Source organism: Cicer arietinum, chromosome 3, assembly GCF_000331145.2.
Source record: "Cicer arietinum cultivar CDC Frontier isolate Library 1 chromosome 3, Cicar.CDCFrontier_v2.0, whole genome shotgun sequence".
Lineage (NCBI taxonomy): Eukaryota > Viridiplantae > Streptophyta > Magnoliopsida > Fabales > Fabaceae > Cicer > Cicer arietinum.
This window is the reverse complement of record NC_021162.2, coordinates 64,576,983-64,648,588: the sequence shown is the minus strand read 5'-3', so window position 1 is coordinate 64,648,588 and position 71,606 is coordinate 64,576,983. Positions and strand designations below refer to the sequence as shown.

General features: G+C 29.8%; 8 protein-coding genes and 1 long non-coding RNA gene across 12 annotated transcripts in view; 3 read left to right on the top strand and 6 right to left on the bottom strand.

Annotated features, from left to right (window-relative positions):
* The window catches only part of LOC101503708 (PHD finger protein ING2), a 2,867-nt gene extending 1,337 nt beyond the window's left edge, over positions 1-1,530 (bottom strand). Inside the window, exons 1-4 of the mRNA XM_004493091.4 lie at positions 1,329-1,530; positions 1,156-1,227; positions 798-1,018; positions 97-160 (exon numbers count right to left, since the gene is read on the bottom strand). Coding sequence (XP_004493148.1) covers positions 97-160; positions 798-1,018; positions 1,156-1,227; positions 1,329-1,374 — 403 coding nt within the window. The 5' untranslated portion in view covers positions 1,375-1,530. The remainder of the gene's footprint in view (positions 1-96; positions 161-797; positions 1,019-1,155; positions 1,228-1,328) is intronic.
* Positions 1,531-3,342: 1,812 nt separating this feature from the next.
* Positions 3,343-8,219, top strand: LOC101502729 (uncharacterized). The gene is made up of 7 exons (XM_004493088.4): positions 3,343-3,944; positions 4,294-4,348; positions 4,755-4,829; positions 6,736-6,830; positions 6,991-7,072; positions 7,227-7,310; positions 7,831-8,219. The coding sequence occupies exons 1-7, from the start codon at positions 3,586-3,588 to the stop codon at positions 7,936-7,938; spliced, it is 858 nt and encodes a 285-aa protein (XP_004493145.1). The 5' UTR covers positions 3,343-3,585; the 3' UTR covers positions 7,939-8,219.
* Positions 8,220-15,097: 6,878 nt separating this feature from the next.
* Positions 15,098-16,736, top strand: LOC101503040 (GATA transcription factor 9-like). Its single transcript, XM_004493089.4, has 2 exons — positions 15,098-15,344; positions 15,872-16,736. The coding sequence occupies exons 1-2, from the start codon at positions 15,234-15,236 to the stop codon at positions 16,583-16,585; spliced, it is 825 nt and encodes a 274-aa protein (XP_004493146.1). The 5' UTR covers positions 15,098-15,233; the 3' UTR covers positions 16,586-16,736.
* A 3,851-nt stretch (positions 16,737-20,587) lies between these two features.
* LOC101503370 (glucan endo-1,3-beta-glucosidase 8-like) lies at positions 20,588-24,860 on the bottom strand. Its single transcript, XM_004493090.4, has 2 exons — positions 24,070-24,860; positions 20,588-21,838 (listed from the first exon to the last, which is right to left on the bottom strand). The coding sequence occupies exons 1-2, from the start codon at positions 24,396-24,398 to the stop codon at positions 20,734-20,736; spliced, it is 1,434 nt and encodes a 477-aa protein (XP_004493147.1). The 5' UTR covers positions 24,399-24,860; the 3' UTR covers positions 20,588-20,733.
* Positions 24,861-31,116: 6,256 nt separating this feature from the next.
* On the bottom strand, positions 31,117-42,391 carry LOC101501985 (uncharacterized). 4 transcript variants are annotated; one of them, XM_012713766.2, is made up of 18 exons: positions 42,144-42,391; positions 41,907-42,038; positions 41,418-41,555; positions 41,230-41,280; positions 40,487-40,576; positions 40,249-40,395; positions 39,765-39,878; positions 39,523-39,597; positions 37,463-37,534; positions 36,226-36,894; positions 35,556-35,726; positions 34,613-34,775; positions 33,821-33,966; positions 33,124-33,408; positions 32,907-33,041; positions 32,651-32,832; positions 32,442-32,529; positions 31,117-31,471 (listed from the first exon to the last, which is right to left on the bottom strand). In XM_012713766.2, the coding sequence occupies exons 1-17, from the start codon at positions 42,234-42,236 to the stop codon at positions 32,463-32,465; spliced, it is 2,730 nt and encodes a 909-aa protein (XP_012569220.1). In that variant the 5' UTR covers positions 42,237-42,391; the 3' UTR covers positions 31,117-31,471; positions 32,442-32,462. The 4 variants fall into 4 exon arrangements, with proteins under 4 accessions (XP_012569220.1, XP_012569221.1, XP_004493142.1 ...); XM_012713767.2 differs by having other exon boundaries at positions 32,450-32,529; XM_004493085.3 differs by having other exon boundaries at positions 33,124-33,402; positions 42,144-42,390.
* A 5,247-nt stretch (positions 42,392-47,638) lies between these two features.
* Positions 47,639-49,805, bottom strand: LOC101501672 (thioredoxin-like 1-1, chloroplastic). Its single transcript, XM_004493084.4, has 4 exons — positions 49,326-49,805; positions 48,822-48,998; positions 48,539-48,703; positions 47,639-48,325 (listed from the first exon to the last, which is right to left on the bottom strand). Exons 1-4 carry the CDS (start codon positions 49,590-49,592, stop codon positions 48,041-48,043), a joined length of 894 nt encoding a protein of 297 aa, XP_004493141.1. The 5' UTR covers positions 49,593-49,805; the 3' UTR covers positions 47,639-48,040.
* Positions 49,806-51,934: 2,129 nt separating this feature from the next.
* Positions 51,935-53,492, top strand: LOC101501459 (uncharacterized). Its single transcript, XR_189546.4, has 2 exons — positions 51,935-52,383; positions 52,668-53,492. It is a non-coding gene; the product is annotated as an uncharacterized lncRNA (long non-coding RNA).
* LOC101500931 (U11/U12 small nuclear ribonucleoprotein 65 kDa protein) lies at positions 53,469-59,168 on the bottom strand. Its single transcript, XM_004493082.4, has 11 exons — positions 58,347-59,168; positions 58,173-58,244; positions 57,297-57,524; positions 56,444-56,525; positions 56,140-56,322; positions 55,610-55,774; positions 55,354-55,524; positions 54,929-55,016; positions 54,728-54,786; positions 54,491-54,556; positions 53,469-54,196 (listed from the first exon to the last, which is right to left on the bottom strand). The coding sequence occupies exons 1-11, from the start codon at positions 58,526-58,528 to the stop codon at positions 54,113-54,115; spliced, it is 1,380 nt and encodes a 459-aa protein (XP_004493139.1). The 5' UTR covers positions 58,529-59,168; the 3' UTR covers positions 53,469-54,112.
* Positions 59,169-66,011: 6,843 nt separating this feature from the next.
* Positions 66,012-67,892, bottom strand: NAC25 (NAC domain-containing protein). Its single transcript, XM_004493081.4, has 3 exons — positions 67,596-67,892; positions 67,233-67,513; positions 66,012-67,055 (listed from the first exon to the last, which is right to left on the bottom strand). The coding sequence occupies exons 1-3, from the start codon at positions 67,783-67,785 to the stop codon at positions 66,360-66,362; spliced, it is 1,167 nt and encodes a 388-aa protein (XP_004493138.1). The 5' UTR covers positions 67,786-67,892; the 3' UTR covers positions 66,012-66,359.
* Positions 67,893-71,606: the final 3,714 nt, after the last annotated feature.

The following is a 71,606-nucleotide window of genomic DNA, read 5'->3' as shown; positions in this document are numbered from 1 at the left end:
TGCAGATCATACTAATTATATAGGTTGATTATGAAAATTTAATTTGCGCATACATGACACAAAATAAATCCAAACGCAAATTAAATGGTTATTTACCTTGCTTTAAATCTTCAGCGAAGTTGTTTAAATCTTCATCAAGTCGTTTTACATGGCTATCTATCTGAAGCAAATACATACATGTTTGAAACTTAAACTGTACATTTTTCCTTGTATGCAGAAGCATAATCAAAGTGCAAAAAATTCACGACTTCCAAGATAAGAACTGCGATCATTGAGCAAAGTTTACCACTCTGAAACAACGTAAAGACATTTTTTCTAGTAACAAAATGGCTCAACTCTATCATCAATGCCTTTCATTTCGTAAATCACGGAAACTCACTTTTATGGAAAAAGATATAAAGGAAAAGAGAAAACTCCCCCACGCTGCACATGGTTAACAATACAAGTTGTATTATTGATGACATGTACATTTTAAAGAAGCATAGTATACATAATTTACTTATAGTAATGGTTATACATATTTTAATCTACATGATATGCTCAATGCTTATTTTGATAAGAAGTTAATAATCACACTACATTAAGGCATTCGTCTACCCATTAGATATCATTAATAGGTTTTTTTGGTAAGGAAATGTAAATCCCTTAGCCCCTTGCTGCAACAATTCTGATAAACTTCATCATTTGATTTAAAAAATTCTCACATGCCTACATTATAAATGCTACATATTAAGCTCTAATGTCCAAATCATAAATGCTATAGTTAAAGACACAACTGAAAAAGAAAAAAAGCTAACCAGATCATATGCTTGCCGCGCCAACAAAACCTTCTCAGTGCATAGACTCAATGCACTATCCTGATTTGCCTCAATTTCTTTAAGCAATTTCTCAATGGAAGCATCATCGTCCTCATTCGCGTAACTGTTATTATAATTATGATTATGATTACCTTTCTTAGAGCCATGAGATGAGACTCCCATACAGTACTTTGTTTGCTGCCTGGTCTGGTTTATCATAGCTTCAAAAATAGCACAACAAACAAAAAAGTAATGAAAAAAAAACTATTGATATATAAAAATATAAAAATGATGCAAAATGAGTAATAACATAGCAATAAATAGGGGGAAAAAAGGAAAGTTTTGAGTAGGAATTTACATTGGGATCGTTCGTCGAGTTCTCGAACGGTGTTGAAAAGCCTCTGAAGCTCAGCGGGCAATGTGTTGGCGTCTATGGAATGGTAAATTTGGCATAAAATTGAAGAAATTGGTTGAAAAATAGGGGGGAAATTAGGGTTAAAATGGAGAGAATAGAAAAGAAAAGGTGCTTACACTCTAAATAGTCGTCGACGTAAACTCCGGTGCGTGCAATTGCCATTTTGATGGAATGATAATCGCAATGGAGGGAAAATTAGGGTTTGTGATTGGGATTGCGAGCCCTAGAAGAATGTTTGCTAGTTCAGATACGAGGGAGACGAAAGCTGGTCAAAACGCTGTCGTATGAGCATGTAATAATTTTAACATAATAAACCACAAAATAGATCGGCTCTCAAATTGAAATAGATATACGAGATTATCAATATTTGAAAAATATCTCTAACCCTGCCAAACATAACTCATATCAATTCTTGTAATAGTAAGTAGTTAGTTAAGTTAAATGTATAGATCAAACTCGGTAACTTTAGAGAATCAATTGATAATAACTAATAAATTATTTGAGAATAAGTGGTTATAATAATATATATAGTGATTAATTAAAGGTGTGAGCTATAGAGCTATCAAAAAACCCCCAACACTAAGGTCCTTTAATTTTATTTTAAAATAATCTCTAATATTAGGCCTCCTATCAAATTAATTTTTGTAAAATTTAGGCCCATTATTTCATGGGACGTAAGGGAGAGGGCTCTGAGGGCTTATAGGTCCGCAATATTTTGTTAATTTTGAGATTTTTTTCTTAAAAAATTTTCGAAATTTATTTTATTCGAAAAAAATAAAAAAAAAATATTTTTTTTCTTAAAAAATTTTGTGAGAAAAAAAATTTATTAAAAAGATAAATCATTTATATAAAAAAAAGAAATTTTTTTATCGAAAAAAAATCAGAAATTTTTTATTGGAAAAAAATCGGAAATTTTTTATAGAAAAAAATCGAAAACTTTTTTAGAAAAAAATCGAGAATTTTTTATAGTAAAAAATCAAAATAAATTTATAGAAAAAAATCGAAAAATTTTATTTCTCGAAAAAAATATCGATTTTAGTTTTAAATAAGTGGGCCTATAGGCCTACTAAGCCCACAAAATTTTAAGGGTCTTGTTTTTTGGACATTTTAAATTATAAAATTTTTTTGCCCCTTCAATATGTGGGTCGGAGCCAATAATTAGGGGGCCTATCAATTGACAGCTCTAGTGAGGTATAATGATTGATATGAGATTTTGGAGAGTAAATGACGTTTTTAAAATGATTTTTAAATTTATTGAGAATTTATAATGATAGTTCAATTTAATTGTTTAAATGTACAAGAGATAAAAATTTGTTAATAGAAAGCAAATTCTAGTATGGAGATTATATTTGAATAATGTTTAAAAATTTATTATGGTTTTATCTGTGAAAATGGAAAATAAAAATGGAGAGATTATGAGCTATTCATTGATTAAGAAAATTCATTTCAATGAAAAGAATTGTAATCATAGCTCTATAATTGCAATTTACAATACCACTTTAATAATAAAAAATTATGTTGTTAGTTTTATTTTTTAAGCATATAATTATAATTGAAAGAAAATATTTAACTAAAAGAATAAGTTTTATGATATAATTTTTCTTACAAATAAGTCAATCATTTATGAGACACAACATGAAGCACAATAAAACTATATTTTTTTTTTCATTAAAACAATGAAAAGAATAATAATGAGATTCAAATATCTCCCTCATAAATCCTATTGTACCGAATTAAACCAACTAATTTTTAAAATTATCGATCCGATTTTGTTTGATTATGTTGTTAAACTAATCAAAACAAAATATGAGAAAATAAAGATGAAATAGAAAGAAAAAAATAAGATAATGCATAATAAAAATAAATTACAAAAACTAAATCTAACAAAAATAACTGTTTTTTTTTATTGATTTGAGTTATTTTAACTCCAAAAATCCAACCAAATCAAATAATTACACCCATATTCTTTAGATGGTAAGGTGCTATATAATTAATGAGTTGTTTAAGATAAATTAATTAAGTATTAATTATTTAAAAAATGAAAAGAAAAGAAAGTATTTATTATTCCATAAATATTCTTATGGCATATTTATAAATTCAGGGTAAGCCAAAAGGATATTTAGAAGCATGGGAGAATATGTGGTAAAGGTTTTTTCCGTGACACAAATGAATTTCTTCCTAATATTATGTTTTTGTTTTTTCCTTAAAAAATCAATGTCTTTGCTTTACAAGCTATTCTTCTTCTACCTACAATGGGTTTCCGTTGAATGATCAGCCATTACAGAATATCTGAGTTGAAACCAAAGTTTCAGAAGAAAGTTACAATCTTTAAGATTAAATTCCCACTTTGAAGGATACAATAAGCAAGGGGTTATGGCACAGTTCACTACTCAAGGTCGCTTGAAGCTTCTCTTCAATGGGGAAAATGTCAAAGACCCTTTTCATTTCAAGTGTAGATCAATTCAGACCCACAAAAGAAGAGCAAGTTACAAAGGTTCTTCTTCTTCTTCTTCTTCTTTTGCTAGAATTCACTATGCATCTTTTTCATATCTCAGAAGCAAAACAAACTGTTGTAATGCTGCGCCACGCTCCAGTGAGGGTGTTCGTGATGAATATGAATACGTATGTGGATATGATTCTATTGATGATGATGATGATGATGAAGATGATGATGTGTTTGAGGGAGATGGATTGTCTTGTTTCAGAGGTCTTGTGTTGGATATATCTTACAGGTCATTTCTTTCTTTCAATGTTTTGGTTTTTATCTACTTTTTCTATATATGGGAGTTATTTAAAGTTTCAATCTTTTGTTGTTGTGAACATGTATTGTTTTTACTTTTTGGGAATGTTCATTTGGGATTTTGGGTTTTAACAGTTCATGTGTTCTGAGGGCTTTGAAAATTCAATTGCCGTGCTTGTCTAATTTAACAAACATGAAAACAAAACAAAACAATGCTTGGTTTTATATCCTCAGTGTTGTGTGTGTGGATAATATGAAATTGTAACATATTATTTTTTCTTGTATAGTCACCAATATCAAGACTTCTGCTTATGGTTCTGACTGCTGTCATCCTGCTCCAGGCCAGTCAATGTTGTATGCTGGAAACGTGCAATTTGTTTAGAGTTTATGGAGAAGGTCAGATTTTTTAGCTCAACTCGTTCATTTGCAATGCCACTTAATTATGCTGTTTAATGTGATTTATGGTTGAGATTGACATGAATATATGTAAAATTTAAGTGTTTAACAAAACCTTAGTGATATTAACTAAGTGACGCTTTATTAGTGAATGTTGTTGTCTTCATCTTAATGCATCTGTCATTTCCATATTAAGCTGAGCTTGTATCTGGCTTAGCTTTGCTTTGATTGATTTGTAGTTGAATTATTTAATCTAAACCTGTTTCATTTCCCAGGCCTCTATGCTCAGTGCGTGTGCGCATACAAAAACAGTTTCACAACAAGAACATTTAACTTTCTCTATCTTCTTCTTTTTCAACAAAAAAATGTTTATCTAGTTATGATTTCAGATTTTGTTTTTATGCAGGCTGATGTACTAGAGTATTATGATAAGACTGTGAATTCCCCCAGTGGATCTTTCTATATACCAGCTGTCTTAAGGGTATGTTCATAGTAATTCTTTTGGTTTTATCAATCTTTCTGGAACTTCTTCACCATTCTAAATCCTCTGGTTTTATTTTTATACCAACATTTAGATTGCTGTATTTTGTTAAAAAAATTATTCATAGTTAATGAAGAAGAATAAAATACAAGTGAAAAGAGAATGATTCGTCATCTCATTCTTACTGAAACAATAGTTCTTACAAGCACATATATACACGAGGATATAGGGAACTAACTTCTAACTCTCGAAATACCGTGTATGTGTGGAATTAACTGCTAATTCCCCCTGCAAGCTGAGCGTTGATAGATGTCAACCACTGAACCATGCTCGGCTTAGTGAGTAGATGGTGGAACAGCTGAGGTAGCAGGGTTTGGTAAACAAGTCTACTGTTTGATTGATGGAAAGGAAGAGTGAGTAGCTTCATGAGGCCAGAGTGAGACCTCTTGCAAACAGTGTAACAATCTATATCCAAATGCTTCATATGTTCATTGAATACCAGATTAGCCACAACGTAAGAGCACTGTGGTTATCAAAATGATGAATTGTTTGCTTGCTAGGAACAAATGACATGAAGGTCATATAGCAAATATCCTGATTTGCTATTTGCAAATGATACAAGCAAGTGCACGATACCCTGATTAGGAGGAGGACCTTGCAACTATTGTCTGCTTCTTGGATTTTTGGCAAATAAGGGAATCACCAAGAAAAAACACTAGAGACTCATTGTCACAGATGTTCGAGTATCCGAACATCCTCCAATCTGCATTACTATACCCCATAAGATGAAGAGATGAAGTCCAAGGAAAGAAAATGCCTTTTCCAGGGAAACCTTTCAAATACACCACAAGACCCTATGTGCAGCTTTGAAATGCAACATATTTGTTCTAGCAATGAATTGGTTCAACTGCTGTGTGTGGCAAAACAAATGTGTGGACGAGTTGTGGTAAGATAAAGGAATCTGGCAATCAATCTACTATTCATTCTTTGCAAAGAGAATGCATTTCATAACAGTTTAAACTAAATATTCAGATTCCCCTTGTCTGTACCCATTTTGAGTTGACTGTTTGATGTTTGGGGAAGAGATCCCAAATGGCTCAATCCCAATTCGTCCCCGGTAAGCACGCTTTGACTCGCTCTTCCTACTGGAGGACCTCAACCAATCCGCCATTAGCCGACGAGTTCAGAACTGGGACCCTATGCCCAGCCTTCAGAGCCAATAATTTTCCCTATGCTATAACCAGGTCTATCTTGATAAGGTGGACTATCAGCTGGATGTTGATAGACACTGGTTCTAGTAGTATACTTGCTAGTTTGCAATTAAGGACGCCACAAAGTCAGTAAAGAAAATATTGCTTATGACGTAAAAGAAACTCCCTTTGGACGAGTGAGCAGCCTAAAGACCACAGATATATTTCAGACCCATTTTTTTCTGCCAAACTCAGTGCAACTGATTTAATGATCCCAAACTCATGCAACGAATTGCGAGTGAGAACAACATTGTCTCCATAAATTGAAGAGCTCAATAAATGAATCAACATGGTCAATGAACATGAAATATGTGAATTTGCGTGCAAATATCCACATTGAAGGAAGAGAGATGAATGCCTTTCATACCACTTGAGGATGAGTAAAGAGAATTAGCTCTATAAGTGGATGAGACAGAGATATGATAAGCTGATTGTGAGACGAGAGGGATCAAATGGAGCTGGCGTCGGAATGTTCATATTAGAAAACAAACTTGAACTATGATAATTGCTTCTTGCCATTATGAGAATGGTGCTGCAGAGCTCAAGAGAGCTCTAATACCATAACAATAACATCAAACAAAAAATGACTGCTGAAAATTTTCTTGTTATTTGTCTGCTCTATTACAGATAAGCTCAATATATTTATTTTGGTGCAGGTTCGTCATTTACTTCAGGTTATTAAAAGAAGAAGAGTTGTTAAGAACAGTCTTAGTCGGAAAAATATACTATTTAGAGACAATTTCACTTGTCAGTAAGTGCTCTACATTGATTGACCTTTGATTTCAAATATATTTAAACCAGTTTAGTTCATCCACTCAACGCAACCCTGTTTTTTTTTTTTTTAATCTTTCATTGGGTTAGTAGAGATTCAAGTCTTTGCATTGACACAAGATTACCATCCGAAATAACAGGTATTGCTCTTCGCGTGAAAATTTGACCATCGATCACGTTGTGCCAGCTTCACTAGGTGGAGAATGGACATGGGAAAATCTAGTAAGACAATATTTTCATATAGAAAATACTAACTATTTGGTATGCAAGATCATCATGATAAATGTGTGTATGCATGTTTACTAGTTATGAGCTGAGCAACTAAAATAGCACAGAAAACAGTAAGTTTAATAACCAATGTATTTTCTGATGACAGGTGACTGCTTGTGTCAAATGCAACTCAAAGAAAGGTAGAAAATCCTTAGAGGAGGCAAAAATGAATTTAAATAAGGTCCCAAAGGTACTTTCATAACAAACAACAATGAAAATGCTTCTTTCTTTTTATGATGGCTTAGCATAAAAAAGCAACATGACTCCCTTTGGTCTCATATATATAAGCGGAAAAAAACCACTTTCACACCCCTTAAGAAAAATAGTTAGTCCCATTTAACTTTCTCAAAGTAATAAAAAAGATAAGTGTATTTTCCAAATTACCCCTTTTGTGGGAACTTGTACTACGAGAAGAAAAGGTTTATTGGAAAATAAAATATAACTTAATTTATGGGTAATTAAGGAATAATATCATTAAATATGGCAAAAGTAGTTAAGATTTGCTTATATTTTAGACCGTCAAACACAACTTTTGTGTTGCTTATATTCGAGACTGGAGGGAGTAGCTATCGAGATAAGGGCACCAATGTTAAAATTCCAACCTTCAATTACATTTGAAATTGAAGCATACTACTACTTATTTAGCGTATTCATGTGTTTTAATGTTTCCATTTTCACAATTAAGAAGAATCTTATTTCCTTTTATTCAGGCTCCAAAGGACTATGACATTCTTGCCATACCTCTAACTGCAGCAGCTCTAAGAGTGCTGACAGCAAGAAAGGGGACGCCTGACGAATGGCGTCAGTATCTAAGTTAATGTCTGGTGGTGGCTACGCACTCTATCATGTGTGTGATTCCGGACACTAAAATTCTATCAAAAGAGCAAAGAAAAAAACCCTCACATGTAGGTTATTTTAAGTAACTCCAATTGATGGTAAAATGTTTATTGTGAAGTGTAAACAATGCTATTCAATATCAGGGATTGTGTAAAATTTATGTATAGTAAATTCCTGTCTAATGTATGTTAAGATGGCCCAGACCTTCTCATTGATATGTAATAGTCTTGGTGAAATGGATACAGCTGATTTAACTAATCAATCCTCAGAATTTAACCATCTCATCTATAATGTTTGCTTACCCTATGGTCAGAACTTTTCGTTTGGTAATAGTGGTATCAGAAGATAATGAAATAATAAAATAATGTTATTCTATATGTTATTATATGTGCATCGACCACTAAAATGACTCTTAGTCTTATATATTTAAATAGGTTAGATTTAAGTTTATCAAATAGCTATTAGACTTAATAGATTGAACTATTTTTTATAACCACGAAATAGGTGCAAAGTATCCATCATTGTTCAACGGTGATTAATTTTCGTTGAAAACCTATTCGACATACAAGGGAGTACTATTCTCCCCTCTTAGTCTAATTTTTTCTTTATGAGTCAAAGATCCAACTACTAACTATTTGCTTAAGGTGTCCTGGTCCATTTCTATGTATATATATATCACTAATAATGTACATTATTTAATTCCTGATACACTTATTTAAATATAAGCTTATTGATTTTTATAGTGGTAAGCCTAATGTAATTTTCAACGGATCTTAAGGTGAAAAAGACCTTTTAATGACTTTCAGGTCAAGCTACACTTATAAAAAAAAATTAGAACAAATTTTAAATAAGCCAAAAGTTATGAATTCTGAAAACAAGTAAAGTCTACTTAGCAAAAATCTAACTGTACCTATTCATATTTCTTTAATTTTTGTGAGTATAATAAATGTATCAGTACGACAATCAATTACTATAATAATAACATGTGACCTGTGGTTATGATATTTATAATATTACATGTATGCAGTTTGGGCAGGATTTTATTACTTCTTCATGTATTCATCATGTAACATACAAGTAAAGTGATTTTAGGTGGCCTACAATTATTTGACTCATACTTATTTAGTAATTATTAAGTACATTATACCTACTGTATCCTGCGTGGGAAATATGTTAAGGGGACAAATTTACCCTCCATATAGTTTTGTGCATGCTAACGTGGTGTTTGAAATCCAAAGTGGGTTCAATGTGATTTAAATCAAAGTTAGGGATGAAAATTGATTATAGTCGATTTTGTCTGACTGCACTGCAGTATATAATATGATTTAATAATTAAATTTAAAATTAAAATTAAAAGATGATAGGTTGAATTGAAAGATGCATGTGAGAAGGGGGCATTTGAGTAGAGTGATGATGGATGATGGAAAGAATCCATATTGGTGGGGTGGGGAACATTTGCCTTTACTACTACCACATTATTGTTTATTCAAATGCCTTCATTGTATCCCCTTGTCCTACGCCACGCTTCATGTGCTGAAATTATTGCTAGCGGTGTCCTTAAATTGTAGAGCCATGACTTATGAGACCCCATCTTGCTTGTCCCATTCCCAATCAAACTAGGAAATACTGTTCCCTTCTTAATTTTAACTTTGCGCCTTTTTGTCACTTCAAAAAAGTTATCCCTCTTTTTATTTTGTTAGCTCAAAATTAACTTTTGCAATATTTGAGTTTCACCCAAAGATTATTTTAAGGTTGATTTGTTATCTATCATAAATATATTTTTGAACCTAAATCTTACTCTTGTAAAAGTTTAGTACAATTTATTTCAAAAGCAATTTTATATTAACATGTTTAAATAAGTAATCAACATATTTATAAAAGACTAAAAATATACACGACATTTAAAGAATTTAACTTTATATCTTATTTTAATTATATTTTTTGATAATATAATTATAATTTATATTATTTAATTAGGTTGACGTGTTGTTAGGTCAAAAAGTTTTTTTTCTTAGCTCATAGTCTGATTTTTGTAGCCTTTAAAAAGTCTCACATCTTTGTTTTAAAAAAAAAAATTCTAATATGACATGAGTCTGATGTAGCTAATTTATATGTCCATGTCGGTTAATATTGATTGTCTCTCTCCTTATTTCTCATCATAATTGTCACATTTGAAAGGAAAAGAATTGTCTCAAATAAAGTGTCACTTTTAATTTCTAATGCAATTTTATTTTATTTTTTCAATTATACATTCTAATTAATACTATGCACCACAATATAAAATTATTACTCTCTACTTTGCATCAATGATAATAGAAATGCATCATAATTAATAAAACTAGATCTTAACCCGCGCATTGCGCGTGTTTATTTTTTATTTATTTATGTTAAGTGGATTTAAAAAAATGCAGTTTTATTATTATCCTTATTTTCATACTTCATGTAAAAAATAATGTCTTCTTTATCACCTTCTTGTATACTATTTTTTAAATTTGAGAGAAATTTTTTCTTGATTGTTGCATGCAAAAGTGTTTCCTGTGAAGTTCAAGTCAAATAATTTTATAGTTGATTATTCAAAAATAAAATATGAAAACAAAATTTATATATATACGAAATTGAATGCAAATAATAATTTTCAATTATTGTGATTGTATAAAGAGATTGGTTAATCCTCACTTTATATGGTGTATAGACAATACATATGCCTCGAACTTTGATGCAAACATCTTTTTTATTCCAAAAAACGAGTGAGAGAATAAATTATATTTGTATCTGATTTCTTACTATAAATATTAATAAATATATATAATGTATAAATATTTAAAAATGATGAACACATTCATGTCTCTTTGAATTTTGGTCAGTTTTATTTTACAAAATTTAATTTAATTTATTATTTTATAGTGTTAATTGACATGAAATTGAAGTAATTTATTTGCAATTATTTGTATTTTATGTATACTTATAATAGTTTGACAATTAATATTTTATAACCGAATTGTTATAAATTTTGAATTTCAGCTTTGAAATCAAAATGTTAATGACTATGATTACTCTATTAATATTAATAATAGTTTGAATATTTGTAAATGAAAATCCTAATATATCTGATTTAAAATTTTGTCGAACAAAAAAAATTAGAGATTAAAAATTAAAAGATGAGAAAATCTATTTAAAAACTAAGTAGAGGAAACTCCTTATGAAAACGTAGACATAAGTTTTTTGACTGACGTGAAAAATATTTACACATGTAGAGAAATTAGTATGAGATGACAGCAAGAGAGTGGATAATATGCTTTAAATATATATAACAATTAATAATTTGTAACCGAATTGTTATGAATTTTGAATTTCGGTTTGGAAATCAAAATATTAATGACTATGATTAGTCTATTAATGTTAATAATAGTTTGAATATTATAAATTAAAATTCTAATATATCTTATTTAAAATTTTGTCGAAGACAAAAAAAATTAGAGATTAAAAGATGAGAAAATCTATTTAGCAATTAAGTAGAGGAAACTCTCTATGAAAACGTACGCATCATCTTTTTGGTTGATGTAAAAAATGTTTGTACACATAGAGAAATTAGTATGAGGTGGCACCAAGAGAGTGAAAGACTCTATTTTAAATATATATATATATAATAGATTAAGTTAATAAATTATTACTCTCTTTATTTTATTTGTCATCTTTTTAATCTTTGTAAAATATTCAAATTGTGAGATATTGACAGAGTAAAGTTTAGTTGAATCGAATACTATGGAGTTATTAGAGTAAGAAAAGTCTCATTATGATTTCAATACCATAAGACATACTAATATATTATTCACAACAAGATTCTCACATACACTATTATATGAAGGATATGAGTAAAATCCTTAATCAATTAGACCAACTTTTGTTGACAAATTTGTCCTTTTTTCTTCCAAGAGGCAATCATAGACATGAACTTAGAGGTTTTGTTAGTCAAAGCATAAGTGGTCACCTTACAGCATACCTATAAATGTAGTTTGAAGACATGCATCATGTGTTGGTTCATGCTTCATTTTCAAAGTACTTGGCGGTAACTCGAGTGGAAAATTTTCAAGTGGTTACTTGTTCAAAAATTGAATCTAAACACATGATGGAAAGATTTTGGATGAGACCATTAGCCATGTGCAAGTCATAGAAGTGAGGCCTATGAATGGGTTGAAATGTATAGTAGTATAAAACAATTTTAATTTTGATCTCCAGCTATAATATATTAATTTTTTCTTTTTGTTTTTATCCATTTCTGAAATTATTATTCGGCATAATTATATTTTTAATCTTTTATTTTGTATTAATTTGTAGAATGAATCTTCCGATTTTTAAAATGTAAAAAAATTAATTATTTTGTAAAAATATTCAAAATCAAAATCTGTTTAGTTTATAAGCAATCTCAAATTTTAGAGAAATAAAAAAATTACATTAATTAAAAATCAAACATCCTCCATTCTATAAGGATAAAAAAAAATTAGATAGAATTTCACTTTTAATCATTTATGTTTGATCCAATTTTTATATTTTTTTTCTCAACTAAGTCTTTTAAATAATATTTCTTTGTAACATTAACCTTTATATTATTATCTGTTTGCATAAATGTCATTTTTCATTAATTATTAGTTGACATAAAAATTAACATTATAAATATGATGCCACATAAAAGACTTAGTTGAAAAGAAAAAAAAACTTATTTGAATGTAATTTGAAAGAAAAAAAATATTAAAGGTAAATTTATTCATACATGTCATGTTGTTTGTTGTTTAGTCTTTCAACCTTGTTTCAAGATGCATCTTTCTATATCACTCATTTTCATTAAATACTCATCCAACTTCCGGACCCATCATAAGATTCATCATGTACATTTATATTGCTGGTGGATTTTCATTTTTGGTCGTCAAGCAATTAATCATAAGCCATATTGAAGGTGGGGTTAACATATATACATATGATATGAGCTAGGTGGTATAAAAATTTGAAAATGTAAAATAGAAACCTTTAATTTTTTTTATCTACTTCTGAAGACAGTTTTTAAGTATAATTTTATGTAACACTTGAAAATTGCAGCTATATGTGGTAGCATTTCTTTTGGTAACAACAGAGTTTTTTTCAACACAAACAATACCAGTTCTTGAGAAGTCAATTTATATCATTTAAGAGAAATTGAGACAATTTTTATACATTTTTTAGGCAGACAATCTTGAGATACTTTTAGATTTGTTATAATTAATTTGATATTGTCTAAGATTGTAACTAGTCAATTAAAATTAATTGTAGTTGGTTACATTAACAATTTTAGAACCATTATATATAAAGTACATCATACAGATATTGTAATTAATTTTTTTCGTAAATTGTAGTTCAACTGATATATTATCAATATTGTTAGGTTGAACATGTTTCAGATTTGAACATAAGACATTGCAAGTATTTCTGAATTTATGGTGATAATTGTATCATCTCATCTAAAAATAATAATATAAATACTAAATATACAAAAATCAAAATACTATCTAATAGGTAACATATATCATCAACTAAGGTATATTTCACTTTTACATTGTATTTTCCTACCATTTGAAGTTTAATCTACTGCAAATTGAATTGAAAAAATAGACATATAATAATTCAATATAACAATGATAAAAGCAATTCATAATGTTGTTAATTTGGTCAAATTGGAAGATAGTTTCAACATTTTTTCTTTGTCAGAAATCACTCTTGCAATCAAGTTGTTGTTAAATTTTTCTCAGTTAAGATCAAAGTAAATGAAACTGAGATTGATCAGTTACTATCCCAATAACGTTCTTTGTTTCAGTAAAATAGAAATTGTTGAGATTCCACCCAAGAACATTCTTGGTTTTAGTAAAACGAAGAATGATCAATATTCACTCAATAATATTTTTGGTTTCAGTAAAACGAATCAGTTTTCACCTAAAGACGTTCTTGGTTTCAGCAGAAACAAAATTAAGACTTGCATAGCTAAAATAAATACACACAATTGTTAACCTAGTTCAGAGATGAACTTATACGTCTAGGAGATTAGATCCGACTTCGAATTATCACTTATAATGAATGATATGATTACAATGTTTTCTATTTTTTGCTGTCAGTTTTCTACACTATGCAAAACTGTAGACTTTCTTTTTTTGTTCTTCTAATCAACATTGCTTGTTTTGACTTATATACAAGTTGTTTATAATTTATGAGCAACAAACAAAAGTAGTTACATTTAATTAACTGAAAATTAACTACTACAAACAGATTGCTTGTGACTCTATCTCCAAAGTTTTCTAATTGAGTATCACATATTAAAATATTAACACAAGTAATGTTATTTACATTTCAAGTTCTTACGTTAAAACCAACATCATTATGTTTCTTACATATTTTCGCCTACGAATGTAACAAAAAATAGTGTTACACTTTGACAATACCAGCTAGTATACAGTTAAGATTATTATGCTAAAAAAACAAGTTTATGTACAAATAAATGAAAGTGCATTAGACTAAAATTGCAATGCACCCTTAATTTAGGACCACAATTGAAATCACTCACACAAACTTGCCAAAAGTAAAAAGATTTTGGAAGAATCTGAATGGTAAACATTTTTAATGAATCTGTAACTGCAAAAAGTGGCAGAATCAGTACTCTGTGCTCTGCCTTCTTGGACTCTCCCAATGCATCTTTTTTGATAAATTTTCAAAGCAAAAAGTGAAAGCGGGGACCTCTCTGCAAAACTACTCTAACAAACAATATCTCATTTTTACCCTCAAAACAAAGAAAAATTTCCAAAAAAAAGAAAAAATTACTAGTGAAAAAAGAATACTTTAATTTGTTAATAAATGCCAAAGGAATAAAAAAGCAAGGAAATAACTTAAGAGGAAAAACATTTAAATTTATAAGTATGATATAAAAAAAATAAATGACGTTTTGGGGTAAGCAAAAGGTTAATTAATGTAACATGAGAGAAAGTGATTGGTCTATGTCTGCATGGGACAGTGATGTTTGCTTTTATCACTATTTGATAAATAAATAAAAATTTGAATTAATTTTTCTTTTTCTTTTTCTTTTTCTTTTTATCCTGTATTAATCTGCCGACAAAAAACCAAGGACCATAATAAAGGGTGAAGAACTGAAACAAGGGTTGAGTTGTAACCAATTTTGGCTTTCTTTTTATCTTTCTCTCTACCAATTTCCCCTCTCTTGTTGTGTTCAAATTTATACACTCTTCTAAAGTTTTTGAACCTTATGAAAATGGACGTGTGCCAAAATGTATCAGTTTCTGATGACTGCAAACAAGAGAAGGTTCTTTCTACCTTCTCAACTAGCCTTGATGACCTCTTTTCTACACAGAACATGGTTAGTTTTTTCACTTTAATGTTACCTTGTTTTAGTTTACCCTTTTCTTATTTGTTTCTTCTTTTCAACTTCTTTTACTACTATTCTAGCTAAATTCACTAGTCCTTCATGCTTCTTTGCTTGTTCTAAGTTCTAACTTAAGATTTTTCTTTATTGGTTTGAGAAAGTAATTCCTTTTCTTTTTGGGCTAACTATGACTATGTTTGATTTTATGGTGGTAGCGCCAAAATCACCCTAATTCTGCAAAGTTTTTTTATAAAATTATTGTAGTTCACCGTGATTTTGGCCGCAAAATCAAACATATCCTATATCTTTTTACCAAGTTTATAACTTTAATATTATGTACTTGGTTTATTGAAGTGTTTATAACTTTGTATATTGTAATCCTTAGTTTAATCTTGTACTTAATTTTAGAGTTTAAACCTTACTTGAGAGGTTGAGACGGCATAAAAATGATCATTAATCAGGAGTCTTTTTTAATGTTGTAAGTAAAAAATTTGCATTTTTTTGACTAAACATTTATATAGGAAGTGGATGTTGGAATGGAATGGCTTTCAGTGTTTGTGGAAGACTGTTTTTCAAGCCCTCAAAGTTGTGTGTTATTACCTTCTAATGTTCAAAACACCACAACAACAACAACAACAACAATCTCAACAAAACCTTCAAACACAATGAAGAGACAAAACCAAAATGAGTCACCTTTACAAAATTTCACAATTCCAGGGAAAGCAAGGAGCAAAAGGAAGAGACTTTCAGCTCCAAGAACAAACAAAAACCCTTTAAGCATTTGGTCAAACACCTTAAACCCAAAAAATGAACTAATTGGTTGTGACCCTCCACTTCTGAAACAAGCTTATTGGTTAGCTGACAGTGAACTAATAGTTCCAAAGGGTGAGAAAAATGTAGTGGAAAAGGAAATTGTTGTGAAAAAGGAAGAAAAAATAGAGGATGATATTGTTTTTAAGAATGAAAATGAAAATGAAAATGAAAGTGAAAATAGTTCAATTCCAACAAGAAGGTGCACACATTGTTTGTCACAAAGGACCCCACAATGGAGAGCAGGACCATTAGGTCCAAAGACATTATGCAATGCATGTGGTGTAAGGTACAAATCTGGTAGGTTGTTACCAGAGTATAGACCAGCTAAGAGTCCAACTTTTGTTAGCTATTTACATTCCAATTCACATAAGAAAGTCATGGAGATGAGGAATATGTCTTCTTCCATTCCTACTCATGACTGAGTCACTTCCAGTACTTTATACATTTTTAATGTAAATCAAATTTAAGTTCTAATTTTTAGGGGGAAAATTACTCTTTCCAAACAGAGATCATACTATTTAGGTGACTTGTTAGTGCTTTCATTAATTAATTAATATCCTCTTTCATTTTCTCTTTCTCCCATCTTCAATCTACATAACATGTAACATGTGCATTGCACTTTCATATGGTAGTAATTATTTTTTATTTTTGGCAATAGATTAATTCTCTCAAAATTCAAAGGCATATGATATGATGCTGCATTATTTTAAAATTTCCAAACTTTCCAATTTCGTCTGGTCATATATAAACCTTTGAATATTTGTTTAAAATAACAACTACTATGCGAATTTTGTACCATTTGGTATCATATGCTGTCAGTATGGGCATGTGGGAGGGGTGTGCTCTTAATTTGGCAGTTGGCATGCACTACCATATACAAGATAATATTAACTACATCCACGTGACTAACTCATTTTCTACACTTTCAGTTTTAGATTATATAAAATTGACAACAAAAATTAAATTATCTAATGTCAATTTTTTATACTCCATTTGTTTTATTTGACTCTACGCAAAAAAGGAGAATATGCGTAGGCGAATGCTGATATGCTTGTTTTGTTTCTCACTTTTAAATATACTATTGAAAATTAGATTTGATAGTATATTTTATATTATTACAAATTAAAATTCGATAAAAATTAAAAAATCGAAAGATTAAATGAACATAAAAATAAATAGTTTGTATCATTTGAGGAGAATTATCAAGCTGGAAAAAAGACCATGAGACAATTATAAAAAGATTCTAAAGGATAATTATAAGGAATTAGTAAAAGAAGGAACTACGAAGGTCCACCCAAGAACAATGTTTTAAAGTCATTCATCTAAGTATATTCCTGAAGGAGGATCATCCAGCCGACCCCCCTACTTTGATGGTACAGATTACTACCACTGGAAAGGTAAAATGAGACTATTTCTCATATCACAAGACAACAATATGTGGTCGGTGGTGGAAAATGGAGATCATGTCATAAGAACCAACAACGCAGATGCAACCTCCGATGTGAAACCTCAAGCACAATGGACAGCTGATGAAAATGCAAAGGTACTCCTAAACTCTAAAGCTCATTTATTTCTAACGTGTGCTTTGTGCAGGGAAGAGTATGATAGAGTCGAAGAGTGCAAAAGCGCTAAGGAGCTTTGGGACACTCTAAGGATCCATCATGAAGGAACAAGTCACGTGAAGGAAGCAAGAATTGACATGGGAGTAAGAGATTTCGAACTATTCGAAATGAAGGAAGAGGAAACCATTGATGAAATGTTCTCAAGGTTAACAATCATATTAAACAACTTGAGATCTCTTGGAAAGGTATACTCCGTTCAAGAAAGGATAAGAAAAATCCTAAGGAGTTTACCAAAAGAATGGAGGCCAATGGTGACTGCCATTACAGAAGCAAGAGACTTGACCAACATGAAGTTGGAAGATCTAGTTGGTACTCTAAGAGCTCATGAACCGTTGTTGCTAGCTGACAAACCTAGCAGAAAAGGAAAAATGATTGCGCTAAAAACAAGCCAAGCAGAAAGCTCATCCTTCAAGAAGACGGAAGAGGTCGTGAAAAAGGAAAGCTCGGAGTATCCTCTATCTGAGGAAGAGGAGGACGAACTGGCTCTAATTTCCAGAAGAATCCAAAGGATGATAAATCGAAGAGGACAAGATAGAAGATCTCCTCAAAAAGAAAAAACTGACAAAAGTCAGATAACTTGTTTTGGATGCTCTCTAACATTAATATAAAAAATTATTGAATAATAAAAGTTAATGTATTTAATTTTTATTAAATATATTAGTTTTTTTTAATTCAATTTTATTTATATTTAAAATTAGAGATAGTACATTATTTAATATGTAAATGATAATTATTTATTTGAAAGACTTGTACGAAAAGTTTGTTGACTCTGAAAGCCGCATTAATTATATGGTTTAAGTTGAACTCAAGGTTACAAATGAATTTTCTACGTGTATGTTTAGTTATACAAAAATAAAAATCATTCAATCTAAAATCAATAGTTAAGGTCAATTAAACCTGAGGTAGTGTATATGTATAAGAACCATTCAATCTAAAATCAATAGTCGAGATTTGTTACTACATATATATGTGATTATATTACTCGAGCTAATTTGAATCCCTCACATATCATCCTTATAGCAAAGAGGGACTTGAGTTGTGTGCAGTCACAACTCTTGTGAGTTGTGACCACACGCAGTCACACAATTTCAAACGCTAAATCAAGATCAAATAACTTAGATTTAAATATCAATAATTTATTTATAAAAAAAAACACAAATTCATCTTTAAATTTGAGTTATTAAAATTTAGTCCGATTATCAAAATCGTGTAAATACATATACAGCCACAATGCACCTAATTCTAATGCAGCAAAGAGGACACCGTCTTGGAGACTTGTGCTAATAAAATTTCAAATAACGTCCATCCATACATATTCAAACGAATGATGATTAATTTATTAATGCTAAAGCAAGGTCACTCAAATTCCCTCCACAAAGTTTAAATTTTAAATTTTGAAATCTTAAGTTTAGTCAAAGATGGAATCACTGATTATGAGGCTGATTGGATCTAATCCTTAGATACAAAAGTTACATGTGAAAACAAATACTAATACCACAAAATTGTTTTCTTTATATAAAATTTTATTATTATAACAAATAAATATTGAAAATATTTTATTGTGTTTGAGACCTCAAAATTTAATACCACTATTAATTTTGAGTATTTAATTTAACTTATAAAGAAGGAAAAAGTTGGGAATGGAATATAGTTAAGCATATTTGATAATGAAGCAGAATAACCGTGTCTTAGAACTGTAAAGAATCTGAAATTAGTAAAAAGATGGTTAAATGGAGCCTAATTAGTAATAAAAGTCAAAGAAAATGCAAAGAATCCCTTTATGAGGAAAAACAGCTAACAAGGTGTGTAAATCTGCTACTGGTTTTAAAAATCTTTGGTGAGGTGGTGCAACGTGTAATAGTGTGTTGCTTTTGTAGTGGGACATGGATAATAACATCATCCAAATGTCCCTTTTTATATTGAAATGTGTTGTAATAATTTAATATTTCAAAAGTTATTATCTAAATATTTGTCAAAAGTAATTATTTGTTTTAATTTTTTTATTAAATTATTTGTTTTCATTATGTCTACTATTCAAATATTTATTAAATAGATTACCCCGTTGCCATGTTCCTACTTATTGTTGACAACTATTTTCTTTTTCTTCATGCTTTTACAAAATAGCACGTTTATGTTGCTCAACTGCATGTGTTAACAACTAGTCTCACGTTCCCATATTTTTAGTAACTAGTAGCAACTGCTTAGTTGACAACTTCTTATGATTTTTTTAAATTCATTATTTTTTTTAAATGTATTTTAAATTAAAAATCTAATAATAAAAAACACTTAAAGAAATACTCTTAAATTTTCTGAGTATCTGTCTCTTTAGTAACTGAAGTCAAGCAATATTTTATGAACATAACCGAATGAAAAGAAAAATATTTTTTTTTTCAAGTCTTCATTTTTATCTCACGGAGAAATAAATTTTGTACTCTGGGTGATTTGCTGCACTCATGAAATGTATAAATTCTTAAGGATATCTTCAATCTCTTTATCTCTCTACTCAATTTAAATCAAATGGTCCCACCTCAATATAAGGAATCACATGGAGGGAGGGAGAACAAGTTATTTTCACTACACTATTTGGATTGCAGCTGTTTATAATATAAATTATATTTCTTGTGAAAAATCGAGAGAGTAAGTTATAAATTAACAATGAAAATTAAATTGATTGAATTTAATTATACATGTCATCTTTGTGTTAATGTCATTTCAAACATTTAATATACTTTTAATGTAAGATGTCGGTGAAATAAACTAGCATAAGCCTACAAAGCAGAAGTTAAAACTATCAAAATAAAGTACTCTGAATCTGAAAAACTCTTTATTAAATAAATCAAAAATCAATAAACTAAATATCATCGAGTGTACCTATCTCCAAGAAATGAAGAAACCAAAAATAAAAAATAACAGCAGCATCTCTCTCTAATGTATGTACAAAGAAAATACTAAGCTAAGAGAATCATAAAAAGAGCAACAAACAACAAAGCAGCAAATGAAGGCATCAAAGAAGATGCTGAAGAAGGAGCAATCTGAATGGTAAAATTGCAAGTAGGTGTTGAAATGTTGTCTGTAGTAAGCTTAGCTAAACCTTGAAAATTGCATGCTTGACGATTCTGATTTTGCACCTGGTAGTACATGTTGAATGCATAAGAAGCATTTCCAATAGCATCAAGGTTGTTGCAAGAAGATCCATAACCAAGTGCAGTGCAATCTCCATAAGCGCAAGCAAAATTAAGGTTATCAGCTAGTTTGCTAAGATCTTTGGCATCAGGGTTAACCATGCACCATGTTGGAGAAAGATACTTCACATTTTGTGCACCTATTAGAAATTTGTTTTGACCTTGACCAGTAAGATCCATTGGAAACTTAGGTTGTCCGTCGTATCGAAATATTCCCCAGTGTCTCTCGAAGTTCCCCGGCGCAATGCTTTTGGCGTCCTCGTCGATGAGTCCGAACAGATAAACTTCGATGAATCCAGGACGGCGAGGTGTTCCTTTGTTTGCTGCGAGACGTGAAAGAAGGCCGTTGTAGAATCTTAATGCATTGCCTGCGTTGGCGTTCTTGTCGCCTTCTGTAGGCCATCCTACTTCTCCTACCAAAATGGGCGTGTCCCCAAAACCGACCGATTTGAGAGCAGAAACCAATGTATCAAAATTTGCATCGAAGACATTGGTATATTGAATTCCATTGTCCATTATCGGAGCGTCTACCCCGTCAAAGAAGGCGTAGTTAAACGGAAAATCATCGTTTCCGTAAAGACTTAAGAAGGGGTATATGTTTACGGTAAATGGTGCGCTGTTCTTGTTGAGAAATTGCACCATCTCAGTCATAAGACCGCTGATGTCAGGCCGAAATGTTCCTGCAGATGGTAAAGGATTGTCCTCCGGAGACTGATACACGTCGGCGTTTAAGGGCACGGTAGCCTTTACGGTGTCTCCAAGGCCGGCTTCATTAATGGCATTTTGAATGTTCTGAAGTGCAGGCAGTGTGATGTTCAAGAATGAATTGTTGTAAGATTTCAAAAAGGGCTCATTCCCAACTGCTACATATCTGTGAAACATATAGAAAGAATGCTTAAATTCACATGAAAAATGGTCAAAAAGAGAAAACAATGAACATATTTCAATTTTAAGCAAGGAAAGAAAATATACATTTCATTGATAGTATAATACTGATGCTTCCTACTAAAGATGGCAATGATGTATTTGTGAAGAGTTACAACACCATCATTTGAGAGTTTGACCAATCCAATGACAAAAAACAGACACGCGACAAATATCGTAACTTACGTTCCAAATTATTCCCTAGAATATTTTGCTTAAGAATTAACTATTTGCTTAAGGTGTCCTGGTCCATTTCTATGTATATATATATATATCACTAATAATGTACATTATTTAATTCCTGATACACTTATTTAAATATAAGCATATTGATTTTTATAGTGGTAAGCCTAATGTAATTTTCAACGGATCTTAAGGTGAAAAAGACCTTTTAATGACTTTCAGGTCAAGCTACACTTATAAAAAAAAATTAGAACAAATTTTAAATAAGCCAAAAGTTATGAATTCTGAAAACAAGTAAAGTCTACTTAGCAAAAATCTAACTGTACCTATTCATATTTCTTTAATTTTTGTGAGTATAATAAATGTATCAGTACGACAATCAATTACTATAATAATAACATGTGACCTGTGGTTATGATATTTATAATATTACATGTATGCAGTTTGGGCAGGATTTTATTACTTCTTCATGTGTGTGATTCCGGACACTAAAATTCTATCAAAAGAGCAAAGAAAAAAACCCTCACATGTAGGTTATTTTAAGTAACTCCAATTGATGGTAAAATGTTTATTGTGAAGTGTAAACAATGCTATTCAATATCAGGGATTGTGTAAAATTTATGTATAGTAAATTCCTGTCTAATGTATGTTAAGATGGCCCAGACCTTCTCATTGATATGTAATAGTCTTGGTGAAATGGATACAGCTGATTTAACTAATCAATCCTCAGAATTTAACCATCTCATCTATAATGTTTGCTTACCCTATGGTCAGAACTTTTCGTTTGGTAATAGTGGTATCAGAAGATAATGAAATAATGTTATTCTATATGTTATTATATGTGCATCGACCATATACATTTCATTGATAGTATAATACTGATGCTTCCTACTAAAGATGGCAATGATGTATTTGTGAAGAGTTACAACACCATCATTTGAGAGTTTGACCAATCCAATGACAAAAAACAGACACGCGACAAATATCGTAACTTACGTTCCAAATTATTCCCTAGAATATTTTGCTTAAGAATTAACAATGATAAAATTAGCATTTCAAGAGAAGTTGAAACAATCAATACTAATATCTGTTCATCAAAGCATAAGATGTGGTGTTTATTAATTATAATAAGCAGCTTTAGAAAAAATCCATAAATCCCATGAAACTATGAGAAGATTCTTTATCTTTATGGTCAACAAAATCTAACTTAAGAACTGCAAGCCACACAAGCAACAAGTTGTAATTGATGCAAAACTTCCTGTTATCTTAAATCTCAATCAGTTACTCAATTTTCTCCCCAACACAGACCCGCACATATAAACGTACGAAGATTTCTTTCCAACGAAATGATATATGCATATAAAAAATGGAAAGTATCTCATACCATTCTTTTCCCCTAGGTTATGTTTGGATTGGCAGCATATGATGAAATGGAATAGTATTCTGACTCTATTCCATCGTATACCACCAATCCAAACAGACGGGCAGGGATCACCTCCTAGAATGGTAAAGTAATTCTCAGAACAAATTCGTTTCACCTCAGCTAAGAAAAAAGTTACTACAAGGACACAATTAGGCAGTGGCACCACTACCAATAAAAGAATCTAATTCTGAGGGAATCACCCAATACAAGGACAAATTCTGAGCTCACTTTTGAAAGATTCTTAACACACTTTTCCTTGTCTGTTCCCAAAACTCATTATCAAGTAAAATACAAAATCATTATTATTATGAACACTATTATTGCCCTCCCTTGTATTGTAGCCAATTCCTACATTCAATAGTAAATGAACACAAAAAACCTCAATGATTCACCTTTTACCATAACCAAAAATCTAATAGTCCAAACCAAAAAACAAAATAAAAACAACAAATCAAACACAACTTCGCCAATAAATCAAGGACTTCAACATCAAATACAGATCAATAATCAATAATAACATAAAAATTAAATCAATTAACTGACACTAATAAAAAAGATGGAAAAAAACTCACTTGATATTAACTCCACCATGGAAGTTATAACGAGTAACATTCTTCTTAACCCATTGTTGAGCACGCTTATAATCATTCATAACAGCAAGCTGATTATTTGGGATAGCAACCATAACTTCAATTCCACTACCAGCCAAAGCACTCATTGTATTATCATCAGCATCAAAAAGTTTCACTTTTTGAATCCCATTATCCTTCAACATCTGAACCACAGTTTCAGGGGGTAACTGGTGTGTTGCTTGAGTTCCCCAATTCACACCAAGTCCTTCCACATACAGACCCATTAACCCCACCATTAACACCACTCTCAAAATCCAATTTTTTTCCATTGCAAGATACAAGCAAACGCAAAAACAAAATGGGTCTGTGTTGGGTATACAAAAAATTAAAACTTTTTGTTATAGAGAGAGGAAGGAACGGTTTTTGATTTGAAAGTGGGATTTTAAGAATGACCGAAAATTTAGCAACTTTTTCAATCCCACGAAGCCACGATGAATAGGTGGAGAATATGGAATAAAAACACAACAGAAAAACAATGAAATAAGGGATCAAAATTTAGAAGAAAATAAAAATAAATAAATAAACGTTTTTTCCCTTGTTGGCCTCTAGTTGGTCTGTTTCTCTTCTGTCAGAGGGAAACAGAGAGGCCAATGAATGTGATTAAACCCAAAAACAAAAACCCTAACGAATAAGAAACAAGTTTTTTTTTTCTTGTGCAAAAAAAGAGGGAAAGGGTTTGGGTTTGAGGAGTGAGAATGTGAGAAAATGTGGAAGTTATTAATGGGAAAGATGGAGATAAATTAAATCACTTTTTTAATTGCTTCTTATTGTGGGGTATTCTTAACCGCGGTTTTAGATAAGCTGTAACGGCTACAACTACAGAAGCTCCAAAAACGTGTTAAAAACAGAGCAATGAACAATGGTTTTTCAAAAAAAAAAAAAAAAAAGATAATGATAGTCGGTAGTAATATAACTATGCAAAATAAGGAAAAAGGAATTTGAGCTTTAAAGATATGATGATCTATACAATAAATATTCTCTTGAAATCAACGGAGATAAAATAAAATATATTTAAATATATTTTTTTTTACTAAATATTAGTTTTTAATAGTTGAAGTTTAATTATAAATAGAACTTTGACAAGTGTAGTTGAATTTAAATAGTTTACACATATTGTTAAATATATAATAATTTTTTTTGAGAATAAATTTTTTATTGAATTAAATAGATATTCTATGAAAATAATATTATAATAGATATATGTTGGTAATTTAAAAAGAATTTTAATTAATAAATATTGTTATAATTTTTATTGTGATTGCGATAAATAGAAAAATATATCACTTATTAAAGATAAATTATGCAATGAATGAAAAAAATAAAATTAAATAAAAAATAAAAATTATATTAAAGTCAATAAAATAATAGTCAATAATGAAACATTTTTTTAATTCACAAAAAACAAGTTGATGTTTTATTGTTTTTAAAAACATTAACAATTGTTTATTAAAAAAACGTCTTTTTTTGAAGTTTATAGACACATGATATATTTATCTTTAGAAGCGCAAAAATAAGTGAAGTATCAAATTCACTTATTTAATTTAATAATAACTGGTTTTTGTAATTTAAAAATAAAAATAAAATTTTTATAAAATAAAAAAATAAAAAATATTTGTACAAGATAAATGAATTCAGATTTACAGTTTAAGTTGCCGATTTGGAGTTTTTTATATATATATCCCTTTTTTAAAAAAAATTTCTTCAATTGCCCTACTTTAAAACTTATTTCCCTAAATGCCCTACTTTTTGTTTTCAGTAGGAGGTCGTTCCATGGGAAAGCGACCACCTGAAGAACAAAATTTCTAAATGTAGTAAAAGGTCGTTTCCTGGAGAAGCGACCTCTAACTGAGGAGTTTTTTTTGTTTGTTATATTTTAATATTTGTTTATTAGTAAAATTATTTAAAAAATAAAAATATTAATCATAAATTAAAATAAAACACATTAATAAATTATAAATTAATTTTATATTTTAATTATTATTATTATTATAGTAAATAACTGTTATAAATTATTTAAAACTTATAATAATTATTTTGAAACAAATATTATTATTATTCAGTTAGAGTTATTAATTTAATTATTTAAAAAATAAAAATATTAATAATAAATAAAAATAAAATACATTAATAATAATTTTAATAATATTATAAAATATAATAATAATAATAATAATAAATAATTCTAATTATAATGTGTCAAAACAAATACGAGAAAATTATTATAATAGCATGGAGTTGACACGTTATTCTAACAACTCCCACTTATCAAATTATTAGGGACACGTCATTTGTTTTGACCAGTTATTATAGCAACTCCCTTTTATCATCAAAATATTAGGGACACGTCATTTGTTCTGACACATTATTATAACGACTTCCTCTTATTATAACAACTTCCTCTTATTATAACAACTTCCTTCTATTTGTTTTGGCACATTATTATTAATTTTTTTTTATTATTATTAAATTTATAATAATATTAAAATTATTATTATTATTAATGTATTTTATTTTATTAATAGTATTTTGAATTTTTAAATATTTTAATTTATAATTTATTAAATAATTTATAATAATTATTTATTACAATAATAATAATTAAAATATAAAATTTATTTACAATTTATTAACATATTTTATTTTAATTTATTATTAGTATTTTTATTTTTTTAAATTAAATTAATAATTCTATTAATAAACAAATATTAAAATATAAAAATAAAAAATAAAAAAACTCCTCAGTTAGAAGTCGCTTCTCCGGAAAACGATCTTCTAATGAGTTTAGAAATTTTGTTATTCAGGTGGTCTCTATCACATAAAAATGAAGTTTTTAGTTTGGTGAGAGAATAAAGTAATTAAACCATCTGGTTTAAGGAACAACAAAATGGTAATTGTTTAATTTATATTAAAAATGTATTATTTTTATGATTTAAATTATAATTTCACGGGATTTTATATGTAAATTTTCTTTCACGTCTCCAATCAAATCATAAAATAAGGTCATTTTGTTAGGTTAGTTTTTATTTTTTGACATCCTTGTTAGGTTTCTAAAATATTTCACAGGTATTTCAGATAAAAAAGATATATATTTCACATGTATAAAATAACTTTGAATGCATCTAAATTAAATTCATGGTTTTCATACTTTTTTTTATTAAAATTTTTCAGACTTTTGTTAGTGAGCATATTTTCATATTTGCTATATGTCGGATTAAATTTCAAAACAAAAATGAGGAACAACCTTCCTCAAAATTTTCAACTTGTCTTTTAAAATTATTTTAAAGTTATAAGGTGAAACTCTTAAAGATTAATTAAATTAAACTAAGAAATGAATGTGATTAATTGTTTCTAAATTATCTAATTTTTTAACATAGTTTTTGGAATTGGAAACTTAATTTAATTTATCACGTTAATATTTAAAATTGTAAAATTTTAATTAAATTAATATCTCTAATGATATTTATCGGAATTAAAATGATACAAATTGAGAGAGACACAAAATTATTAATATTTTATGCTATAAATAATTTAAAAGTATTAACTATGTAAAATGTTAATTTAACATAGTCTTGCAATTTCCACCATCAAATTCGATATTATATATTTTTAAACTAGAATGCATGCTTAGATAAAAAAAAAAAAGTAACATATAGAATAACATTTTAATAAATTAAAATAATAAATTATTATTAAAAATTTATAAAATAATTTTTTTATAAAATGATATAAATATTATCAAAAACTCACGTATAATTATATTCAAACAAAATTATACATTTTTTTTTTATAAATTGTTTCATTTTAATTGAAGTGAATAATGACCTAACCAGGGTAGTGCCGTTATGCAACAGCTTTTTTTTTTATATGCATTATATGTAACAGCTATATATTTCTTTTTTTGGTAAATGTAACAGCTATGTATGTTTGTGAATTGAAATCAGAAGGATGCATTTCTCGAACAAATAAAATCATGATGCATAAACTCATAAGGCTGTAAGGTTGGACAAAAAATAGTAACGGTTATAAGAGGAAAATATAAATCAATAACTATATTAGTCTCTGTAAACAGTCTCACACAAACTGTAAATACAAATTGTTTGAATATTTAATTATATCAATTATAATTGTATGGTGAAATGACATAATTTGGTTGCACTCCCATCAAAATTGTAATCGTAATTATCCAAGAAGAAAAATATCCAATGTATGTATATTTTTCTCATAAATCTTTTCGCCAAAAAAAAATCTAGTCACAAATAATTATTTAACAAACTGTATGGCGTTTTGCTCTCGTTTCTAGCTGTTTCGTCATTTTCATGAATTGGTTTTATTTATGCGAACAACATTTTTTAACTGAAAAACATTAAAAGCACGATCTTTGTTCAATGGTTTGTTATTTATACTTAGATTTGTCATTATTTTAACATTAAGAACAAAAAATAAAATGGTTTTGAAAATAGAAGTAGAGTAGTAAATTTAGTAATGAGTTGTTGGGTGGAAATTGAAGTATAATGATTAATGAATGAAGATGCAACCACCACACACACGTCTACACAGCTTTACGCGCAGGCATATGAAATGAAGTAGCCTTGGGCCCTTCGCTACCCTTTTTACTTTTTCAATTAGTACGAATATATTTCATTATTTTAATAATATTTATTTACCTATTTTAAATAAGTTTATTTGTAAAAAAACAGCGGAAATAGAAAATTTGAAAAACTATATTTAGTTAGTAAATTTATTTATCTCATTTTTATATTTTCAAACCATAGAACAAATACAGAGTTTTTTTGGTAAAAAATTCTGAAGACAAAACTTAGAAATAAAACTAAAATAATTTTTCTAAATAATTTAATTATTTACATTATTAAAAACTTTGCTAATTTGTTTTAATAGAACATGACTCCATAAAGAGTCAAGGAGCCGTTGAAGGTTGTTTTCTAAAATTCATAAACTTATTTTCAGTCACTTCTAATAGTATTTATTATTTTCTTAACCATTTATTCTATACCGACATGAGTTTGACCAAAAAGAATCACCGACATGAGAAATCTGTTCTGAAGAGAGTAGAGCACGTGACCCAAAATTTTCTTCACGCAAAAGAAAATAAAAATTGCTCTCATCTTGAAGTCACGTGACTATTGGGGAGTTTAATCTAGGGGTACCTTCAATACCGATTTCAAAACCCACAATTGGAGCTATTTCAACATCAATTTCTTTTAACAATAAATTGTAATTTTTACCAACTGATATTGTTTTGGTTGTTTTGAAGTGACAACTACTGTTTTCTTCTATGTTACATTTATAGAAAGTTAACAATAGTAAATTGTTCCATTTTAGTATTCGAGATATAAACACTAGTTAGATAAAAATTAAATTATTTAAATTTAATATTTTAAATCACAAAATTAAAGTTAAAGTCAATAATTTTTAAAATTGTTCAATCAAAATCGAACATCATTTGAATAAATATAATTCTGACATAGAGATATACAAATGACGAGTTAGATCAAATTTGGTGTGCTTTTAACTGGTCTCAATATTTGATCATATTAAATTTTAAATAGGTTAAATTTTAAGCTCTAACCTGTTCTTTAATCTGACCAAACTCGATAAAGAAATTATATAAAGATAAGATCGGATTTATTCAGAATAAAGAAACTCATAATAAAGAAACTTAAAAAAACAATTAAATATAAAAAAACTCATAATAATTCATATATATTATTACAAACTATAAATTATAAATTATTAAGTTATTAATTTTTTTAGAGAAGGAAAATCAATAAAAACAAAACATAATTATCTATTATTAAATTAATTTGAGACGGAACAGATAACCCAAAGAGTAATCCAAATTCGATATTTTTTCTACTTTATTTTTGTCTTTTCCTTATTTTTTATGGGACCAAGTCAGATATGTCCCATTAGTTATGGATCAAGACGAATTCACAGAACGAATCGAGTCTTATACACCCCTCGAGTCTGACAACAGAAGATGTGAATAGGTTACAGGGATTAATTTAGTATCAAATTGAGTAGGCAACCCTTAAGAAATGATTATGCTATATTCACAGATTTTTTTAAAGGTAACGTTCATTTGAAATTAACAAACCATATTGAAAAGTACTAACGTTAATTTATTAAGTAAACAACAAAATTATGGTGAACATGTTCTCGTGGAGTGGAGTGAATTTGACGCACGTAACGATGCGGACCTAGAAAGTTCATGTCACTAAACAGTGTCTACTTAGTATTTTAATATTACTTAATTGAACGAAATTCCGTCCTTGTTGCTAAAAAAACTTTCTTAATTGATATTAAATCATTGACATTATTTACACTCTTACCTAAAAAGATAAAATTCGCCATCACTCGGATTTTCACCAATAGAAGAAATTTTCTGTCAATATGAACCTATTTTTCGGTTTTTCTTCAAATAGAAGAAATTTTCTGTAACCACACATATTATAATGTATGTGCTGTCTTATGCAACAAACAGAAAACTTTTTTTACTAAAATTAAAAAGTGTTCATTAAAATATATTATGCTTCATAGCCTTTAAAAATAATCAGATTTTTTCCATAATCCAGTGGCTGCAAAGAAAATATTAACTTCCTTTTAATAAGAGTATTACTTCTGCGTTATTCATTTATACTGTGTCTTAAATAATTGGGAATCTATATTCAGGGAGTTAACATATAGCATTACTTAAAAACGTGTATCCAAGTAGGATTGTTGTCCACGATTGTAGCATTGCATATGCCTCTCATTTCAACTCAAACTGCTCAATCGAGAACCAGTCGCAAAGTTTTGGTGGCACAGGATCTTCTGTTCCTAGAATTAAACCTCCAAAGGAACTAAAAAAGCACATACATGGCAACATTGATTACTAGAAATTGATATATACTACTCAACTGATCCACCAGGAATTAAGGTTCTATTAAAACTTAGGTGTGTGAATTGTTAGAACCGGAATAAACTGAGTAAAGAAAAGCCTACGGCGAGAAAAGCCTTTGATATCAAAGAAGATGAAAAGTTTAATCTTACTCAAACAGATATAACAAATTCTTGTTACATACTATACAAATACACTTTGCAATCTTATTTTGTTTCCTCTCATCGTTCCGAAACAAGCTCATCGGTGCAATATGTGCTCAAACATGAACAGGTTAAATGGAAATTCAGCCAGTTTAAATCCTATGAAATAGAAATTACCAACCTAGGACAATTAGCAGCAAAAGCTCAAATAGTACCCGGCAAAGAATGGGAGCCTAGTAACACCTGCTTGTAAGTTGTCACAGTGAGCATTGTCATTAATTCCAAACAAATTTCACAAGACCTGCAAGGACATGACATGGGTTGGCTATGATTAAAAACCACCTAAGTGTTTGTCAAACACAGTACCATTGCTTGTGAGGAGAATAAAACTTATATTGATTAAAATGAAAACTAGTATGACATTCGCTAACAATGTAGCTTGGAAGTCAAATAATATGAGCTATCAGACCCAGAAGATCGTTTGCGACTTATCTCGTAGAAGAATCAATTTATTCACCTCAGTTTTTGAAAAGTATTATCTAGACTGTAGCAAATGCCAGCCAAATGGGAAATCAGTCACACACTTTTTGCCTTTTCTGAATGATCGTAGACTTCAGATTAACTTTTTTTATGAAAGATTTCATATTAAATTAGAAAACACCAAATGAAAAAATATGCTTCAACTCCACAAATTACGCTGAACATCCAAGCCTCCAATTACAATAAGCAGCATCACATTCAGCAACCACAACCTTTGACTGCTAAGTGGAATCGGATAAATGGATCAAACAGCACTATAAAAATGCCTTACCATGAGTCATCTCAAATTAGTGATACCTAACTGATCCATATATAAATAAGGCATAATATGTCCTCAACATCCTAAGAAAGTGGCAAAAACATTGTGTAACAGTGTCCTTGTGTCTAACAACATCAACAGTAGATTTTTTTTCCATTCTTTTACTGAATTATACAAGTTACTACCCAATTTTAAATTGAACCGAAGGGCCAAGGTCAATAAAACGACAAATATTAACTACATAAAATCATCTGAATTTAAGAAACAGTTGGTGCTATTAAACTTTCAAAATTTGTTTTAATTAGTATTTGCAAAATTATTAAATATATAAATTTTATTTAATTAAATGACATTTTTCTCCTTTGCATTTCATCTGATTTGACAAGACTTGGAAGATAATGCTAAGTTACCAATCTAGTATGAAAATATTCATTAAAATTTGCACAGAAATTTATAAGAACCAAGAATACACCTTGTTACCAGATTGGGTCTTCTATACAAGAAGCTCATCTTCAAGATAATTATACTCAAACGTGAATTCAGTCTTGATTCTTTGACACCTGAATCATCACACAAAATTACAGAAAAGTTAGGGGTGGAAAGAGTAAAATCAACAATGTACAGTATTACACACCAAAATTATGCTGAAAATGAAAAGAATTAAATGTTTACTTAACATACCATCCATGTTGCAGGTCATCATTTGCAATATGAAAATCAAAGTACACATACGTTCCCTGCTCATAATCATCGGTAGCAACTTTGGGTTCTTCATGCCGCTGAAACCAGGTATTATACTTTCGGTGGTATCTCCAAGACTGCTTCTTTAGTTCCTTTGCAGCTAAATATTGTTGGTACGTGTTCTACATAAAAAATGGATATAAGCAGACACTACTGAACAGCACAATAATACTAATCATGTAGAAAGTTCAGGTACCTGTTGATAATAAAAGGCAAAGAACAGGGTGTCAGTGCCAAATGGTTCAAGACCTAATCTCTCCCAAAAGGCAGGATTGTTGACTATAGGCGCCTGTACTTGAGGATAGCTAGGAGGTGTTACTGTGGGGTGCCTCTGCATAACCACAAGGGAAATGAAAATCAATTGCATGAAAGACATTATAACAGATTTTAAATTAATAACTGCAAATGCATACAGGAGTATAAGTTCTAGGACGTTCTGAGTCTTTAGGTAGTGGAATTTTGAAGTGTGCTGCCTCAAGCATTTGTAAGTTAAATAGTTGATCACGCACTCCACCAGAACTAACACTAGATGCACTAAAGTTATCACCAATGGCTCCAAGGTCAACACCATTTCTTCTTCCAATGACACCAAGGTTGCCAGTAGTTTGACTGGATTGTAAGGGTTGGCCAGGAGACAGATCAATTTCTCTGGAAGCTTGAGAAGCTTCTGGATGAGAGGCAGATACTCCTGTCTGCAGCTTAAAAAAAAAATAATCAACCAATATCATCATTAAAAATGTTACACACACAAACAGACACGTGCACCCATGCCCACATAAATATATGCCACAGAAAGTCCAAGTCATTTAAATATGCCACAGTCCCATGCCTCTCATCAGCTTAAAACATGCGCTAATATTAGTTGGTCATCTGGTTTTCAAATCATATGCTATCTATTAATAAATTTGTTCACCTCTGACACCAAAACATCAGGGAAAGAATATAAATTTTCGAAATATGCTTATGCTCTATGTTACCTTCAAACATATTGACAGATTTTATAATATAGACCTTAGAAATGACATTAATATATGTTTCTGCAGGTTATAAAGGGAGTAAGAATTAAGATAGATCTTAAAATAAAAAGAGGTCACAAGTTAGTCAACATACAGCTGAATCTACTACATATGCTGATTTCAAATCATCTTCAACTATGAGATTCTTGCCAATCTCTGTGCTACCAGTAGCTTCAGTTGTTGACTCATCAGGAAAACTCTGATGTTGCTGCTGTTCCTCAATTTTATAATTGCTCAAATCTGCATAGAACAAAAATTGAAATATGACTCATCTCTCAAAACAATATCAATTTTGGTATATTTTTATATCATAAACAATTGCTGTATTCTCGTAAGTGTCACTATGTTGAGCTTGATATTGACTCAATCATCATTACAGTAATTTATAAATTTGATTAACACCAACTACATAAAAATCTAATTTCTCATCGACTTACTAGATCTCAACAACTACATAGAAAACTAGAAGTTCATAACATGATATTGACATTTCAGTTATTGATTAATTCATTCAGTGGAAAGCTAATAAATTAGAGACACATTACACAATGAGTACCAAACTACTAATAAGGAACAAAAAGCCATCCTTGCTATAAAAACGATACTTGTTTTCCTGCATGGTAAATATTATTGTATTCGTATTCATGATATTTCATTTTTGGAAAACAGGAAATACAGAAAGAAAGAAAAACAAATTTATTTTGTGCTGCTTGCAAATCAGCAACAGCTGAATAATGCAGGTGTGGAAAACATGGAGCTGCCTAGAAAAACCATACTACTAACACTCCCTTTTTTACATGAGAAAAGAAAGGAAGAAAGTAGTCCCAAGAGAAAAAGTTATACAGCAAAACATGATCCAGTATAAATAGATTAACGCAAAAGATACCTGCATCTTTAGAAACACCTGAAACAATTGGCTGTTGACTAGACGGGGGATGAACAGAATTGGGCTGCTGCAGCGAGACAGAAGAAATGCCACTGAGACTAGAGGATTGGACTCCAAGTCCCAAACCAGATTGTGAAGAAACAGATGAGGCTTGAGAGTTGAACTGCGCATTTCGTAACATGTCATACAAAATATTGAAATAATTTACAGTGGAAAAAATTTGGGAGGTGAAAAACTAGAATTCTGTATTGTGTTGTCTTTGTTACTGATACACTGCACATTGCTTTAACATAAATAACAAACAGCTTATTACAACCAAGTCAGCAGAGTATTCTAGAACGTGTATGCTTTATGATATAAATATACTTTCTGATGTCAAAAAGTCTTAGGTCATAGATTGATCTGTATTTCTTTTATAATGAGATGAAGATGTATTTCATCATTTTAAAGAAAAAAAATTATTAATTAGAAAGAAGTTAATTTATACCTTTAGAGTATATGGAAGGAAAATTAGAAAGGGTACTGAAAAGTAAAAAACTTCAAGAAGTATTAGAATGTGTGGATTGTGTAATGCTATACATACTGATAATTATACTCTACTGAACCATCCTCAAAGACATGCAGAAAATGATACAAGTTTGCCAAACCAATGACACATCACCATGATGAGTTTAAACTGTACTTGAAACTACAGGATGAAATGTGACAAATTCTAATCTGATGATATCCACAAATTAAAATTCTAATTCAATTATCTAAATGTAAAAAATTCTTAATTAATGCTAAAGCAATCACAAAAGGTTTTGTCTTTTCCCTTTCCATAAATATGTTCATAAATAAGAAAGCAGAGATGCTTTTTGGTAATGAATTTTCAAATGTTCAAATAGAAGTAAAAGAACAAGCAAGCAAAGTGAATCCAAATTTGATACACAAGCAAGAGCACCTGCTGCAAAAGTTGACTTTGTTGTTGGGAAGAAAACTGCTTGTGGTTTCCTCCAACAAGGGAAGGCATATTGAGAAGGGTACTAGGCCCTTGCTGTTGCACTTGCTGAAACTTCTGCAAAAACTTTTCCCTTTGATCAGGAGCTATTTCAGTTCTTCCACGAGGCTGCCCCTGAATTTCAAAATGAACAAGTCCAATAAATATATATATATATATATAGCAGAGACATTAATATCAGTGAAAGGTCATCAAAGCTATTAAATCAAGCATAAGACATTTTAATCCATACTAGGATGAAATAGACGAGTGGACACCAATTTCTTTCATGATAAATCAATTAATCAACCACTGGATTTATAAACCTTTTGGTAGATTGCATAACTATAGCCATCAATCGCATTGACTAATTAAACAACCAATAGTATAAGACAACCTAATTGCAAGAAATTCTATTCAAAAACATAAATGAAAATACTTCCTATGTGCACAAACAACTAGAAAGTAGAAACTAATATAGATGTCCTTGAACCAAATCAAAATTAATTAAAACAATAGATATTAAAAAATTTCTAGGTATCAAACTGAAAGTATACATTTCTAGTTTAACAAATCGCCAAATTGAACACAGTGGACAACTAAATAGCAAACAAAAATTAAAGACAATGTTTACTGCATCATTCTGATTCTGAAAGGGACTTCCAGGTCTCCATTGCATGCCAGGAACCACAGAAGGGGAGAAAACTCTCCCAGATACAGCTGCAGTTTCATTAACAGTGCTAGAGTCAACAGAGGCAGATCCGTCATTAGCCTTCCCAACCTGGGGCAAGATCAATCTATTACTTAGCGGGGATACAAGAGGCTGCACCATCCCACTACTTCCAAGTCTATCATCAGCTCCCAATATGTTCCGCTTAGTTATTTCTGATGCTGAAGGAACGGAGCCAAGGGTCACATTACTAGAAACCATGTTTCCAGAACCAAGAGGGATGCTGGCCGTTGCTTGATTTGACAGGCTGTTTCTGCTCCTCGCAAGTGCTGCATCAGAAAGCGACGGAGATGGTCTACGGCTAGGGAAGCTGTTAATATCTTCTTCCTTTGTAGAGGCAGATTGATTTACATTAGTATTCTCCAAGACATTTCGAACAGAAGTTGAAGCAGGTAGGACAGCAGCAGCTGGTGCACTGGGCAAGTTATGACCTAAAACATTCACAGATGCAGGAGTAGTATGGCTGCCAGTAGGTGTTGAAGTAGAAGAGCTAATTCCACCACTTTTAGGAGGTGGAGTTTTTGCCACAATATCAGAATTGTTCTCCTGAGATGCTGTCTCTTCAGCTTGCTCCTGGACAGAAGCAGTCCAATTATTATAAAAAAAAATTGTTTTCTAGAAAGGAAAAGAACAATAATGCCCATCTATTTAAATGACAACTAATGAAAATGCAGCTTTTCTTCTCTTTGACTGATAGTCTGGTAAATGGTAATTCAACCAAGTGCACTTGGTGAGACTGCAGTCATGATTCCATTATTTATATTATTAATCTCCAAGCATACTATTTATTGTTATCATAAATTGCTAACATTTGGTAATCAAGTGTTGTCTCTAAGATTCATATTGTATTGGATTAAAATAACTATTTATGTTTTCTTCACATCATATGTATATTAACCTTTTGTGTTATGCTCTTTAAGTTATTTACTACTTAATTCTAGAATATTATGATATGATACCACTCATGATAAGCTTCACAGTTTCACAACCATAATTCTAATTCACTAATATTTGAACCACAGTAGATTAACTACATAAAAGCAAGAATCCCAAAGAAAAATTCTGAAACATCTTTACTTTCAAATTTCCATAATAGAACTCTAAGAAATATTTTCAGGTCACAAAAACAAGAAATACATACAGATGTTTGTGATGACACTGACTGCGGTGCCGATGCTGTCAAAGCATTCTTCAAGCTAAGAGCAGGTGCCGCCTGAAAAAATACATAATGAATTACAAGCTCCACAAAGAATGATTCTAAACATTCTAATATGTTAGCATAACAAAAGTTAGTCTAAATAATGTACTTCAAAGAAAAGGCCTAGAATTGAAAAATCAAACATACAACAACAATTACACTAATCACCGAAGTCTTTTCTCACTAGGAGGGATTAACTAGATGGATCAACCAACGCTACAATGTCTTGTCATGAATCATCGTCTGTATAATAACAAGCCATTGAACTCCAAATACTTCATAATGGTACGGCCAATCGGTTTCCTAAATATCTCCCGATCTCTAATTATTGAACTACCCCTCATCTGGTGTACCCTCCTTAATGCTTATACATGTTTTCTCCAATATGCCCACCTCACCTAAGGCAAGATCTAATTATCTTGTCTAGAATAGGTGCTACCTTTAACTTTCTCTCCAATGCATTCTTATTTTATCCAATGTGGTCCCACAAAGGTAGGTGAGGGACGCCTCCAACTTATGAATACTTTTTCAAGCCATTTCACATCCAATGCAGGATTTTCAACACACCTTGAATTCAAAAGTGTGACCAGAGTGGCCTGATAAGAGGGGGGCGCCCTAACAAATCTTGGATGGGCTCCAATGTCATTATAGAATATGGGTCAAGCCTAACCCAACCCCACAAAATCGAGTTACAAAATGAGAGATGTGTTCCACTTGTAAACACACTGCATTCCATGACACATCCAATGTATGACTCTCAAGAGCATAATTCTCGTTTTTTGCAACATTGAGCTTACTTCTTGTTGCCCCTCACCCGCAATTCAATCCTATATAACAATGTGAGTTTCATGGTTGTGATGAAATTTTCTTTAGAGCTTGACTGGTATTGTTCTATCACAAATTACACTGAAAACATTCCTCTATTTCATCCACATTATTTGAGTCCTATGGCTGACATCTGAAAACGTATCTTAATAGGACTATACTGAAAACATACCTCTATTTTGAAGCTTGTCGCAATCTATATCTTTCCTCTTATTTCTTCTATCAACTATCTTAATAGGACTATACTATTATTTACAATATGGATGCAATATGAAATTAGCTTGTGTCTATTCATTAAGGCCTCCAGAACCAAGATAAAAACATAGACTCCAAGTTGCATTGTGGTTAAGTAATATAGATATGGAGATATAAGGAATTCTTATGCAACCCCATCTCGTATTCTCACACTAATTGTGGCTGCCTCAGACATTTGATTTCTCAAATAACAACATTTGAAATCCTTTCCTCTCCAAAGCCTTTCACCCTGTGATCTATCATATACCTTTCATAGCAAGTATATTGCTTTCATGGTCAGAGTCCTTTCGAAAAACCAAATTGATTTTTGTGTGTGCGGTTCTATTGTCTTAATCTATGTTCAATTACCATCTCCATAGGCTATGTAATATGGCTCATACTTATTCTCCACATAATTTGAGCAGTTTCGTATGCCTTTCTCTTCTAGCCCCCTTCATACCTCAAAAGGTGTATTATCTGATTCAACTTCTTTTCTAGTATCCACTCTCTTTGATGCTTCTTTTACCCTATGCTCCTAAACTCTTTGGTAAAGAGGGTAATTTTGACAATCCTCTTTAGTTTTAAGCATATCTCAATTTAATGCAAATTCACATAAACACAAGATATAAATTGAATAGCATAAAAGGATGGTTAGAAGTGCATGATGCTCCCACAATCTTGTGGGATTTAGGGAGGGTATGATGCATGCCATGTCATCCCTTTGACTAGAACCCAACACATGCATTACATTAATTCCATATAAACATATAATATATTAGCACAAAAAATTGAAAATGAGATATGAAATTCAAGGGAAAAATTATAATATGTCAAAATTAACTGATATATGCCAAACCAATAACACAAATCTACATCAGATTGGAGTGTATTTGTGTGCAAGCTGTGTGTGTTTGCAACCAATAAAATAATGAATAAACAAATACCTTTGCAAGACCAGTGGGAATTGTAACAAGATCTTCTAGAGTCTTCCCCTCGTCTAAAGGTAATGAACTGATTGTCTAGAAAAATAGACAACCCAATACCGAAAATTCAAGGGAAAAAAATGATAACATGCAAAAATTAACTGATATATGCCAAACAAATAACACAAATCTACATATGATTGATACGTATGTGTGTGCAAGTTATGCATGTTTGCAGCAAACAGCAATGAATAAACAAATACCTTAGCAACTGCAAGACTAGTAGGAATTGTAACAAGATCTTCAAGAGTTTCAACCTTGTCTAAAGGTAACGAACTGTATAATTCATCAACATCATCGAACTCGTCAAAATCTTCCTGTAAAAGAAAAAAATTAGTTAGAAAAAAATAGAAGACAGAATTATGGATAGCGCAAATTGGAGAGAACGGTGGGGGTATTGTTTCATTTCAAAATTTTGAAAACTATAAAATTTATAAAAATGAATAAGGAAATATTGGAAAAGCTTACATGATATTCTCTCATTTCATATTTTTGTTTCTATTATTTAGAAATATTTTCATGTAAGTGGCAATTTTGCTTCACATAAAAAATTACTCATCCTCTATCTTCCCTCTAAATACACCTTTAAGGTCTCCCATGAATACTATATATACAGTGGTCGTACAGATACATCAACATTGCTTAGTTTCCAAATTTTCAAATCATAATGATTTCTAACAGACAAACCTGATTACGCTCTACATAGTCGTCCAAGAAATCTTTGACATCATTAACCTGCTCTGGACTCAACTCGTCATTATCTAGAAGCCTCAAAACTAATTCACATTTCTTTATATGAGCCTTGTGTCGAGTAATGGATGTCTCTAGATGTGTCTACAGAACAAATGAAACGTGTCATTTCCATGAGATTATTGAGATAGGCAAAAATTATCATTCCTGCAAATATATGTTCGTTGCTCCATACCAATCTAGGAGGCCTGTTCTTGCCTTTCTTGACGGTGAGGCCTTCAAGCTCAGCTTCAAAGCTATCAATTTGAGATTCTAACTCTCCAACCTACTCCAATATTCAAAAGACAATAAGAGAAACACAATGCAAATAATAAGCAAGATATAAGTACATGAGTCAAATTAATATGATCTCACTTAAAAGTTATATGATCAAAGAGACAGGATAACAAGAATAGCTGTAAAAGAAGACACTAACTAGTACAAAAAGTACGTAAGAGAAGCATATCTTAAGAACCGCAATAACTTATACATTATGGAAAGGTCTCAAAAAGCACTAAAACTTTTATCATGCTGCAATGAAAATTAATTACAATGTAAACAAGGCCAACTATTTTCCTACACAAGCACTATGCATGTAAGCATACAGCTTGCTTAACATGTACTTGATGTATAGGATTTCTCCTTAGTCTGTTTCAGTTTTGGTTAGCCAGATACTGCAGTGACAGCCGTCACTTGCTGACTGTAAAGTTAGTTGTCAGCGTGTTAGCTTTGGCCCTGTCTATAAATACAGAGCTGAGGCTCATGACTTGTAACACACTTGATTCATTTTCATCAGAACAATTAAATGAGATTTCAGATTCTATCTAAATGAAACACTGCACACAAAGGCATATGCACATAAGCTACAAATCCAAATACTAGCTATAATTGACAATACAAAGCAAAACTGGAAGCTATTCAAAGGAATTGATTTCATACCACATTGTTTAACCAATCCCTCGTCTCTGACTTAGCCTTCTCTCTCGGATCCTATCAGAAAACATTGAGATAACACATTCCTCAGTCCAGAACTGACGTAAACATAACAATATAACACCAAGAAAAAACCCATAATGACAGAAAAACAAAATCGAAACAAGATAACATTCCCCTGTTCAAAGACTCACAGTCTTAGGCTGTTGACCCAAGCCTTCTTTGGAGAACGCTTTGGTCTTTGTTTCCTTTTCACATATCTTAAATCTTTCCATTTCTCGTTCAATTAGCTTCCGCGCATCCACCAGAGCCTGCTCATACGAGGCACTAACCTATATCCAGGAGACAAAGCATTGTCAAACTCAAAACCAAACATTTAAATTCCAAGATTTATCATTCAAACCATCACACAAAACAAATCAAGTCAAGCATCACTGCCATCAAATCAGACAAAACAATACTTAGCTAGCATCACTTAAAGAAAAAAAGTTAACAAAATCCACTCACTTCACATTCATACTAAAAGATTAATCACTTAATATGCCCAATACATATCCATCTATAATTCCAAAGTGTGTCTGTTTCAATTAACGTATATTAAGTTCAAAACAGCTTAGACCAAAAAAAATCAAACCATAATTTCATAATTTTGATTCCGTTATTCAACAATCTTGAGGAAATACCTTCTTATCTTTTATCTCACTGGATTGAATCCAAGTCTTGATTTGATCTCTATACCTCTGGAGCTTCTTAATCTCCTTCTTGAGGTCTGCCTCGAATTTCTCCTTCTGGTTTGCATTGTCCGTATCGTAAACCTAACACATCGAAGAAGAATAACCGATTGTAGCGTCAAATTGTTCAGAATCAATGGAAATCGGAGTGATGAAAAAAGAAATGAGTGAAGGAGGAAAAAGAAGAACCTTGTTCCAGATACTATCGAAGACTTCAACGCCTTCTTGAACCTTCTTGAGAACGCGATCTATCTCTCCTTGAAGCTTTCTACTCGCACCCATTTTTGATTATCATTCAATTCTTGAAGTGTTGATTATTATCGATTATGAATGTTCAGTTAGTTTTATTGTTTTCCTTCGATTCTGGTTTTAGGGTTTGTTTATGCTCTCACACTCGTTTGCTAGAAGACGCGGAGATTCTACCCCGATGATTTCGTTCGTCTTTTCATTTTGTATTTTCAATTTTTTTTATTTTTTATTTTTGTTAATTATCTAATTTATTTTAGGCCTTTATTTTATGTTTTTTTTCTTTTGTTGACAAATTTGTATGTTTATCTTTACTGGATTAAATTATTTTTTTCAAAGACTACTTGTATAACTAGCATAGATAATGACGTCAAAAATAGTATTGATAATATTCATTTTCATCATATTATATAACAATAATAATAAAGATGATGAGATTATTTAAGCATTTCTACGTTTCATATACATGTATACGAAACTGTTAATTATAATTTATGCGGTAACTGGTAAGTAGGTTTGGGATGCAAGAATCGAGATGTTCATTTAATTTTTATATTTAAATAATTTATTAGTTAAGTGAGAAAATTAATTATTAATATTTTAATAAATTTATTGTTAATTATAATATATCTACAATATTTATCTTTTATTTATTATTTAAATGTTGATTTTATTAATTTTATTCATCAAAATATCATTTTAGATGAGTTGAATCTATAATTTTAAATATATGTTGAAACTAAGATAAATACGTGTGTTTAATAAATATGTAATTCATATTTCATATATGTCAACTTAAATTCGATTGCAATTTTAAAATAAGATTTTTGTTGATGAATAATATATTGTATGGACATCTTTTGATAAGTTCTTTAGTTTTTTAAATATGTTATTGCCTTGGTGATGAGTTATGAAATTCATTTTACTTAAATTTTCGGTTAAAAAACAAGATTGTCATAAGTTTTTGTTTAACTTTGAATATTTTATATATTTTATTATAGTTCATTTATATATTTTTATTTTATTTTAAATATTTATGATATTTTCATGTAAGAGAATAAGAGTAAATAGCATAATTTATTAATAATATTTTATTCAATTATAACTCCACTTTGATCAAATAATAGATTTAAAGGAAAGTAAAATGAATCGATAAAATTGGTTTATTGTACTGTGCTAACTCATTAAACTATAAAATGAGAAATAGTGTGATAAATTATTGTATTTTGTCAATATTTTTGTGACCACCAAAAGACAACAAAATAGACCCTTAAATAATATTATTCTAAAATGATTATTGCGCGCTCGACTTTAAACATCTAAAGCATAGACTAGGATATCGTCTTAAAATTTTGAAAGTACCTGGTGTGATGCACTTTTACTTTAAAGAAAACAAATGCATTTTCTATTATAGTATAATTTATTAAGTACATGGTGTGAAGACTTTTTACCTCTCTTGTGAATGACTAACATTATAAATTAATTCATACTTGCATGAACTATGAAGAACACCATCCTATTGTTGAGAGTCATACTCAATTCAAATATACAATAACAGAAATAAAATAAAAAACATTATAGTGACAGTGTGATCGATGACAAAGATATGTTTATTGATGATATATTTATCCTTGAGAGTTCTATACTTTCTATTTCGTATAATGACCAAGAAGGGGGCTTTTTTTGTTTGTTTTGAAATAGCGGAACCTTTATTGTTAATTTGTAAAATATTCTCCAAGGTACAAGGAGAGGCCTAATTCCTTTACATAGATCCTGCAAATGTCCGGGCCTCAGTGTTGATGTTGAAAATATATATTCCTTTAATTTAGGATTCCATAGTTTTAACAAATTAGGAGAAATAAGAAAGCTAAAATATGTGAATGATAGAATATGTAAATCATTTATAGTAATCATTTTAGCAACTATTTATTCATTATTTTAAAATATGTGAATGATAAAAACTATATTAATTGTTTTTAATTGTAAATATGGTTAATTTTTTTGAAATTATTCAATGTGAGAAGTATTCGTGATACAATATATTTAAAAAGTATATTATGTTTGAACACTTATATTTATACACTTTTAATTTTTCGACGTATATTTAACACTTTATTTTTTTATATATTTATTTTCTCATCACATTATCATTATATTATATTTTTCGCATTATCTTATTTATTTTTTGTTTCTTAAAATATATATCGGGTGGATGAATGTCCACGAAACATTTTCTTTATGTTTTATGCTAATTCCATTTCAAGCTAATCAGGAGGCATGTATGTTAAAGGAATAATAAGAAGGTGGAGAGATACACAACGCTTTTACCCCATAAGTATATGATGACTTTTTTGTATACTCGCACAACTAACTCAGAAAATGTAGTTTTATTCCAAAAGGAGTACCTAAATGAATATATCTTTTACTTCAAAGTAAATTTAGATGATTTTCTGTTGTAATATAGTCATAAAGCTTTGGTATAAAATATTGATATACATATTTCCAAACAATTGCTAGACAACGGAAGAAATACATATCCACCAAATAAGACTTTGAACTAAATATAGTATTTTGTTTGGTAAATATCAAAGGTAATGTGCCCAACAATGTAAATAAATGTTTATATTTATTCTGAATACATCAATTTTACAACTATCATTTTTACTTACATTTTGTTTCAAATGAAATAAGAGAATAAAGAACAACTCTTATATAGAAGTTTTCATGGTAAAGATGGAGACCATAAACATGAAAAGAAGTTCAATACAAATCTTCAAAACCAATTTTGTTTAAACACCCAATCATTATGATATTGTGCATGACTATAAGATATCTTATATTATACTATATGAATGAACAATACAACCTCTAAAAATGACATTGACTAATTTGAGAAATACAAGTTATTGAATATAACTACATGTAAAGATATCAAACACCAATACATGTCAAATACACATTCAATTAATACATGTACAATACACATTCAATTTTAAGTGTTAGTGTTACATATATGGTAAATAATAAATATTGATGGGTTTGAGAATAATGATTAAAAAATATAAATAAAAAACAGACATTGTCCATCAAGATTAAAAGTTAGTTGTTATAAAATAAGTACTACAGTACTCTTTCAACATCTATATTTAATGATGTATTCCATTCCATGTATTATTCAATATAAGAAAAAATTAGATCAACAATAATTGTTGATGCATTACAAGGAGAAAAGGTAAAGATTATAACCTTTATATTGTTTATTTGATCTCTCTAATGTTGCTATTATTGTATTTGAAAACAAGGGAAGGATTGATAGAGCACCATGGCTTATTAACAGTGTCATATGAGCGGATATGGTTACATGATTAGTTGACATGCAGATGGATGAGTAGCCATTCACGTGGTTTTAAAGTTTGGTTTCTGACAAAAACATGTGAAGTAAAATTGGATAGGGAACTTGTAAATCAGGAATGACTCAACACCTTTTCCAATGCTACTATGGATAGTCTACTTGCAAGTTGCACCTGCTTCTGATCAGATCACTATGCTATTCTCTTGAATCAAGCAACTGGTAATCATCATAGAGCACATCAGACACACTTTAATTTTGATAATGCGTGGCTAGTTGCCCCTTACTTTTATGAGTTTTTGTTTTTAAATTTTGGTTTTGTGTGCTGAGGATTTGTCCCATTGTCATGATCTTAAGAAGGAGATTAATCTTTGTAGTAAAAAAGATGACCAAATGAGATTAATGAAGATTGATAATTTTATGGTCTTGCACAAACCTATGACCAATCTCTTAATTCAGGAAGATGTGTTTTGTTTTCAACTAGTCAAAAAGTTTTTAAATTTTTCGAACAAAACCCATAAAATTAATTATATTTTTTAATATAATATAAATTTTATCAAATTTGTAACTCAAATATTTAAATAAATTCATATTTTTATTATTTATTTGATGTTGTTAGAGATGAAAATATGAGTTATTTAAAGATTTAAGTTATGAATTTGATAAAATTTGCATTATATTGAGGATGTTAATTAATTTTGTGAACTTTGTTTGAATTTTTACAAAAAAAATAAAAATAATATTATTGATATTTTAAAATAAAAAATTAAATTGTTGTTTAAAATTAAAATAAAGGATCAAATAAAAAAAAAGATAAAAAACTAAAACATTAACTAAAATTAAGTCAATGCACCACATATGTTATTTAGTTTTTATTATATAAAAAAATAGTTTTTTTTGTTCTTTAGTAAGAAAATATATTTTGTATTGTCAACAACATTTAAAATTTAAGCTATCATATATGAATAAAATAAATATTTATTTTGGCAGCAAATGTTAGCTTCAAAACATCGTAATAGATTATTTTCTTTTTCTTGTGTTTAGAAAATTGATCTCCGTAGCGTATTAATCACAAAATATGTGAGAGCAAGAAAGGCCACGTTCACCTCTACATTAACACACGCAATATTTGTCACCTTACTTTTCGAGTTGTCTTCATTATTATGTTTTCACATCAACTATCCCAATTTCTCTCAATCATCCATTTGTTTTCATTTTTCTCCAAATATTTCCAAACAAATAAAATAAAATACACACACAAACAAAACATTCTTCTTGAAGCTTCCAAGGAAGAGTGTACGAAATGGATATTTCCCCATAAAGATTGACACATGGCAACATAAGACAACATATATTATTTTCCATGTTGTATAGCTGATTTGTCCTCACAAATTTTGTTTGAGATTTATCAAATCCAAAAGTGTTACTTTCCTCCCCAAATTATTAGACTATATTATAATATTGCAGTTAAGCTGTTGACAATTATGACTTCATACACGTTAGGTTTGATGGAACAATAATGCGGTAGGACAAAAGCATATTCTTTGTTAGACGAATTCTACTGTGCATCGACATATAACTTACTTAAGAGTTCAATCTATTCGAGTGATTTTTAAGTGTATCTCTATATCAACAATCATCTTTAAAATTTCGAGTAATTTTTAATTGCACGTAGACATGTGTAAAACTTTTCCATTGAAAGAGTAAATTCTAATTTTAAATGCTAAAACATTAATCAACTTTTAGATCATAATAACTGTAGGGGTGAAGCTCTAGATAGTAAATAAAATTGCAAGTGATCTGATTCAGATTTTTGGTGGGCGAAATACAAAGTAATTCCATAATTAAGATAGTTGAAAATTTATTCACGTGTCTCTAAAATGGTCATTCCCTTAATCCCTTTCAATAACCACCCAAATATGAGAACAAAAATAGCCTAATTGAATTCCTGTTGGACACGTCTTTGATCAAAAGTTTGGACTCGTCTTGGATCAAAAGTATCAGTAATACATAACTCATTGGCATCAAGAAAACAGCATAACATAACCAAAATAAAAAAACATCTTGCATAAGATATTTGGCTCAGAAATAGAACAAAAGCAAGATTATTCATTACTGAATAAAATGACATACATTTTACAACATTTGGAAGGGATTCCTTCTCAAACACACAAAAAAGACCAACTAATAATCAAGGTTTCAAATTGCAATTCTGGAGAATCATGGTCAGATGCGGCCTTCACAGTCCCGGCCTAGATCACGATCGCAATTTCTAATAACTCTAATGCTTCAAATTTCTCTAATATCTAGCAAGGCATGATGGATTAAAAAAACCATAAATCCAACAGCCTTGGAGGAATACACACTATATGACTCAATCTTGGATAATAACTTCATTTCACAAGTATAAACTACTTCAAGATATAATACCAAACCCTACACTGTACAAGTGATTTAGTCAGAAGATGAGGTTGCTAATAAACTGACAACATCATCTTCCAGCCCTTGTCAGGGTTCTCTCCTTCAAGACTTCATCAGAATTCGAGGTCAATGAAGGTAAAGGAAGAGGCTCCGAACAAACAGGAGAGGCTTTGGTTGTCGCCAACTCTTCATTTGCAGGTGTATGCACAGGTTGAAGAGGTTTTGGTGTGTATGTGAAGTTAAGATCTTTGTTTTCAGATAAAGCTATGAGCTCTTTCTCCTCTAACCCTTTGGTTGGTTCCAAGCTGCATCTATCTGGAGTGTGTTTGGCCAATGCATCTTTAAACTTCTTGATCTGTCATTACATCAAACTCTATTAGTTATCTTCAAATTGAATGTTGTTTCACTAATAAGGAATCTCTACCATCACAATGACTCAACAAATTCCATAAAAATCCAAGCACATAAATTTCAACATATATCATTAAATAGTGCAGCAAATAACAACATATCATAGTATTATAAAGGCATAAATATGAAATAAAATTGACTTATCATGTAGACTAACCGTGGCATTGGTGCAGCTAAAGCTGCATAAGCGACCATGAGCGCCTCTATAGAAGCGGAAGAAAGGAAGGACATGAACATTAAGGCTATAACACATGGATTTATGCTCTTCATAGTTCACTTGAAGGAACTCAACATCAGGATTCATCTCTGCCATTTGACATATCTGTCATAATACAAGAAAACAAGGAAAATCAGAACCACTATATCCAAATTTAACCAATTTTGAAAACTTTGTATGTGGATTAGTTAGCTTAGAGGTGAAGAATATTATAGTAGAATACCTTAGGGTGAAGGGCTCTGCAGCCACCACAACCAGGAGAGAAAAAGTCAACAATGACAAGTTTGTCCCCTGCGTTTAAAAGTGAATCTACAAGATCTTGAGCTGAAGTCACTTCTCTCATGTTAGGTTGAAGCCCCTTTTCCCACCATTTCTGAATTTTTCCTATTCTAAGTGTCATCTGCACAATTACACATAAAAGACAACATCAAAAAGCAAATTCCAGAAAACCCCCAAGAAAAATACAAATCCTTCTTTAAAACAAATATTTTAAAAAATATAAAATTGAAATTAGGTTATTAACTATAACATAACCACAAACAACTAAAAGGGTCTTAATTATTGCAAAAAATAAAATCAAAACATAATAAAATCAGATTATGGTATGAAGATCGAAAGGGTTATGCAGAAAAATTGACATAATTATGTGGCTTAAATACGAACTAAAAGGGTAAAATAGTCTTAATACTTGCACACAAAAAAAAATGATTTTGGTGTAAAAACCAACCTTAGGCGCAGCTGAAACTGAAAATTGTGAATTAATCCTGTTGGGTATTGATCTATTTACACGAAAGATAGTATTTTTCCCATAAAACTCAGATGAAAAAGAGGAAGATCTAAGAAACTGAGATTTTAGCTTCAAAGATGGGAAACTTCCCACGCAAGTGTTGAAGCTACAAGTCTTATTGGGAACCATGGACAACCTTCGATGTTGCTGTTTTCTGTTCCCATGCCAAGATGAAACCAAACTTGTCTTGGTCAAAATTTCAGCCATAGAAAAAAAAATCAAAATATTTCAACAACACACAATAAAACCCTCTATTCAGTTTCCTTCGGTTTTTCTCGAGAAAAAAAAAATGAATGATAGAAGAAAGAAAGAAAAAGAACACCTCTTGTTTTGAAATCAACAAAGTGCAGAAAAAGGACTTTATCCACAAGCAAAGTGGGACAAGGTTGCGGTTTTGAAAGGGAAACGTAAACAAGGGTAAAAAAAAAACAGAAAAATAGAAAAACAATAACAAATAATAATGACTACAAAAAATAATAAAATAAAAATAAATGTAAGAAAAGTAGATAAAGTTGAAATATTCTATGGATGGAATAAGATTCATTTTGAACAGCTGTGATGGTGTTTGATTAGGTCGACGGTTGAATCGAACGGTGATAAATGAGAGATTAATGACACGCGGCTACTTGTTGTGGTAATGGTGTAGGAAGTATAACAAATGGATAAGAGACATTTAAGTACGGTGGGGTCCACATATGCGATGAGTTTCGCAGGTGGAACGTTGCGATTTTTTAATATATATATTTTTGAGGAAGTGCTTTTTGGATAATGGATTAATGGGACACCAGGATTTTCCTTTTTTTTTTTTTTTTTTCCCACCTTGCCACCTCATTGCCACTCAATTGAATTTCGTCTTTATCGGTTGAAACAAAATTGGTGTTGGTAATTCAGAATCAAATCAACTTCTCTCACAAAAACAATTATGTCAACTATATTTTATACTTTATAGTTTCTCATGAAAAAGTTAAGTATAATTTTAGTTATTATAATTTTTTTAGTCATTTATTTTTTAAGTTTCTTAGTCTTTATAATATATTTGTTAAAATTTTTTAGTCTCTACTAAAAGGTCAATAAGATACTTTTTGAATTTATAAGTGCTTGTTTGAAGGATATATAAAACAAACATTATATAAATATTTCTCACAAAAAGGTAATTATTTTTATAAAATAATAAATTAAATATGTATTTTTAAATAGAAAAAATTAAGAAATTAAAATAACAAAATCATATTTAAAATTTAAATTTGAATTTTTTTTTTGAGAGACCTTAATCATAATATATAAATTGTATTTGCACAATTTTGTAGAATTTTAATGAAAAATAGGATCTGTTAAATTTATAAGTAAATATGTGATTAGGTATTTCTAATAAAATTTTAATTTATTTTAATTTTATACACTATATATAATAAAAACTAAAAGTCAAATGAAAAGTTTATACATTATAGTAATAAAATTATAAAATTTTATAAAAACTAAAATTATATTCATATCCAAAATAATTATATGAGTCATACAACTACAATTTTTTAAAATAAAAAGAAAGATAAAATATGTAAGATTACAAGTCAATTAATTTAAGATACATGGTAAAATATTTCTATTTTTGCATTAGCTGGACGATAATATTGTCCACTTTTTCCCTTGAAAATTATATTTATAAATAAATAAACTTACTTGTAAATATTCAAATTTTATAAATGTCTATTATTTTAATTTATCTACATGGGGTAAAATATTTATATCTTTGCATTATTTGTAGCAATATAAATGTACTTCAATTTATCTATATATTTGAAATATTTATATCTTTACATTACCTTATTTTGAAATAATAAAAAATATATAAATAACTATCATTAATTTTATATTAAATTATATATATATATATATATATATATATATATATATATTATTCTATGCAAATATAATCGAATTTTCTTAATTTACAATTTTACTAAATTTAACAGTGATTGATATTCGTTAAAGATGAATAATAATCAATAAATTTTACCTAGGCTTATTCTTGTCCAATTAGGGTTTTTATCCAATATTGTATATATATATATATATATATATATATATATATATATTATTCTATGCAAATATAATCGAATTTTCTTAATTTACAATTTTACTAAATTTAACAGTGATTGATATTCGTTAAAGATGAATAATAATCAATAAATTTTAATTTAAATGAATTACTTGAGATTATGTCTAATTAAAATAATTATTTTATTTTATATTTTTAAATTATTTTATGAAAATTTTAATGTTATAAGAAAACAAAATGTTGAAGTAGTAAATAAAAATTATTTTTAAGGAAGTGCTAATAAATATTCGAGGATTATTGTTAAAGATATTAAAAACAAAAAGTTTATCTTAAAAATAATACATTAAGATCTTTAAAATTTAAAATATTAATTTTTGAATAAATACTTTTACACATTTTTTTAACAAACATCTTAAATGTGTTAATATTACAGTTATTGTATTTTTATAATGAAGTAAGCATTGTCAGAAAACATTAGGTGGACTACAAACGATTCCTATTATTAAATCAAAGTGTGTGTTGCACATTCACATTTCAAAATAGACTCAGATCGTAAAAAAAAACCACTAGTTGAATATAATGACGTTTTTGACCAAGTAATTCAAAATCCTTGGGCAGAAAAGCCCATTGAATAGCCTGTTCTCAATTTATCTAAAACCTTCTAGATGGTCGTGATAATATTACTTTATTACCCTTGCTGCAGGTTTATTGAATTATGGTAAAAACAAGTTCATCCTTTCAACGTGGCACCTTCCCTACTTCAAGTCAAGTAGCTAAGCTGGTCACTGAATCTCTCTCCTTTTCTTTTAACTCCCTCTCCTAAATTGAAAATGCATGTCGGATTTTACATTTGCATCAACAATTTCCTTTTCAGTTTTACTTTCTTTTTTAACATCAACGTTCTATTATATACCATTGAAAGAGGGTGCATCGTTTAGGAAGGTAACATCCAACACATCTTCTCCCTAAATCAAAACTTTACTTCTGGCTTGTCCCTTTGTTTATATTTTCTTATCCATGTATTAAACAAACCAATTATGGTCACCGTTGTCTATTTTTATTTATTTATTTTTGAAAAAGGATGGCAAGCAAGTAAAATAAATACTACGCATGTGCCATTCTGAAATTTTGGCTAGTTTTTATTTTAGCAAAATTGTTTGTTAATTAACAACTTATATTACTTTACTAGTTATGGATTTTCATACTGTGAATCAACAACTTTGCAGGTTATTCATCTGTCGAGTTTTCAAGCTCTATGTGGAAGGAAATAGTATTCTCTACTGTTTGAAATCATTTGGCAAATGATATTCTCTACTGCATGAAATCTGTTCCAATGGTGCCTAAATCCTTTTGGATGCTAGGGAGTTTCAAATAATTAATTAATGGTAAGTGTAATGTGGTGTAGGAGATGTCAAAGAAAATAATATTGGATGGATAGGTGCTGTTACTGGATCTGACTCATTGTGGCGACTGTATATGAGGGCAAGAGGCGGCAATGTTTCAATTTATGCGGAGGCTTGACATAAGCTGATGTGCCATTAAGTTTAAGGGCTGCACAATGCAGAAACCAAATTTGAATCAGAGTGGATGAGGAAGACGAGCTCATTGGTGGAGCGATAAACACAGGATGTTGTGGATGTGGTGGAGTGAAGATGCAGCAAAAATGAGAAGAAAAGGGTGAGCAAGAAAGCCAAATTGGCTAGTTTTTAGAAGGGTTGCATGAAATAATTAGGTTATGTAGTTATGATTTATGATGAATGGGGCTGCTGCTGGCGATGGTCTTGTAACCGGGGTTTGATCCAATAAGGATGGTACGGTTGCTGGTTTGCTGTCAAAATACACTGCTAATTTTTCTGCATAATGACAGCGATGAACATATTATTCTGAATAAACAATGCTGAATATTCAGTGGGTTTGTTTGAATTTTATTTGGGTGCAATCTTTTGTAATATGCCATTGCTTGATGATGGTGGAATTGGGTGAAATGCTAAATTATGATCACCTAGCATGTCTTGTGCTAGTGAGTATGAAGTATATACATAAAATATTCATTTTGCTTTTGCAATAAAAAATTGAATATTTTGAAAGAGCTTTTACAAATAAAAAATACATCTACAAATTCCTTAAAAATAGGAAGAAAAAAATAAAACAAAAACTACAATCAACACATTGCTGCCATGCCCATAATTGTAGCCAAGTTTCCTATTAATGTTTAGTACTACAGGAAATGAACTAAGTGTCACCCTATGCTTTCTGTGCGCTTAATTCAACCAAAGGATCATCATGTTTGTAGTATGATAAAGTTAATCAATTGTTTGGGTGCCAAAAAGGACCAACTACAGCAATAACAGCAGTACTTCCTTCGTAAGAATCTTGGTCTGCCTTTCCAACTCCTCTTGCTAACAATCTGGTTCTGAATTCTAAATTCCCATGCAAATTAGTTTTATATCTCAGCATCTCACTACATAACTAACTAAGGAGAGTGCATAGTAACACTAGCGAATGTTGATGTAGCCACGTCTAGTTCCATCTCAGAGTACTCTCCCAGTCATTGAATGAAGAATGCATCATTAACGATCTGTAGTTATGCAAGTATTCAAGCAATGTGATATGAAGAATTGCGTGCTTCTTAAAACTTAATACAGGAAACATCCCTTCTCTGTCCATAGATTTAAGTTCCCTTGGCAGCAGCAGGGTTCCGACCAAACTGAATGATCATTGGTTTGCCTTTGAATACATATCCATTCACTAGATTCTGCAACCAATGTTCATATAAACAACATTAATAAGACAAAAAAAATAAATAATTTGATGAATGGATTCTTCACAGCGGAGCTCATGAAAATTAAGATGAATAGTAAATTTCAAACTGCATATGCTGTTGTTACATCTCCAAAACAAGCTAGCACCGTTACTATTGATTTTTCCTTTTAGCCAATTTTGCAAGAATTTTATGCCAACATAAGAAAAAAATTCAAACATAATCATCTTTAAAAAACAACAATTAAAAAAAAGAGGAAAGAAAACAAATATCTTGTGAGAAACATACCAGAGCACGATGAGCCAGTTCTGTGGAGGGGAATGTTACAAAAGCTTGACCCCTCATCCTTCCTTCCTGTAATTCAAAACGTTAATACTGGTTGATTGAATGAGCACTCTGAATCAATGTAAGTTGCACCAGTTGTTATTTAACTAGGTTGTCTTCTAGCAAGCGACTACAATTTAGGATCTACTTTTGCATAACATAAAGAACAAAAATTGATCATGGAGATGACTGAGATTTTACCTGCATCAGTTTGACTTGCAGACCAGACTTAGCAGCCTCGGTACTTCCAAAGAAGGACCCTGAAGAAACAAAAGAAATATCAGGTAATCGGTGGAATTAACACTCAGACAGTAATTATATACAAAGAAAATCTCAGAGCATTTTAATTGCACAAAAAATGTATTAAACAAAACTTGAATATTAAAAGTCTTGAAAACTCACCAAATAAAAAATAGAAATCATCAGCAATCACATCTTTTGCCAAATTCTTAATATACAACACAGAAGCAGGATTTCCAGCTGTATAGTTCTGCACAATCCATCAGTGCAAATACGTAAGTCTCATAACATACATTTGTACACCATGGAAGCTCTTATAAATCAAATAATTTGCGCCCTATTAAACCATGAACAATTCCAAAGTATTAGTCCTTATAAGGAACAGGCAATGCATCAGATGAATTTAAATATTAGTCATAAAGTTCAAATAGATCAATCACTTCATGATTGAGAATTCAGTAGTCAAAATCCTGATGAAAAACAATAAGAACAGTGGGGTGGCACAATGAATGAAGCTAATCTGTCAGCAGCAAGAGTTACATCTACCAATTTTTCTTCCTTCTATTAGACTGAGATAAGATCCATACCTTAAACATTGGAAGAGATAAGATCTCCTCAGGAGGCAACTTTCCTCTCTCTAATTCATCGGTAGTCAAAAATTTGTTGGGATCCAGAGCTTCTTTATCTGGCTCTTGTAACTCTTGCTTTGTGTCATTATCCTTATGTTCTTTCAGGGATGCTTTGGGAGCAATATTGATCTGCAAAATCGCAAAGCAAAACAGAATTAATAGATAAAAACAATGTTAATATGCTCCTGCAACCAATCTCGAGAAAACAAAATACCTTTAAGACATGGTTCTTTTTTATCATTGGGATTTCTTTTGGGATCAAGGTGGCAGGTTTTACTCCGACAGACTCATGAGCCACATCTTTATCAATAGCAGGGCCAACAATGGCCTCACGCCTGGCTCGCTTTCGTCCAGAACTTTCTGTTCTTGCTCCATCCTCCTAAAAAGCTTTTATTATGTTCCTCTGATAATCAAACTTCACTAAAAGCAGAAAAAAATATCTCCTATTGGCAGTTTTGGCACCATATTGTTATAGTTTGATATTCAAATACAAAATAATTTCATGTTTCGATAAAAAAATTCTCGTACAGAACAACAAGAAGATGCAACCTAAGCATAGTGTATAATGATAAAAAGGTAACTTCCACAAAAGTAATACTAAAGTAAAGAATATGACATTAAATATGTTGCTGAATGAAAAACAAAACATAAATGTATGCTGCATACCGATTCAGAAAGATTTAGGCTGTTATACAAAGGATAAAGAGGATCAGTTTGATCCCTAGGAAGCACTGAAGATGTTACCTCATCTGAAGATTCCATTTCTGATTCATCACTAGACATATCTGCGGACTGAGGCTTCACAGTTACAGAATGAGGAGGAGGCACAGGTGGGGGCGGGGCTGGCACCTCTGGAGGTAATGGTGGTGTGGGTAGTGCCATACGAAATGGAGCCGGGATGTTCATTTTGTTCATCAAGTGTAGAACCTATATTAAAGAGGTGCAATCAATATGATGGATCAGTATAAAATGAGCACACCGAAAATGCCACATGTGCTGGTAAAAGAAACCGATAAATCTTTGAAGCCTCATTTAATACTGGACCAACCTGAGTATAAAAGCGAGGAACAGCAATTAGAGCATTCACAATGTTGGTCAGTATATTTCCATCCGGTGGAGGATAAGCATACCTGAAAAACAAGTATCGTTAGATTATGAGTAAACCAAACAAAAAGATTCTACACTTAAACATTGATTTTTATTTAAAACTAATCATTGATTCATGATGCGTGATACTTTCCATGTTTAATAGCAGGATACGTGGTAGTATTAGTCAACATGAGAAATGCTTGCAAGTAGCAATAGATTCACAATTTTTAAAACTGATCACCATGTGTAATACTTTCCATGATTCAAGACATTTATAATTTCATAGGAGTATGACATCAAGTAAAATGGATTACCAGAACATTGCCCAGCCAAATATTACTTTTACACCAACAAATCTGTTGCACAAAATTCTGAGAACAATTCTTTAAAATTGATAGAAGACTCTATCCGACCAACCATGACAATATATAACCACATATTAGTTTTCAATAACTTTCTTTTCTTTCATTTCATTTTTTTAACAAGTGCAGCAAAAGACCAAATACTAGTCACTGCAGAGAGAGAAGTAACAGCATATTCGAGATAGGTATGAAATGGATGATAAACACCAACTATAAAATTTGCACAGATAAAAGTGACCGTTAAAACTTCCTATAGCTAACTAACAAGATTTGACAGAACCTTGGCTGTAGTCTGCATCTGTCAACTAAACTAAAAGCTTAACAAGTAACAACTAAGCTAAGAAGGCTGACTCAAGTCAAGCCTCGACTTCAAGCATTATATGATATACACTGATATATTGCAAAAAACAACAAAAACTAACAACTGCAAAGTGACGATTAGAATCATACTCGAGATGAGGAGGAAATGGATAATCAACACCAAGTCTATGGGCAATTGGCTCTGGAATAGGAAGGCCTCCTGATTTTGTATCTCCATCAATAGGTTTGGTTACATTTTCATTCTTCACGGCTGATGTTTTAGAGTCTTTTCCCAGCTGAGCTCCACGGCTTTTATCCCCATTCTCAATTGGCTTACTAGCTCTCTCTGCTGACAATACTTTACCAAGAAATTTCAACCTGATTAACCCCAAGAGAACAAAGATACAATCATTAAAAGAATTTTATTTCAAATGGGTTTATCTTTGAACCACAATTTCTTAATATGTATTTTGTTTATAATGTTGTAAAATCAATAAACCAAAAAGGATATCACGCTATCAAAATATATTTCTGTGAACCAAAGGCATATGTGATTCTCTTGAATATGCAATCAATTTATCTCAACATAAGAAATTTCAGTGCAATGTTTGGAAGCACAATGAGTTTGATGAAATCAAGGTGGCACCGTGATTTTGTTTGACGCTTCTTTGTGCATGTTTGGCTTCATTTGGAAGAGCCAAAAGCAATTTTGAAAACTTCAAATTTATTTTGGTATATCTGAACATTCTCGATTAAAATGGTTTTGTCTCTACAATTGATTTTAACTTGAAATGAGGATTTGTAGCTTTCGCCTACTAATATGATTTTTACAATCAAATTTATTGGTCAACTCACTTTCACGTATCTAAACATAAATCATTTTACCTTAAACTTACTTTTAACTAAAATCAATTTTCGCTACGGTAAAACAAAACATTTGCCAAAATCACATTGACACACTATGATTCTACCAAACTCATACCAATCCAACAATGCACTAAGTAAGCAAATTATTAAAATGAATACCCATTTAATTGACGGTGTGCTTGAGATGCCAGCATATCATTTTTGAAATCCACAAAAGCACAATTTCTCAATCTGCATTATTATATCAAAACAATTAAGACCTATGCGTTGTTTGACAGTAATCTTGAACACAGAAGAATTGGAATAAAAATAAAATAAAATTGGTGATCATACCTTCCACGAGAGCAAGGGCGAACAGAGGAAGCACCGTAATGAGACAAGAGACGCGAAAGGGTGTCATGAGGAATGGCGTCTGGAAGGTGTTTGATTAAAAGCGTAGCCGATGATTCACCAGCACATGGGTTTGGATCTATGTTGCCTTGAAAACCAAATTGAAGAGAAGGATTGGAAGCCATGAAATGTTGGCAGTTTTTGTCACTCTTTTGTTTTCACGAGAGTGTTGTTAAGTATTTGAAATTGAAAGAACCAAATAGTGTTTGGAAGGTGTTTGAGGAATGGCGTCTGAAAGGCGTCTGGAGGGTAAACCGGTAAAGTTACCGATGCGGGGACGGAGAAGGTGGACACAAAGCTTGATAGTTTCTTCCTGCGTTTCGTAGTTGGGTCTTCTATAATCTAGAATTGTGTGATTTTTTCATCAATTTATCTGTTACATACCCAAATTTTGTAATTAAATATTCCTTTATCTTGTTTTTTTAGATGATTAAAATTTCATTAATAAGGGTCTATCTCACCATCTTAGTGAATTAGATTCTACCCCTTCTATAAAAGATTGCTGAAGATTCACACATTCATATACTAAAAGATAGGCAAAACATCCTACAAAGTTTTTAATACATCATACGAGGCACATGAACACATGTCATATACCTCTATTTGTTTTGAAGTGTTTTTGACAAAATTAAAAAATTAAAATGGCAATACAATTAGGAATATGAATTCCAATAAAAGTACCAAAAGTAAAAGACCTAGACGCTCAAGTTAACTTAGCGATTATGTTTGTTAGTTTTTGAGAGGAATGAATTCTACAATTATTCAAGGTGGAAGATATTTGCTTATATTAGAATATGATCTTTAAACTTTATAATATCTTCATGTGAGATTTTTGAATGGTCTAATTGAGAGGTCCCAAATTAATTACTTTTTTCTATATAAATTCTTGTTATTTGCTTTCACTCTTAGATCATTCATAAATGTTGTATTCGTTCTACTGCTTTCTTATTTTGACAAAAGAAATCCAATTCATTTAATTAAAAATTCAATGATCAATTGAAATATCAATATAAAAATTAGAGAATTGACATTAAAAATAATCGTCTTTACAAAACAATGACAGCCATATTAATCTCTCGTTAAATTTTTCACATAAGAATTGTCATAGATAAAATCAAAAAGAGAAATCTACTTTGTATTAATTTAATTTAACATTTATTATATTGGGTTAAAGTATCTCTTAAAAAAAAAAACTCTTTCCAATTTAAAAGAATAACCTAAAGATAGAAAAATCAGATGTGTATTGATCACTTTTAAGTGGGCCAAGATGTTGGACTCTCGGCCCTCACTTGGGCCGCTCATATTTCGAATTTAATGACATTGCACCCAGCCTTGTTGGTTTCTAGATTTTTTTTTTTATTATAGGTGTCATCACCCTCACACCTACTTAATCTACCCCTACAATTTAATAACTATTAATAATATTCTCAAAAGTAACAAGTATAGTTAGCAAGACCTTAAATTCTAAGAAGTGTTTTATATATAGTTTACATCCAACAATATCTTAATATTTTTTCATCATAAATTTTATGTAAGTTCCGGTGTGTTGGGAAAAAATCAGAGATAATTAGCGATAATACTAGTAAAATTGGTGGGTTCCACTTGGGGAGTGAGCCCACCCAACACGGTGTACGATTATTTATGAAAATATAACCGTATCTTTAATATTTATAATAACATTTTTCACTATAAACTACTATTAATAGTATATATTTTAAATTTCATAAATACAATTTAGATGATCTTGAATATTTATAATAACATTGTTCACTATCTATTAATAGTATGTATTTTAAATTTTATGAAAATGATAATTATAGAGACATTTAGTATGTTGAGAATTGTGTTCGTTCGAATATAAGATAAGAGTATTAAGTGTAAACTACACATAAATTTTCAATGTTCTATATTATCTTGATCAACCAAAAACTAATCTTTAAAATTTTTGTAGTATCTTCAACGGTAAACTCAATATGGATTCGGTCAACTGTGCTACATCATCTTGAAGTAACCCATTCTTTTTTCTTATTCCAACGATTAATTTTTAAGAACAATATTAGGTCACACAACTTTAATTTATACATTAATATTTTATTTATATTTATTTTTATTACAACTTAAAATATTAATTTAAATATTTTAGTTAATATTATTATACATTATTTAAATTTAAAATAAAATTAAACTTAAATTTTGATAACAAAAATTATGAAAGAAAAAATAAAAGTAAAAAAATAAATTATTTCAACTAATAAAAAATATATTTTATATACAAATTAACAATAAAAAATATAACAGTCATAAATTTATTATTATTATTATTATTAAATTATAAAAATATTTATTATATTAGCTTAGCATAACTCTAAACCCGCTAAAAAAAAAAATTTACATAACTTTAACGAAATAGCAGTTATATATGAAAAGGAACAAGTTGTGTATTTTCAGTCAAACTACATACCAACATTCAGTAAATTTGATAGATTGTCCGTCACCTAGAAAGTCTAGATGAGTTGGTTGGAAATTAGCATATATGATTTTATAATGCGACATTTTTTTCTTAGCTTTCACAAGATGTGTCTGAAATGTACTAGTACGTGTTTTAATTAGAGGTAGGATATGACAAAATGTTTGATAATCTATAACTTGGCTGAAAGTTGAACTGAAATCAATTATTGGTAGTCATGAAAATTAGTCTAAGATTACGTCCATCAAAGATAGACACATGTAAGATTAATAGGTTTGAGATTTGATTGTCAATCAACAATGAAGCCAATAATGCAACTTCGCTAGACGTGTATGAACTCATGATAAACGCCCCCATATATAACTAAAACCGTCAATATGAACTCAGGAGTATTATTTTTTGACGGAAAACTTTCATTATTATTTTTTTGAAACAACTTTCGTTATTATATCATTATAGTTGATTACTTTTCATTTTCTTACATGAACAAAATACTAATACTAATACCATGAGATGATTTTTTTAATAACAAATGTTGATATTGTAAGGTTGAACGTTATGTTTCGAATTTGAATTTAAAAAATCACAATTGTATAAGTTAATTATGATAGAATCTACGATCTCTTCTAAGAATTAAAAAAAAATACTATCAAATGTATGTATCGTGTGAAAAATATAGAGATTCTGCATTTAATTATACTGATGTTTATTTATTTTTTTAAGTAATTTTTTTTGTTTGTTTTTAACACTCTTATTCTTAGTTAAGTGAAATCTTAGTAATTATTTAAAACTTGATTGAGAGATAAGTAAAATATAAGACAACAATTATTCAAACCGAACTTAGATTTTCATTAATTGCTTGAGTCCAATTATGTAGTTAATCAGACCAATACTTATTAGAAAAGAAAAGGTCAAATGTCAAAACATTTTCATTGAGATATATTTATCAAAATCTCAAATTAATTTATTCAAGTAACGGATTTTTTTTTAATTTATTTATCAAAATCTTAAACTAAATTCAAGTACTGATATATATTTTTTTAAATATTTTAAACTCACGTCTTAATCATTAAAATTTTTATTTAATTTTAATTTGTTTTAAATTACTGTTTTCAAAAGGGTGAACTATAGTTTGATTCTTTTTTATTTTTGGTTTGATTTTGTAATTAAACATTTACGTAGAAAAGAAAAGATGATGTTGAATGAAGATTATAAGACGAAGAAGAAGATAATAAATAAGAGGAAGTGTAGTCATGGAAGCATCAAAGTGTAGTGATGAAAGCATCATCTCTTTGTATTTTTTGTAGGACGGGACGTATGTAATAAAATTAATTTTTTTTGTGTGTGTGATATTGAGTTAAAAAAATTAAGTGTTTATTAGATATTAATATTAAAAGAAATATTTAATAAGTAATGTGCACATGTGAGATATGGTCTAAGGAATGAGTGTCCATGATTGGTTTATTCCTTGACAATTCTCAAACTTTACATTTATGTACTACTTTTTATCCGGTTGAAAGAAGCAATAAAAATCAGAAAGAAGGAAGAAGCTACAAAGAAGTCACAACTCACAACCATAAAAGTGCGGTTAAGTTCCCCCGCAAGCATGAAACCCCAATGAACGCTTTGCTTTGAATGGAAAGGAATATCCAAACTCACACATATTAATCCATTTAATATAATCATTACATTAAAAAGGCCAAAACTCCAAATCCACATCACATGAATATGTAGAAAACCCTTGTTCTCTTCCAATAACCGATTCCCTCTTTTCTTATAAAAAAATAAAATACAATAATATGAGTAATAATTCCCCCTAGCCCTTATCCCATTCCCCTGCCTGCTCAACCGTGCTTGCTATTCACCTCATCAATCATCATTTACCTATCTATCAATCTATATAGCCTCTAATTTATTTTTAGACCTTGCTTCTAAACCCATCTCTCTTATCCCTTAATCGTGAGCACTTATTTATTCTAGAGTAAACTATCATTGTCTCTTAAATGTAAGTGTCTTGCAATTCAGATTCTAAATTTACGAAATTTTAAATTATTTCTTCAAATTTTTAAAGCGAGTCCAAATATTTATTTTCTATTAATTATTTTAAAGATTGTTTTTTGTTTATTTGTGAAAAAGATAAGGTATATTTTGATTATCATTAAATAATTTAAAGAATAAATTAATATTTCATAAATTTAAAGTCTTTAATTGACATACACTTATAATTTCAAGATTTAAAATAATGATATGTGTATAAAAAAATATAAAATTTACGGTAAATATTTGTAATTTACATTGTCATGAAATTTGAACGGTCAATATTAATTAAACTACTGGAATTTTAACCTGATAAAATGAATTTAAAATATGTGAACTTTTTCTCAAGATAAGACAATCCACGGTGAGTGTGCTCAATTTCCATGCTTTTTTTTACACCATACTTTCCATGCTTAACATAGAAAGAAATGGGCAAAATGTCATGATGAAACAAAAGTACAATATATAAATCATCAATACTTATTTAAATCGTGGTGGTGACATTTGCAGGTAAAAAGATACTCTAAATTTTTTTCTTTTGTGATAAATAAAATATATATAAATATAATTGTTGCGACTATAATTGCGATTGTGATATTATTATACAAAATTCTAAATTTTTTATATTGCAGTTAAAATTATAATTATAGACTACAATTCAAAAAAAAATTGATAACTTTAAATACAATTAAATATCAACTAATTCTATCATACTTAATGATATTATTTGTAGAAAACAATTCTTAAAGAATATTTTAATTACCTTTCTTTATAAAAATTTTTTTAGAAACTACAATTATATTTTTTGTTAGAAAACTCAATAAGATTAATTACTATTTGTGTTTGTTTCAAAGAGTTTATCAATAAAACTATCACATGTACACCGAATGAACATATGTATTAATTGCGGTCTAAACCACACACTACCATATCAAATATTTCCATAACTTTATACTATCTAAATGTCATTTACATGACAATTAATTTCTATTTTTAATTAGTCTAAATTACTTTTTTTTTTTTTGTGTGCTTATATTCAAAGTGGAACACAGAAATAGAGTACATAGTATAGGTTGAGGGAAGGTATATAGTAAATGCGCCCAAATCACATGATGGATATAATATAAGTACGAAAAATGTGAGAAAACAGGTTATGAAGAGAATGACATATATATGTGAATAGGGATGACGATGTTCCTTTGAACCAAAGATTCAATCAAGAAAAAACCTGTTGTTTTTGTTGTCAAAAGAAACATTATTATTATTAGAATCTGGTTTATGTCCTTTTATATTCTGCAAAATGCTCTCACCACAGGCATCTTTGCGCAGGTTAAGGAGATTGTTCACATGCAACATCAACTTGATTAATCACTGCCTACTCATAATTTAATTAGCTTTAATCAAATATTCTTTTTTTTTTAATTTTAATTATTATATACTCCCCTTTCTTTCATTCTCCTACCTAGTTAACTTTCATAAATGTATAGTACACATATATAAATTTCGGTTCAATATATTCGTAACCATGTGAATGTAGAGTTGAAGTTGTGATCTTAATAGGCCTAATATTGTGTTTCTTTTTTAATAAATTTACATTTACAAATCCATCAATTAAATTTTGTGATAAGACATCTAATCCAAAAACAAAATTGTGCTAGAAACATGGAATGATATGAGGTGGCTTTGTGGTTGATATGAGGGATATAATGATTAGAGTGACAAGGAGGCAAAATGTTCCACTAATATAAAAAATCATAATAAACAATTAATATTTGTCATTAAAATATATTAAAAAAATATTTATATTTGTATACATGTAAATTAACACAAGTTGAATAAAAGATTCAAAGCTAAAAATAAAAATATATTTTGAAGACAAAAATTACTACAAATTTTAATTTTAAATTAAAATTAATTATAAAGATAATCAATTTTGATTTTACTCAAGAATATCCAAATATATATGTAAAAAACTAATTTTATATCTTTAAAATTAATTTTGATTCATTCAAAAATAGAACTAAATATATACTTAATATAACTCACGTTATCTGTAAAATACTATTTTTAATTAAATTGTGATCTTAAATTTGAATTTAAACTTTGAAAAAACATCGATATGTATAAAACTTTTAGAAATTCCAAACATGCAACATAATTAGTAAGATGAGAGACATCCAAAGTGTACTAATGACTAGATTAAGAGATCAAACACTTAAAACTAATACAATCCATTGATATGTTTCCTAAATAAATTTTAGAAAGAATTTAGCCATCGAGAAATGAATGTCTATATACCGAAATTATAATGACCAAAGAAGCATATTGTGTCTCGTGGGGTACATGAAATTTTCAAAGGAAGCAATAGCCGTGCCATGCTGGGAGGCACTAGCTAGGTAACCAAAGCTTTAAATTCCAAGTTGAAAAAAGGAAATAAACAATGCACTATTTTCTTGGGAATTAATGCTCCACACTCTTGATGGGTTGTCACAAAGATACATATTCGCCACCAAATAATTACACACTTAAACTAAGGTAAATAGGGTCAAAAAATGTCAAATGTTAAGCCTTCTCTCTCTCTCTCTCTCTTTTTCATAAGTAAAACATGAATTTTATAATACTAAAAAATAGATAATATAGAAAATATTTAATTAAACTTTATGAAAAATAGAGAGGTCTATCTTTGGACCAAGACTATATTAAATAATCCCTTAAAATATGCGGTTGAAAATTTAAAAATCAAGTAAATTTTGTTTGAAATACATAATTAAAGTTTTAAATTAAAATATGATATCAAAATTTCTTAATAACATTAAATATCCAAACAGTTTCGTAAATTTGGTAAAATATAAAAGCTTTGTAAATATAACTCATTTCAGTATGTACAACTTATATTGGACTTATATTGGATGATAAAAATTATAGAGACATTTAATATTTTAAAGTGTGAGTTGGAATATACAATACACTCTTTTTTGCACTTATTATAGTTGAGTTGCCCACTTGTTTCTATAGAAAACAAACAAGTACGATGAGGGATTCAACAAGATTTAATTGTAACAAAGAAAATACAGCAAAAAATAAAAACAAAAGATCCAAAGAAATGAATAAAACAAACCCACCAATATAAGAAAAGAATATAGATGTACATGAATTTTTAAGTCCTTCATCTCTCGATATAATCTATGAATAATAATAAACTAATTAACACTGAAAAGTCTTGGATATCATAAATCTATACATGAGTATATGTATATCCAAGAACTTTCCTATGATATTCCTAATAATGTTCCATATTTATAATATGAATATAAATAAATGAGTTTATAATAAAAAACCAAGAAAACATATATATAGTATGCAACTAGTATCTAAGAATGGTTTTGATCCCAAGATAAAAAAACCATGGATCACAAACAAGCTTATATATGATGAAGATGAATTGTTGAAGTTCAATAGTCCCACAAGCATTCCAAATCAGAGAGAGGTGCAACTGATGAAGATGGACCTTCAAGATCTTCATACAATGCCCTATTTCTTCCCATGTCTTGTTTGGATACCGCTGATGACGTGTCATTGCTAAGACCTGTATCTTGTGATTGATTTGAAGAGAATTGTTCCATTTTGCACTCACTATTATTCTTAGCTCCAAATGGTCTTACAAAAGCTTGATCATGGTTGTTTCCAAAACTTGAGATAGAATTAACATTTTGCATCCTATTTTGTTGATAAACAAAGTAGTTCAAGTTTTGATTTTGGATTCGGATTTGTGGTTGTGAGAGTGTGTTTCCAATTGGGTTGTTGAGATTTGATTGAATGGAATTGGAAATATTGGAAGTGTAGTTCATGATGGTTTGAGTCTGATCATAGTTTCTATGGTTATGATCTTCTGGCTTGATCACAAGTTGATTGTGATTATTGATTGAAAAGCTTGGAAGATAATAGCCGTCTGATTGTGATTTAGATGATGATATTTGATTAGTGATTCCTTTTAATTCATCACTTGTATAAGATGGATCCATTAGAGGTGGAAGTGAAGAATAATCTAGAAGATCATCATTAATTGAATTCATCCTTAAAAGACCAGAAATTTGTGTCTTTTTAACATCTGTGTTCTTGTGAAAAACCCTTGACACAACCCATTCATCCTACAATAAAAAATAAAAAATCTTAAAAATCATTAAAAAGGAACTATATGAAAGAAACTCTCAAACTAACACAAAAAAAAAAGTAGTAACTTTTCTAAAAGGTAACAAAAAGTTAATGATGATAATAAATGAAATTCCAATCTGAAAATTGAAAAAGTGAATAGATAATTTGTATACCTTAGCTGCTTTAGGAAGATGATAATTAGCAAATTTTCCTTCCAATCTAAATTCATGCATAACCCAATTAGTCTTTTCCCCTTTGGGAGCTCTACCTCTATAGAACACAAGAGTTTTCTTCATTCCAACAAGGTTTCCTTTTCCTTTGAAAATCTCTTTATCTTTTCCTGTTGCTTTCCAATAACCAGAATCTGTTGCTCTATTTGTTCTCATCCCAGTTGGATACTTTCTATCTTTCTGACAAAAAAAGTACCATTCTTTCTCTCCCATCTTTGCTTTCTCTACATCAATTATTTATTATTTCATTATTATATTTCAAAAACAAAAAACAAAAAACAAAAACAATAAAATTTAGAAACTTACTTGGTAAATCCCAAGGCTCACACTTGTTTAAATCAGCTTCACCAATAGCAGTTGCACTGAATTTGCTATTCTTGACTTTCTCAGTTAGATAACAAACTATTATCTCTTCATCAGTTGGATGGAATCTGAACCCTGGTGGCAAATCAAGACCTTGATCTTCACCTTTATTAACAACTATTGGTTCTTCCATTTAATCAAAAACAGAGAAATGGATTTGATTGATTGATTCAGTGATGAAAGAAGAAATAACAACAATTTTCAACAAGAGTTTTAAGAAAGTAGAATCAATACAGGATCATGAGTTTATATAGAAACGCGTTTGGAAACTGTTCACACATATACACGCTGTAAGATCCGTGCTGTGCAAGGCAACTTATAAAATAAGCTTACAATTATTTTTTATTCTATTTTTGTTTTTTCTTTTTTATTAGATACATATTTCATTAATAATTATTTTGATTAGATATTTTAATATTATTTGATTTTTGTGGCTGAATTTAAAAACTTGAGCCGCAATTAAATTAAAAGAGACCTGAATTATCTCGTCCGAATAGTATAATATTATTTTGTTTTAAGTATTTAATTATTTTTGTTTTGATATACGTGTATTTGATTGGTTTATGACGTATGATTTATATGGGTGGTTTCTTGGCTATATCTACCCCTTTGAAAACGAAGATGATGAGAAAAGAAATGGTAAAAAAAAAGTAGCTTTCAAAGCTTGTGGACCCCACTTTTCTATAGGCTCCACCCCCTACTTTTTTTTTTCTTATATTAAAAATATTTTAATGTATAACAACTTTATCCGCTACTATACTATAGCTTCAACCTAACATTTTCACATTTTTTTCATCGCATGTTTCTCTCATGATATCCATTCACCACCACCTCTTTCAAAAGGTATCTATTCAAATAAGTTGAAAAGTGGAAAAAAGAAAATAAAATAAGATGAATGAATGAATTCGTGTTAATCTTTTCTGGGTTTTTTTCTTCTAGTCCCTAGCTAGCTATAATACTAATTAATGTGTGTTATTGATAGTTGAAGTTGCTAATTTAATTTTGCTACTATTACTACTTGAGTCATATAGTTGAATTTGATTTTTTTTACAATCAGCAACTTTAGGTTGGTGGTGGTTGTTTCAGTTGGTGGCTAGCTTGGCTCAGCTGATTCATATCATATAATTTAGTATAAAATATAAATATATAAATTTTTGCTTCCTAACCTCAATTTAGTCAAAAAGAAAAAAGAAAAAAAAAACTCATTGAAAAATCATGGAGCGATATCTAATACATGCCTTCGAATATTTTAATATTAACTTATTTAAAATGGAATTTATGGGATATGATTTCAACATAAATGGAGATAGAAAAGAAATGGCTGTTGGGGAGAATCCAGAGGCTAGCTTTCACACACATAGATTATATATGGTAATAATAAAGGATATTGTTAATCTTCCCAAAGAGATTTTTACTAATATTATCCCATTTTAATTCTACAATCATATGCCCGTTGTTCCTCACTATTTATTTATTAAAAGCGTAAAAACTTTTTAAAGTGTGATCATTTAATCATTTTTGTTTTAAACCAATGTATTCAAGCATGCAATTGCAAAAATTAAACTCTCAAGTTAATTGAGATTCACTAAAAGAGTTGGATATTTTTTTAATATATGTTTTTTTACCAAGTTTTTAACTAAAATGCATATTCCGATTACTATTATGAGAATAAGAAATGTAATTAGTGCAATTAATTTTTTAAATTTTAGATAAAACACAATTAAATTTATTAATTATTATTTTTAAATGTCCAACGTTCAACTATCGACGTTAAATATTTGAAGTAAATAAATAATATATTAAGAATGGTAACATTAAATAATTTAAAATTAATTGTTTTTTTTTTGCTTATAATAATGATAAATATTTTTTTTTTCTTTTTTAATAATAGTTAAAGAATCCAAAATCTTCCTTTATGTCACACTACGTTAATATTTAATCATATTTTATTACATTTGTAATAGACTATAGTAAAATATGATTGAATATATTATACAATTATATATCAAACCAATCTACTTGTCCAAATACTTTTTTGTTACTCCTTAGTCCTTGTAGTAACGATTATAATAATCAAATTATCTTATAAGAATGATATAAAGAAATAAAAATTATGAAATTATACATATGGGTTAGCATCTTTTGAGACTGTGTCAAACTTAATACTATGACCACTTTTATAATTATTTAACCAATATTCATATTACAAAATTTATCGTTGGTTTAAAATTTATTATCACATATAGTTATATAATTTTATATTAATCTTAAATTATTTGATATACTTCTAAAAATTAACATCTTACGAAATTTTATCATATGAATTAATGAAGTATGTCATCAGTAAATTAGTTGATTTCAGATTAATATTAAAATTTTATAGACATAATCTATATAATTGTAACTTTTAATTAAATGATGAATTTTATAATGTTGATATACAGCTAAGAGTTATGATCAAATGTGTTAAAATATTAAGTTTGACATCATGATATCAATTAATCCTAACTTGTATATGTTTGATGTACTAGTTTGACACCACAATGTTAAAATATTAAAGAATTTAGTTAATTAACTTTAAAATGACGTAGTAGTTGTTAACAATGAAAAGAGGAAGAAAGAGGAAGAAGAGAAAACAACCACTCTAGGGTTTCATATGATATAATAAACCAAAACTGAAGTTAATAGGGTTACAATGAGTATATATAGAGGAAAATAGAAAATATCTAAAATACCCTTACTACTAATATATAATAATATTATCTAATATCTCCCCTCAAACTCACGATGCATTAACATGGAGCATCGAGAGTTTGTCAACTAAAAAACGGAAACGTTTAATGGAATGCATCTTTGTGAACAAATCAGCAATCTGTAAAGAAGAAGGGACAAATGGTAGAGTAATAATTCCATGCTGAAGATGATGACGAGTAAAATGACAATCAATCTCAATGTGTTTGGTGCGTTCATGAAAGACCGAGTTGTGAGCAATTTGAATAGCACTATTGTTATCACAGTGCATCGGAGTTGGCTCAGCAAGAGAGATACCCATATCAGACAAAAGCCAACGCAGCCAAATTATTTCAGCGGTAGTGGATGCCATAGCACGATATTCAGCTTCTGTAGAAGAGCGAGAGACAATGTCTTGTTTCTTACTCTTCCAAGAAATAAGAGAGTCTCCAAGAAAGATACAAAACCCTGTGGTGGATTTACGATCAGTGGTATCACCAGCCCAATCAGCATCAGAATAAGCTCGTAACTTCAATGAGGATGACGATGGAAAGAGAAGACTTTGAAATTGAGTTCCTCGAAGATAACGAAGAATCCGAAGAACTGCTGCCCAATGTACTGTAGTGGGGGAGACAACAAACTGACTAACAACATGAACAGCATAAGCAATGTCAGGTCTGGTAATCGTAAGATACACTAAGCTGCCAACCAAAGTACGATACAAAGTGGAATCTGGTAAAGGAACACCATCCGAGGGAGCATATTTTACATTCAACTCAAGAGGAGTATCTGCTGCTCTAGTATCAGAAAGACGAGCCTGATCAAGAATGTTGGCAATGTACTTGGATTGAGAAAGAAGGTAGCCTCTAGGAGAGTAGGCAACTTCAATCCCCAAGAAATAGCGAAGAGTTCCCAAGTCCTTCATCTCAAACTGTTTGGCTAACTGCAATTTCAACTCATTAATTCCACTAACATCATCACCTGTAATAATCATATCATCAACATATAGAGAAAGTATAATGCGACCATGAGTGGTGGACCTTATAAACAATGCAGAATCATGTTCACTAGAGCGAAAACCAAGAGAAGTGATCACAGTAGAGAATTTCTCAAACCAAGCTCGAGGAGCTTGTTTAAGACCATATAGAGCCTTTTTTAACTTACATACTTCCCCTGGATCATGAGAAACTCCTTGTGGAGGGACCATATAGACTTCTTCATGAA

Bases quoted from the DNA above. Each gene is read 5' to 3' on its own strand.
- LOC101503370 (XM_004493090.4), bottom strand. From the start codon at position 24,398: ATGGAAAAAAATTGGATTTTGAGAGTGGTGTTAATGGTGGGGTTAATG. The intron at 21,839-24,069 runs GTGAGTTTTTTT...TATGTTTCACAG, and splicing joins CATGGTGGAGTTAATATCAA to ATATGTAGCAGTTGGGAATG.
- LOC101503040 (XM_004493089.4), top strand. From the start codon at position 15,234: ATGAAAATGGACGTGTGCCAAAATGTATCAGTTTCTGATGACTGCAAA. The intron at 15,345-15,871 runs GTTAGTTTTTTC...ACATTTATATAG, and splicing joins TCTTTTCTACACAGAACATG to GAAGTGGATGTTGGAATGGA.
- LOC101501672 (XM_004493084.4), bottom strand. From the start codon at position 49,592: ATGGCTGAAATTTTGACCAAGACAAGTTTGGTTTCATCTTGGCATGGG. The intron at 48,999-49,325 runs GTTGGTTTTTAC...GTAATTGTGCAG, and splicing joins CAGTTTCAGCTGCGCCTAAG to ATGACACTTAGAATAGGAAA. The intron at 48,326-48,538 runs GTTAGTCTACAT...ATGTAATGACAG, and splicing joins TTAGCTGCACCAATGCCACG to ATCAAGAAGTTTAAAGATGC.
- LOC101500931 (XM_004493082.4), bottom strand. From the start codon at position 58,528: ATGGCTTCCAATCCTTCTCTTCAATTTGGTTTTCAAGGCAACATAGAT. The intron at 57,525-58,172 runs GTATTCATTTTA...GGGGTTAATCAG, and splicing joins GCACACCGTCAATTAAATGG to GTTGAAATTTCTTGGTAAAG. The intron at 56,323-56,443 runs GTTGGTCCAGTA...TCTTTAATATAG, and splicing joins TTCCTCGCTTTTATACTCAG to GTTCTACACTTGATGAACAA.
- NAC25 (XM_004493081.4), bottom strand. From the start codon at position 67,785: ATGGAAGAACCAATAGTTGTTAATAAAGGTGAAGATCAAGGTCTTGAT. The intron at 67,514-67,595 runs GTAAGTTTCTAA...TAATTGATGTAG, and splicing joins TGAGCCTTGGGATTTACCAA to AGAAAGCAAAGATGGGAGAG. The intron at 67,056-67,232 runs GTATACAAATTA...TTTTTATTGTAG, and splicing joins ATCTTCCTAAAGCAGCTAAG to GATGAATGGGTTGTGTCAAG.
- LOC101501985 (XM_012713766.2), bottom strand. From the start codon at position 42,236: ATGGGTGCGAGTAGAAAGCTTCAAGGAGAGATAGATCGCGTTCTCAAG. The intron at 40,396-40,486 runs GTATGGAGCAAC...TTTGTTCTGTAG, and splicing joins AGAACAGGCCTCCTAGATTG to ACACATCTAGAGACATCCAT. The intron at 32,833-32,906 runs GTACCTGAACTT...TTTTTTATGTAG, and splicing joins TTGCCTTTTATTATCAACAG to AACACGTACCAACAATATTT.
- LOC101502729 (XM_004493088.4), top strand. From the start codon at position 3,586: ATGGCACAGTTCACTACTCAAGGTCGCTTGAAGCTTCTCTTCAATGGG. The intron at 7,073-7,226 runs GTAAGACAATAT...TTCTGATGACAG, and splicing joins AATGGACATGGGAAAATCTA to GTGACTGCTTGTGTCAAATG. The intron at 7,311-7,830 runs GTACTTTCATAA...CCTTTTATTCAG, and splicing joins ATTTAAATAAGGTCCCAAAG to GCTCCAAAGGACTATGACAT.